General features: G+C 42.4%; 4 protein-coding genes and 1 long non-coding RNA gene across 13 annotated transcripts in view; 3 read left to right on the top strand and 2 right to left on the bottom strand.

The window, feature by feature from the left end:
* LOC117734765 (cytosolic phospholipase A2 gamma-like) overlaps positions 1-2,411 on the top strand; it is a 19,041-nt gene extending 16,630 nt beyond the window's left edge. Inside the window, exons 10-13 of the mRNA XM_034539030.1 lie at positions 1,496-1,579; positions 1,711-1,868; positions 1,985-2,156; positions 2,239-2,411. Coding sequence (XP_034394921.1) covers positions 1,496-1,579; positions 1,711-1,868; positions 1,985-2,156; positions 2,239-2,411 — 587 coding nt within the window. The remainder of the gene's footprint in view (positions 1-1,495; positions 1,580-1,710; positions 1,869-1,984; positions 2,157-2,238) is intronic.
* Positions 2,412-15,240: 12,829 nt separating this feature from the next.
* On the bottom strand, positions 15,241-20,437 carry LOC117734921. 7 transcript variants are annotated; one of them, XR_004609843.1, is made up of 7 exons: positions 20,009-20,437; positions 18,580-18,727; positions 17,434-17,483; positions 17,228-17,280; positions 16,567-16,728; positions 15,667-15,817; positions 15,241-15,422 (listed from the first exon to the last, which is right to left on the bottom strand). It is a non-coding gene; the product is annotated as an uncharacterized LOC117734921 (long non-coding RNA). The 7 variants fall into 7 exon arrangements; XR_004609841.1 differs by lacking the exon at positions 18,580-18,727 and having other exon boundaries at positions 16,567-16,731; XR_004609840.1 differs by lacking the exon at positions 18,580-18,727.
* A 7,989-nt stretch (positions 20,438-28,426) lies between these two features.
* Positions 28,427-30,623, bottom strand: timm29 (translocase of inner mitochondrial membrane 29). Its single transcript, XM_034539262.1, has 2 exons — positions 30,501-30,623; positions 28,427-29,292 (listed from the first exon to the last, which is right to left on the bottom strand). Exons 1-2 carry the CDS (start codon positions 30,604-30,606, stop codon positions 28,631-28,633), a joined length of 768 nt encoding a protein of 255 aa, XP_034395153.1. The 5' UTR covers positions 30,607-30,623; the 3' UTR covers positions 28,427-28,630.
* On the top strand, positions 30,276-37,318 carry yipf2 (Yip1 domain family, member 2). Of its 3 annotated transcripts, none has more exons than XM_034539261.1 (9): positions 30,276-30,746; positions 31,363-31,428; positions 32,834-32,991; positions 33,096-33,176; positions 33,338-33,425; positions 34,551-34,667; positions 34,787-34,953; positions 36,564-36,746; positions 36,838-37,318. In XM_034539261.1, the coding sequence occupies exons 2-9, from the start codon at positions 31,398-31,400 to the stop codon at positions 36,925-36,927; spliced, it is 915 nt and encodes a 304-aa protein (XP_034395152.1). In that variant the 5' UTR covers positions 30,276-30,746; positions 31,363-31,397; the 3' UTR covers positions 36,928-37,318. The 3 variants fall into 3 exon arrangements, with proteins under 3 accessions (XP_034395152.1, XP_034395149.1, XP_034395150.1); XM_034539258.1 differs by lacking the exon at positions 30,276-30,746 and adding an exon at positions 30,766-31,061; XM_034539259.1 differs by lacking the exon at positions 30,276-30,746 and adding an exon at positions 30,921-31,181.
* Positions 37,319-39,853: 2,535 nt separating this feature from the next.
* On the top strand, positions 39,854-70,120 carry nbr1b (NBR1 autophagy cargo receptor b). The gene is made up of 23 exons (XM_034538697.1): positions 39,854-40,095; positions 42,283-42,345; positions 43,273-43,291; positions 43,405-43,427; positions 43,878-44,066; positions 44,704-44,781; positions 44,887-45,185; positions 46,299-46,424; positions 48,395-48,601; positions 49,168-49,327; positions 50,263-50,346; positions 50,462-50,647; positions 53,094-53,207; positions 54,330-54,405; positions 54,619-54,729; positions 56,127-56,297; positions 57,581-57,871; positions 64,281-64,470; positions 64,696-64,947; positions 65,616-65,701; positions 66,249-66,327; positions 66,781-66,874; positions 67,963-70,120. Exons 1-23 carry the CDS (start codon positions 39,994-39,996, stop codon positions 68,134-68,136), a joined length of 3,174 nt encoding a protein of 1,057 aa, XP_034394588.1. The 5' UTR covers positions 39,854-39,993; the 3' UTR covers positions 68,137-70,120.
* The last annotated feature ends 1,682 nt before the right edge of the window (positions 70,121-71,802 follow it).

Genomic DNA, 71,802 nt, shown 5'->3' with positions numbered 1-71,802 from the left:
GTCTGAGCCCTGCAAGGCCAAGCCACTTTTTGATTAGACTATTCAATGACATATGGGTATATTGTGATTCAAGACTATCTATATCCGAGAAGCAGACAGCCGCACATTCGCAGACACAAATTTCAGTACCCTGACAAAAGCATAACATTATAACAATATATAAGCATTTATATTATCAATGTGACATTTTGAATGGCAGTGTTTTGAAAGGACAACATCAAGACTTTATGTCTGATTCCTGTGTCTTATCTAGAGAACTGTGTGCAGTGTACTGCAAAAAATGCAATGTATGAATTGCAAATTGTGCCCAAAGCAGAACATGTGTTGAGAGTTTTGTTTTCTAAGTATCAGTCTTCATTTTTTAAGTTTTACTAGATAATGGGCTCTGCTGGGTGGCTGAAGTCCCTGATGCACTGTAGAGCATTTATGCTTATGTTCGTTGACAGTTTCTTTGTGTACTTCACATTAGTTGTCAAGAACAAAATAAGCATATAAGAAGCGCAAACTTCAAACAAGCTGATAATGCCGCTAGACACGCCGCTTGCAAAGCATTCAAATAATAACGTGCCTCCAGTCTTAGAAAATTCAGAATTTAACTGCACAAGGACCCAATTAAGTGGCCAATGTGGATGCCTGCATCATCGATTTCGGCACAGCTTAACTTAAGTAGGATTTTCAAACATCTGCTTTTTCAAACATCTGCATTTTAGGGGCTGTAAAATGGGGGAGAAGTTGGGATACTTGGCGTAAAGATATACTTTTAAAACGAAAATATAGTATTGTGGATGTAGCCTTAGTGTGTTAGCAATGGAAACATATATAATCCAAAACGCCTCTTCCATTGCTACCTTTCTAGTCTGTGTTAGACTTTTCAGCGATATTGTACAGTGAAATACATGAATATATTGACCAAATAGTGTTGTATTGCACACTGATGAACATTTTGTCCACATAGCAAAATCAATAAAAAAAAACAATGTTCCATTTTGCACTCAACATCTGTATATTCTAAATAGAACAGAGTACGGACAAACAAATAATTTGTGGAGACAAAATATAAAATATGAATTCCATTTCATTATTGTTGTAATCAGGTACTCATAGTCCCTTATAGTGCCTCCATCCTGATTGATGACTCTACAAACAATTAGATGGCATGTGCATTGGCCAATTGATCTACGGGTGTGGCTTTTTGAATGGCGGTGTTTTGAAATGGCCAACACATTACTTTTTCAGATTATTGTATTTTATGTAGAGAAGTGCGTGCAGTGTGTTGTAAAAAGTGCCATGTTGAAAGGCAAATTGGGTGAAAGGTATGTTTTTGGAAGCTTCAATTAGGTTTTTCTCTCTGAAAGTCTGTCTTTATATGTCATATTACTGTGTTAGCAATTACAAACATATATATTAGGCAGATGTGTTTACAGCTTGCTTTGCAGCTTTAAGTGTTTTATTACTGACAGCAACTTGATTATTTGGGTGTTCTCCATTTTCCCAGTTTCTCTGCTGATCCAAAAAGTAATCCCTCTTATTTTGAAATGGGAATGGGGAACAACTAAAAACTTCCTCTACCAATACCCAGGTGAACGTCTGTTAATGCCTGCCTAATACCTGTACATTGATTATATTTACAATACAATTGCCAGAGGGATGGTGAAAAACAATTGAATAAGAATACAAATGTCCTATATTGTGATTTGTGCTGTTGGGAAGGTGCTGTGGTGCCGTCTTGTATCAAACTTAATAAGGAGCACCTACAGCTGATAGACGCTGGTCTGATGCTCAACATGCCCTACCCTCCCTTCCTGGGAGAAAAGAGAGATGCAGACCTTCTTATTGCTCTGGACTATGGGGCTAATGGCACCTTCCAGGTAAGGCATTTGTAAAGTGAACGTTTGTGGTTGCTCATGTGTGATGTAGGTATATTAATGGATCAACAAATGTCATAAGGCTGGCAAATGAGAAAAAAAAAATGTTCTCTGTACAGACTCTGACTCTTGCCAGAGAATACGCAGTGGCAGTGAATAAGCCTTTTCCAGAAATAAACGATAAGATTCTGGAGGAGACGGACTGGCCAAAGGACTGCTACGTGTTTGAGGGAAAAAAGAAGGAACCCACGATTGTTTACATGCCACTCTTCAACAGACACAACTGCAAAGGTATATTGCACCCAAACTCACAAAAAAAAAAAAACTGATATCAAATATGTTCAGTATCGCTAACAGTTTTATTCTGGTCCAGATGCGAAGCAGGCCAAAGCAAAGATGGAGGAGTTCTCCACCTTCCAGCTTCCCTTCAGCCAGGAGAAGATAGAATTTTTGTTGGAGATGGCGAAAGCCAACATAAAGAACAACAAGGAAACTCTGCTGAGGGAGATTCACAAGGCTGTTATCCGCCGTCAACTCAATATCTAGGGTGGTCAGTATGAGTATGTGGGTGGATTGACAGAGCAAAACATTAACAGATGGATGTGGGTGTAGACTCAAAATCAAATAAATTATTGAACTAGCAATTTTCTTATTATCTCTAGACCTCTTCATACTTCTTCTGCTTGTTCTTCGATAACGCTTCTTCTTCCTCTACTACTAGGCATGATGAACAGACTTTGTAGAGTAACCTTTAGACTTGTGAGAAGGGTTCTTCAGCTAGATCCAATTGGGGGAAGAGTGAGGTTTTGTTATGGGGCGATTGGAGGCTGGACACGCTGCCTCAATTGCCTGGTCAGCTGCATGGCAACAAAATCAATGCAACTTGTTAAACACTGAAACAAGAAGCAAGCACAACAAAAAAATAGTCTCATCACAATATTTAACAATACTCGGCGGTCCATTAAATTCACAAAACTCGGTAAAAACAAATGATCCAGGTCAGACCACTGGTTGCACAGCGATTGTTCAAAGGACCAACAATTGTGAACACTAAAAACAGTCAGTTATAACTAAGTTGACTGAGTTGACTAGTTGAGTTATCCTTATGCAAATTTACATGGGGCAAATGCACTCCAGCTGGACGACGGACACAGGATTGAGGTGAAGAAACACAATAAGGAGCTAGATAAAAACAGGCACACTTTAACCCTAACAAGGTTCATAGGGGCATCTTAATATATAAACATCTTCTATTAGATTTTATATATATATATATATATATATATATATATATATGTGATTTATATTATAAGATATTATATTGTATATTTATATTATATGGTATTTATATATCATATTATACAGAATATTATTATATGATATACTGTATATATATATATATATATATATATATATATATATATTAATATACTGAATTGTGTATATTAATCAGTGTCAGTGTTGTTAAATATTTAACTACAAAGTAGAAATCTGTGTTTGATACTTTTTTTTGCATTGAATCATACTGAAATTGATTGGATGGCCCTACCAAAAAAAAATTCCACCAGCCGCCACTGCCGCTAGGTCATATAGACCCTGTCTTACATGTGTTCATGCTGTTTTTACAAACACCTCTCCACCACCCCATCACCGCCCAGTCTTTGCAGATATGTCCCCCATTTCTGCTTACCAGTCACAGCAGAATCATCAGTCACCACCGGTGTCCGGACTCTCCAGGGGATTTATCTTGATGCTGATCAGGGCAGACGCCCCTCGATACAAATCTCCCTGTTGAGTCTAAGCGCAAAAGACTTATTTGATACTTCATCATCACAAATCATCAGTGTTTGTAATACACAATTGTGTTTTCTTCATTTATTTGTCTTTCCTGAATGATATTTTGTGTCAAGCTGCATATAAGCCTAGTCCTACTTCAACCACCCTACACACAACTCTCTACGGCAAACAGTTTTAAAGTTATATGGATGACAAAATAGCCAATTCAAATTCTGTTTATTTTGTATATCCTAAAATTACAAAGTACAAATGTGCCTCAGACCTTTACAATCTATACACATACGACATCCCTGTCCTTAGACCTCACATCGGATCAGGAAAAACTCCCAAAAAAACCTTTCAGGGGGAAAAAGTGAAGAAACCTTCAGGAGAGCAACAGAGGAGGATCCCTCTCCCCGGATGGACAGAAGCAATAGATGTCATGTGTACAGATGAACAGCGTTACAGCGTTACATTCAGCAGGGCCATGGCAGGAGGCAGGGCCACGGAGGCAGGAGGCCGCCCACCAGGCAAGAGGCATTGCGAAAGAGGCTGGACCAATGAGGCTGGACCAATGAGGCATGAAGCACAGAGAAGGAGGCAGGGAAATTTGGAAAGGAGGCCAGAGGCTGGATAAAGGAAGCAGGGGCAAGGAGGCAGGAACCAGGACCAGCTTCAGACACAGCCAGGTCCAATGGACCCTATGAGGTGAGAAGGCACAAAGACAGAGTTAGTAATTTGCAATGAAGAGATGTAAATTCATCCATAAGGAGAGAGAGAAGAGGAGATAGGTGCTCAGTGCATCCTAAAACATCCCCCAGCAGCCTATAAGCCTATAGCAGCATATCTAGGGGCTGGACCAGAGAAAACCTGATTCAGCCCTAACTATAAGTGCTGTTAAAGAGGAAAGTCTTAAGTCTACTCTTAAATGAGGTGACTGTGTTTGACTCCCGGACTGAAAGTGGAAGCTGGTTCCATAAAAGAGGAGCTTTGTAACTGAAAGCTCTTGCTCACCATCCTAATTTTTAGGACTCTAGAATAAAGTAAACGAATAAAGCATGGTTTGGATGGACAGTAAAACTACCAAACTGCAATCATTGTAAATGTCTCTTTAATTTGAGAACCTCAGGCAGTCCATTATTATTCCAGATCTTAATAATCTCAATTCATATTGCCTACTTAACTAAGTTTCAGCAAGCACCGTCTGCAATGGCAATTAGTTTGATCTTTCAGGGCCTACCTTGAATACGTGCCATTTGTTTGGTCTCCATGGTTCCTACAACTGTCACAGGGGCAGTAAAATGGGACTGTCAGAGAAGCGAACTCCTCGGGAAAGGAGTCAAATGTTAGACCTGCTTATTCGTTTACCAATTTAGAAGTAACATACAGTGCACTTCACATATAACGTCACAATTCACTTATTACTTTTGATGTAACTGAAGCATTTTTTAAATGGCAGACAGGACGGTATAATATGATTATTAATAATCGATTGTAGAAAAATCGTGTATTGTGATATTTACTGGAAATGACATACTAAAAGCAGGTTGTAAACCTTTAATCTCCCTGCCGATCTCCCTACAGCCAATTTGTGACATCCACTTGTGGATTGGTAAATGCGTCGATATTTCTCTCGAAGGGACAAAATAAAAACCTATGAATAATAGAGAAAAAACCCTATATACAGTATCAGGGTTAGTTCGTACAAATATTTCTAAACAAATTTGCCTTTGAAGTATGGGCAGATGAATAGGTAAAACTGTCTATGCGTTAAGTCTTTTAATTTATGAACTCTTTCATTAAACTGAGGGCTAGTTAGCCGTAAACATGCATGTTGAATATGAGTTATTTGCAATTTCACTGATTGTTTTTTAGTTGTTTTACAAAACCCGGCAATGAATTTGAAGTTTAAGTATTGCTTGTTTTCTTCCGAAAACAGGGCTCAACTATTCAAACACTACCGCTTAAAACATGGAAGCTATGCCAGATTGACTCCAATTCCATGCCTCCACACAGATTGTCTGTCTTAATTCAAGTAAATGAAGGCCCTCAAAGTGCATTGAACAAGAATTCACTGCCATAAAGTTCATGATGGGGATCATAAAGAGGCTCGTACGAAACAAATTGTGTATCCCGTTTGCGGTTACATCTGAAAAAGGGAAACAGTTCAGTGTCCATATGTTATGTGCAGCTCGACAGGAACACTGGACCCAAACGCCGTCAACGATGGAAAAGCAACTTTATTGCTAAACAGGATTCCAAAAACAGGCTTCAAAAAACCAGGATACAAAACATGCACACAAGATCTTCCACGATCTAGACAAGACGAACCGACAAAGGGGAATGACATGAACAGGACTTAAATACAGAGGGCTGGTGCAGGTGATTGGACACAGGAGGAAACAATCAGGAACAGGGCAGACAATCACAGGGACAGGAAGTGAAGAGAAACAGAGGACACGAGAGACAAGGACTTCAAAATAAGACAGGAAACACGAAACAACACTACAGATCCTGACATAACCCCCCCCCTCAAGGGGCGGATTCCAGACGACCCAACACAGTCCCCCAGGGTGGGTGGAGGGGAGCCGGAGGCGGGACCAAAAGCCTGGCAGAAGAAGTCCGGGGGACGGGCCGGAGGACGACCACCAGGAGGACTGACCTGCTCCGGAGGACGGCCACCAGGAGGACTGACCTGCTCCGGGGGATGGGCAGAAGGGCGACCACCAAACGGACGGAAGGGCTCTGGGGGACGGGCTGAAGGACGGCCACCAGGCGGACGGAAGGGCTCCGGGGGACGGGCAGAAGGGCGACCACCAGGCGGACGGAAGGGCTCCGGGGGACGGGCAGGAGGATGGCCACCAGGCACATAGACCTGCTCCGGGGAACGGGCAGAAGGGCGACCACCAGGCGGACGGGCTGAAGGACTGCCACCAGGCAGATAGACCTGCTCCGGGGGACGGGCAGAAGGGCGACCACCAGGTGAACAGACGGGCTCCGGCGACGTGACACGGGGAGCTGGGATCGGCCGGGGCGCCGACGGGACACGGGGAGCTGGGGTCGGCCGGGGCGCCGACGGGACACAGGGAGCTGGGGTCGGCCGGGGCGCCGACGGGACACGAGGAGCTGGGGTCGGCCGGGGCGCCGACGGGACAGGAGGAGCTGGGGTCGGCCGGGGCGCCGACGGGACACGAGGAGCTGGGATCGGCCGGGGCGCCGACGGGACACGAGGAGCTGGGATCGGCCGGGGCGCCGACGGGACACGAGGAGCTGGGGTCGGCCGGGGCGCCGACGAAACACAGGGAGCTGGGGTCGGCCGGGGCGCCGACGGGACACGAGGAGCTGGGATCGGCCGGGGCGCCGACAGGACACGAGGAGCGGGGGTCGGCCGGGGCGCCGACAGGACACGGGGAGCTGGGATCGGCCGAGGCGCCGACGGGACACGGGGAGCTGGAGTCGGCCGGGGCGACGACGGGACAGCATCGGCAGGAACCGGCGGGGACTGCGGCCGAAGCAGGACCCTGTCTAACGCCTGGAGGGACTCCATCATGTCCCGGAAAGCGTCCTGGGACAAGGCAAAGGAAGCAAGGCAAAGGAAGCAAGGGCCGGCCGGAAGTCCAATAGGTCCCAGGAAGTTGGGGTTGGCCGGAACACGGAGGCGGCAACAGGAACAGGCGAGGGCTGCAGCACGGAGGCGACTGCGGGAACCGGAGTAGTCTGCGGCACAGAGGCGGCAGCCGGAACCCTCCACCGACGCGGTCCGGAGGTTTGCGCCCCCCACTCCGGGGCTGGGCCTGGGTGACCTCTGCCCCTGGGGCTACGAGGCCCCCCATAAGCCAAACGGGTCCCGTTGAAGGGGTCTGGTGCCGAGACCCTATGGGGGTTGTAGTTCCCCTTCTGGAGGCTACGAGGGCCCCCATAGGCCAAGCGGGTCCCTTCGAAGGGGTTTGGTGCCGAGACCCTATGGGGGTTGTAGTTCCCCTTCTGGAGGCTACGAGGGCCCCCATAGGCCAAGCGGGTCCCTTCGCAGGGGTTGTAGGCTGGGTCCATCTTAGGTCGGTTCGTTCTGTTATGTGCAGCTCGACAGGAACACTGGACCCAAACGCCGTCAACGATGGAAAAGCAACTTTATTGCTAAACAGGATTCCAAAAACAGGCTTCAAAAAACCAGGATACAAAACATGCACACAAGATCTTCCTTGATCTAGACAAGACGAACCGACAAAGGGGAATGACATGAACAGGACTTAAATACAGAGGGCTGGTGCAGGTGATTGGACACAGGAGGAAACAATCAGGAACAGGGCAGACAATCACAGGGACAGGAAGTGAAGAGAAACAGAGGACACGAGAGACAAGGACTTCAAAATAAGACAGGAAACACGAAACAACACTACAGATCCTGACACCATATAAAAACTGTACTTTTGAGAGCAATGTCTACTTAACATTTATTACTCATGAATGTGCTTCCACAATGGAAGCCTGACATTGTCGTGCACATAACATCTCACAATTCCAATCCAGGTCCAAGATGTACCCAGAAGAGCCGGCTTTTATTCAAGAGGAAAATTAGAAAGATGCTCAAATTGAAAATTGTAATCTTTTACAGGGCTCAGTGGTGAGCAGGTTCGTCCTTTAATCAGAGTATCGTAATTCGATTCCCGGCTCCGATAGTGAATGTCGATGGGCAAGACACTAAAAAATTGCTCCTGTCGCTGTGCCTTTGATATATAAATGTTAAATAGTCCTGATGGGTACTGTTGGATCCAAAATGTTGTTTTGTTGCTTTCTTCTATCTTTGAGGGAAACACCGGGAGAATTGGGCCATGCAGTTCCTACATTTGAACACAGGGTGGACCATGAACATTAAAAGGCATATAGGTACATTCCGGCTAATGAGAACAGGTGTGGATGGGAAGCGAACAGTTTTTGACGGTGGTCGGGTCAATGTGATCCTGTGTTGTGCTGTAACCAACATGTAATGTATTGCAAGGGTATTGGACATTGCTAATGTTATGAGTTGAAGACTAGAAAAGGGCTTTACAAGTACAGTCCATTTACCATTTACAGCATAAACTGGAACCATAACTTAGCCTCGCTCTTTTTTAAATTGCAGGCGGTCTTGCATATATCGGACATGGCAGCACAAGAGGTAATCAAACCACTGATTCAGATTGTTCGTCTCACAATGCCATTCACCAAATTCTCAATGTACATAGTGTCAGTGACCGATTCAGTTGTGAGCCAAATTTTGAATGCTTTTATACATGAAATCTTGACAATAATTTCCAAACAAACTAATGTGAATTCATTAAAAATATATAAGGTAAAGTAAATGATTGCATAGATATTCACCCCCTTCAGTAGATGCACCTTTGGCTGCAATCACAGCACTGAGTCGGTGTAATGTGTCTCAATCAGACAAATCTGGACACAGCAATCTTTCGCCATTCTTCCTTTCAAAACAGCTTGAGCTCTGTCAGGTTGCTCGGGGATCAGGCATGAACAGCCACAAATGTATAATTGGATTGAGATTTGGGCTTTGATTTGGCCACTCCAGAACATTCACCTTGTTGTCTTTGAACCATTTCTGTCAGCTTTTGCTGGATGCTTGGGGTCGTTGTCTTGCTGGAAAATTAATATTCTCCCAAGTATTATCCTTCAGGATTTGGCAAGATTGTTCTGCATTTGTGTTCCACTCTACCTTTACAAGTCTTCCAGGGCCTGCTGCTGAGAAGCATCCCATGAACACTCTCACAGACAGCTTTGACCCCGGGCAACAGTTGTTGTACAGCTGCATCTCAATGAAAGTTAATCTATTTCAGTAATTAAATAAAGAAAGTGAAACTCATATATTATATAGATTAATTACACACAGTGATATATTTCAAGCGTTTATTTCTTTTAATATTGATGATTATGGCTTACAGCTAATGAAAGACCCAAATTCAGTTTCTCAGTAAATTAGAATATTACATAAGACCAATTAAATAAAGGATTTGTAATACAGAAATGTTGGCTTACTGAAAAGTATGTCTATGTACAGTATAAAGTATGCGCTCAATACTTGGTCGGGGCTCCTTTTGCATGAATTATTGCTTCAATGCGACACAGCATGGATGGGATCAGCCTGTGGTGGACTGCTGAGGAGACGACTAGAGGGGAGCAGGTTGATGGCGGAGTCATAGGGTCTAGATGGGGCCAGTGTTTGGGCCCGCTGCTTGCTGAACACCTCCCCTAGGTCATGGTAAGCGGGGGGAACTAACGGCTGAGTGCAGGTAGTTTAGCATCCAGTGTGTGGAAAGCACCAGTACTGTAGCTGATGATGTTTACCCGGATGGTGTTTGAAGATTTCTCCACAAAAGAAGTCCTGAAGTACCATTAGAAAAGCTGGTGTCGGTGACAACAGACGGGCCGGCATGCAGGCTTCATAGTGCAATGCAAAGGTGACACAGACTTCCTAGAGTTTCTACATTACCACTGCATCATTCACCAGCTGGCCAAAGTACCGGTTTTGAGCATGTGATGACTCATGTCCTGAAGATCATAAATGGTCCGCTCCAAAGCCAAACAACACAGGATTTTCAAGGTGCTGTTGGAGGAGCTGTCAGCTGAATACGGTGACCTGTTACTATGGTGACCTGTTACTATGGTGACCTATTACTACACACAGAAATCCGATGGCCCAGCAGGGGACGAATTTTGCAGCGTTTTTGGCACTTTTGGGCGAAGTCAAAGACTTCATGCGTTCCAAAGGGGAAGACGCCTCGCTGCTTGCATTTTTAACGGACATCACTGGGAAACTGAACCATTTGAACTGTGAGCTGCAAGGCAAAGGTAAAACTGTCACTGACATGATAACGCATGTCAACGCATTTAAAGCTAAGATGAACATTTTCTCTGTGCATTTACAGAGAAAGAAAGTGCTGCACTTTCCCTGCGTACAGTCAGTGTTGACAATGCTTCTGCATCTGGGGCTTTAGACAGCTGTACAGACTAGGGCAAGAGTTTGAGAACAGGTTTTGTGACTCTGATCAACTTGAACCATGTGTGTCACTTGTTTCAAATCCTTTCTTCAAGTGGACATGACATGCATTGCTGAGCAACTAAGTGCTGTTTAACTTGGATGCTGGACAGGTGAAGATGGAAATCATAACGTTGCAAAATAACCTCCACCTCAAAACCCATCAGTCTGCACCAAACTTTTGGTGCCTTGTGGAGACAGAAAAGTACAAAGTGGTACGCACAGCAGCTATGAACGTTGCCTTTATGGTTCAACCTATCTCTGTAAATCAGCCTTTTCCGACATGAACTTCATGGAGAACAAACACAGAACACTGATGCACTCAGAGTTGTCCAATTATACTCCAGATTACAGTACATTGGTGAACAGTATGCTATGCCAGGCTTCTCACAAACAGACATTTACAGACAAAGAAAAAGATAAAAAAGATAGGTTTTCATTGAAAACACTGACAACATAAACACAATTGTTTTTACTGCATGTTTGGTGATTAGTACTAATGTAATATGATTCATTACAAAATTTGAGAGAGTTTTTAAAAAATCTTACATAACTGATCATTTGTACAGTGAGAGTTGTGCTTCATACAAAACTGTCAAATACATTTACAAAATGTCAGAGATGTGATACCTCTGACTTTCAAATGTTGAAACAGATTAACAGAAATAAATGTTGCATGTTTAAATATATCTGTGTTTCCTACCATCATTGTTGTGGAAATTATTGTTAATAACTATTGTGAGGAATAATTAACATTGATATATAATCAGACTTGCCCTCGATGGACTGGCGGCCTGTCCAGGGTGTCCCCTGCCTTCGCCCTATGTCAGCTGGGATAGGCTCCAGCGCCCCCGCGACCCTAATGAGGATAAGCGGTATTGAAAATGGATGGATGGATGGATATAATCAGACTGTCACTTCACATATATTATTATTATTATTAATAAAAGGTGATCTGTGCATCTTTGTTATTCAGGAAGTTTACATCAAAAAAGTAGCCGTATTATTTTGTACCATTGAAGTAGCTCAGTTTCAAAAAGGATGGTGACCCCTGATCTAGAGGTACCAAGAGCGGTAACGCAGACAAAGAAATGGGCACTTAAAGACAAGACTTCTCCCACTCATGATTTGTTTTGATATCCCAGAAAATTATCAAAAAGTTTGAATGCTTTTAAAGGACTTTGTGGAGTCTGTGGCATCACAAGGGGCCATGTAGTGGCGGGGTGCTATATCCCCACGCCAGATGGCCCACACTACTGCTCTCAGAATCCCTCAGCACACTCCTAGCTGTAGGTGCTTAAGCCACCTGATTGAGGCAGGACTGGAGAGATTGCAAAGGGCAGAGGGGGGAACACATGCGAGAGGAGCTGGGCAGTACGGACACCTATGCGCAGGAGAGTGGTAAAAAGTCTACGGAACGGAAGACCTTGTAACTGAGACATTCTACGTTGAGTTTTGATGGACTTCTGTTTGGTTTAAGGAACCACTTTCTCCCCTGGGACGCTTTATGTTGTTGTTTTTTTTTTCATTTTCAGACAGAAAGAAAATAAATGTACACTTCTATTGATCCTAGTGGGTAAATTCTTCTCTGCATTGTACCCGTCCTTAGTTATCAAGGATTATCCTTACGTATATGTCTAAGGGTAACACAATCAAAGAGAGCATGTATTGTTGTAACTGTGAACTGGGCAGTGAAGCGCCCGGGGAGCAACTGGGGGTTCAGCGTCTTGCTCAAGGACCCTTCAACATGAACTATGGGGAGAGCAGGGATCGAACCGGGTACCTACAGCCGACCCCCAGCCGACATGCTTTGAAGGAAAGCATTAATTCTTCAAACGAGTCTTTTGCGACACAAGAAACTTCAAAAGACATCCCACAAACTCTGGCTGTATGACATTCAAAAATGATGGCATACCATATGGACTCCTCCATTATTTTTCAAGCCACCCATCCAAATGGACAGAGTGAAAGTATATTTGGCTTAATTTTTACCTGAGAATATTCAGAACTTGCTGAAGGAGAGGTATGCTGTCCATCTGTGAGCATTGATAGCATCAAATACAGTCCAGATATGATTGTGTCTATTTGTTCACGTGTACCTGTAATTACCAGTGATGTTTTTGTGCAAACCTCTAACATAATCAGCATCTGCGTTCTTATGAGCTATGCAGTCATGTGTCATCACTGTCGGTCAATAGGCTTTCTGATCTGAATGACCCGTTTCCTCTGGCAGCTTACAGGGACAAAACATGTGTTACCCTTAGACATTATACGTTGTGCTTATTGGATGCTGAAGTTTTGGATGTCAAGTTTCATGAAGTATCTAAACTCCATCTAAACTTTTGGGATCTTTTGTAGAGTCACAACAAAGACTGGATAATTGTAAAGGACAATGACATAAGGACAATGACTGTCCATGGGAAACCACAGACACATGACACACTTGTTGAACAGCGTGAGGAGAAGCTGCATGTTCAGTACTAGTTCTCCCTTCAGTAGGAGGATCCCTTGTCACTGACATTGCTGATAAACCCACCCTAAAGATTATCGCCCAGGTTCCAACACCTACACCAAGCACAGTTGATACAGGGATCATCTTTTGGTTGTCCACTGAAAGTCGGTCATCTCTTACTCAGTCTCCATGGCCAGATGATTCCTAGTGATTCCTTATTTTCCTGTTGACATCGAGTCTAGATTACAACAGGGAAATCTTCACTACATGAGAGATCAGACAAGTCTACAATGTTAAATGGACTGTACTTGTCACTTGTACGCATTCCTAGTCTGTTGACCACTCAAAGCTAATTCACACTACATGTCATCATTCATCCATTCACACCCATTCATACACTGATGACAGGGGCTACCATGCAAGGTGCCGCCTGCCCATCAGGACTCTAACTAATCATTTACACCCATTACCACAGGAACAGCGATTTGGCGTTACGTGTCAGGACACATCGACATGGACTGGCGGAGGCGGGGATAGAACCGCCGATCCTCCGAAATATGCCGTCACTTCACAATGCTGACGTGACGTAAGCCCGGCAGCACCGCTCGTACACATGTCCAACTGGAGATCGGTGTAAGGTGAGTTCACTACGTTCTACAAGCTCTCTTTAATTTTTTAGTGATGTAGGGTTAAATAAATAACTGTCATGCTACAATCATGTAAATGCAAGCAAAATGGCCGCCATGAAAGTGTCTTTTGGGATTTCAGTTAGAATTGCTTATTGTTTTTCGGCTTAGTGGATTTGCTGTATACTACTGGGTCAGCTCTCACATGTTCTCTGTGGCTGTGTGTTCATGAATTAGTTCACTTCAGTTCATTTGTCTGTATTTTCCCTCAATTCCTTTCCTTAAAGCTGCTGTTTTGTGTTTTCTTTTATTTACACAGCTAATTAGTTTTTTTTAAATGGCGGTTGTCATTGCTTCATTGGCTCATGTGTTCGACCAATCACAACACACTTTTGTCATTCACAGTTCCGAATGTGCAGGGAGAGAAACTACTCTGAAACGGTAAAATGTCCCCTCAGGTTCTAAGAACTACAATCATCTCCTTCTGTTTCATGGATTGTGGAAATCTGGATCGTGGTCCATACCTACTACTAATTATTCATAATTTCTGTCATATTCATTGAATGTGCTGTAACTCTGTAACGCTGTTCATTCTGTACACATGACATCTATTGCGTCTGTCCATCCGGGGAGAGGGATCCTCCTCTGTTGCTCTCCTGAAGGTTTCTTCCCTTTTTCCCTCTGAAAGGGTTTTTCCTGTTTTTATTGGGAGATTTTCCTGATCCGATGTGAGGTCAAAGGTCAGAGGATGTCGTATGTGTACAGATTGTAAAGCTCTCTGAGGGTAATTTGTGATTTTGGGCTATATAAAATAAACTGAATTTAATTGAAGTGTCTTAAAACTGTTGTTGGAACTCAAAAAAGACCTCTTGTTAAGATCCTAAATGCAATGCAATAATACACTCTCACAGACATAGACCTATACAACTTGGGAGTCATGTGTCATTTCCAATCTTCATCTTCTAAATTTTTTTTATTTTTTTATTTTTTTGCTCCAAACATCTTATTTTTTTGTCAGCTATATAATAAATAAATATATTTTCATAAATATATTTCCAAAGCAGCTGTATATTTTTTTTCAACAACCCTTCCTTACAGGTACAATTGTTACAACACAAAGTACACAACCATTTCAACATTGTTTCATCACAGTCTTTATTCATGTTTTGATCACTTTCACAATACATTTCCTATCAAGAAAGTATTCACCCACAAACCATCAACTGGGCCGATGATGAAGACAGCGCTTCAGGATAAGTGTCTATGCTCGACCACGGTTGACATTCATCGACCAGCGAGTTGACCGTATCACCAACCCACCGACAGCGATGAATGTGAACTGGGAACCGGCATTGTTGGAGTTTTCCTTGCAAGAAACCATAGATGTAGATGCAGCCATTCAGGTGTGAATAACAGATGGCTAAGTCGACCCGCTAACCTTTTGACAAGGAAGCAGCCAACACCACTTCAATTAGGAGAGACCAGTCAGATAGAGAAAAGATAATAGTTTATTATTAACAGATGATATGTGATGATAAAGACTTGACAGTCTTTGGCACTTAGACTCTATAGGGGTTATAATGGAGAGGTGTCTGCCTTGAGGGGCATCAAGATAAACCCCCCGTGGAGTCCAGACCTGGTGCTGATGAGGCTGATAGAATGATGAGTTGATGAAGCTGATGGGTGGAGATGGGGAGGGGGAGGTAGAGAGACAATGATATTTAAAAGAGACAGCAGCATCGGCTAATGATGTCATTGTGCTATTGGATAGAAGAGACCAGCTGATCAGAACAGCTGATATCATGATTGACAACCCCAGACAATGAAATCTATGAGTGAGCATGTGTGAGGAAGGCAGATGTATAAGTAATAAATACAGCTCTAAGCACACAAGAGTATCGTCTTCTTGACTGAACTTACACTAGAGCTTCATTTGCATGATGTACTGTCAACCGGGTCTTAGTCCCAACCCTTAAAATAGAGTTGGTCAGCGCCAGTCAGATTAGATCAGAGCAGTCAAGATAGTCCACATAAGGCTTTCTGAGCAGCTGAAACCTGTTCCCGTGGATTTCTGTTCACAGTTCAAGTGAAATACTGTTCTGGTTAGTAATGCTTGAGCACCTTCAGCACATCTTTACAGACCAGTTATATTTATTAGCATTCCACAAATACAGCGTCCTTGAATAACATATATGTGTATGGAAGACAGAGCTGCCACAGTCAATGCAATGGTAGTAACACTTTTAACTCAGAGAACATGGAGAAATATTATCTTACAACAATGGGAATAGTTTTTTTGTTTTCTTGTTGTAATGACAAAGTTAAACTTAGCTTGTGTAATTGTTAACTGTGTTAAAGTAATGAGCTATTAATATGCTTTGTAATTATATGCTTTGCCTAATTATTGCGACGTTTCATCCAAGTAGCAGAAGGAGTACATGTGATGGAAATGTATTAATGTGAAATTGTGATACATAGTAATATTATACTGCTTAAAAATCAGTTTGAACTTGAACTTAAAGGTGATGTCTCATTTTTCAATGAGAATTATTTAACATCTTTTCAATATCATAGTTCTTAACATGTTGAATTGTCATAGCTTATGGCAGAACATGCACACAATTGAATAAGCTAAGCTGGTATGCATTTTGAGTTACACCTGTGTCCATCCTCCTAAATAATATCTAAATGCTGTAAAGATGTGAGTGAAGTTATGCACATGTTTATAGTATGTCAGTGTTTGCAGACTCGGCCGTGTGTGTGATCTCAAGCGTGAGGGTACACTCAACACTCGATGGTTTCTCTGAGTCACAAACTCACCGACAGCGTTGAATGTTCCCCGAGACTCGAAACACTCTGACTGACAGCGAGGTCCTCCAGTGGCCGTCACTGACCGGGCCGACCCAGGGGGCGGGAACATGAAGAGACAAGAGCTCTGCAGGTGCACATACACTTGGGCCAGTGATGGAGAGGACCGCAAACCTACTGACACCAGTTGGCAGAGCTTTCTTTTCTTTTTGGATACATACAGTATATCCTTTTTTAAATTTTTTATTGTGGAGACTTTTCTAAAAATTGCATTGTAATAAATAAATAAGATCTCCAATTCATCCAATCTCATCAATGGTTCTGAATGGCATTATCATGGAAAAGCATGGTGAACACATGTTTAGCATTTATTTTGTAGGGCTTGGTCAACAATGGAAGCTCTCTCAAATGATGAAGGGAATGGGTGAATTTGAATGTGTTATTATGCAAAAACAGTAAAGTGGAATATCTGCTGCATAATTATTATAAACATTTCAGGTATCTTTATGAATTTTATGTACACTAGACAGATTAAGAAAACAATTGAGAATGCCTACTTTACTAACAGGGAAAACCTCACCCTAGTGACTGGATTGAGGATTCTGATTTCTGTAAATGTTCAGTTTATCTTCTACCACATATTACCTTTTGGTAATAGGTTAGATGGACTTACCTGCACTTAACAGCTGACATCTTGATAACACAGGGCTCAACATGTAGTTACAGCTGAAACAGTTCCAAAGAAATGACAGATATTTGGTCAGTAGTAATCAATAAAACAAACAAATGTATGCCCATCACACGCAAACACATTTAAAATAAAAAAGTAGTTCAAGTATTCAATGTTTCATCCTGCTAAAGTAGGTATAAATGAATTACCTTTATTTGAAAGGTCGGCCTTTCAAATTGAAACAAAAAGCATCATGAATCTGAAACAAATAACGGAGGAAATACCAGTTATTTAAGTCTCCTTTGTGCTATGTTTAGGGTTAAAAAATCCTATTGAGTTTGTGATGGTTTATTATCATTATTACAATGAATTTGATTTTGCACACAACTCGACCAAAGTCAATAACTGTTGGGCCATAATCACAGAACTTGCTAGATATGTCAAGAGTTCCTCAAACATACCTTAAAGTTCCATTCAAACAAACAAATGCAAAAAATGAGCGTGACACAAAACATAATCAAGACTGTAAATCATAAATTGTTTGCCCAATCAGTACGAGCTTTTTTGAATCACGTGTGTGAACCTATTTTAAAATTGCTCAATAAGGGACGCCACCAAAGATATTTTTGATTAAGCTGTTGAAACATGTCCCCAAATGCCAAGAAATATGACTAGCAAGACTTTCAGTGTGCAATGGCTAGAAGGCTGAGAGGGAGAAGGAAAGGAGGGAGGAGAGTCACTGGTGAGTGGAGAGAATTATACGGGTGGGTGGGTGTTTGTGGGAGGGGGAGGGCTGTCTGGGTTAGAGGGGTGTTGATCGATCCCAGGCTTGGTATTTTCCAGACAGGCTGAATGGTAAAGGTCAAAGGTTAGCCACTCTTGTTTCCTATGAAAGAGAGGCTGTGTGTGTGTGTGTGTGTGTGTGTGTGTGTGTGTGTGTGTGTGTGTGTGTGTGTGCGTGTGTGCGTGCGTGCGTGCCACACGAGCACGCAAGGTATTGTGGGTAAATGTGTCAGATTTGATCCAGCGTGGACTATTTCTAGCTTTTCCCCACGTGTCCTTGAGCAAGACACTCGACCACTTGCCTGCAAAATTGTGTGTTAGTTGTTAGAATGTGAAGCGTTCAGCAGTTCAGACCTTGATTGTTATCAGCTAAGTTGTCAGACACATCTGAGCTTCCCAGGAAACCTCTACCCTATATTTCGTTTATATTTCCGACGGTGGAAGTGAACTAAAAGTATATATAGTACTATAATGTTTTTGTCAACTGAGTCTGGTGGCCCTGACGAGAGCATAGATACATTCAGTTCACTTCCCTGTTAGATAGGGCTGTGAAAAGAAACACATCATCTTACTTTCTTCTTGGTGAGGCTTTCCTTTAGGACTCATGCCGACCACCATCGACTGAGACAACCCCACTCCTCTTTAACACCCATGGCTCAGGACCTCGTGACCTCCATACACACAGAGAACGCACAGATAAGACATGCCACACATTCATGCCTCTTACACACATGCACACACACACACACAGTCATACAGGGTGGTGTTATGGCAAGGTTGTATCTCTTGAATTTACACTACTTCCTTTGTGTGTGTGCATTGTTGAGTGGGGATGCATGTGTGTATGAATGAGAAGACGTGGTGAGGACTGTGAGGTATATACAATAGGGGGAGGGTAAAGAGAGACACGGGGTGGGTGGTGGGCTGGGTAAGTGAGTGAACGGAGGCCCCCCTCCCGCCTTCCCTTCCTCCCTCCCAGTCGCTGCGCCCCCTCCCTCACTTGGGACTTGAACCCGTGACCCTCGGTGAATGAGTTCAAGGGAGGCACCGCCATTACTGGGAAACTGTTGGTTTCCCAGTGTGTGTGAGTGAGAGTGGATTTTATATATTTACTTTGCGTGTGTAGAAAATAGTAGTTCTGAATTAGACGTTTACATTTGCTTTGCTTAACATTATTGATACATGCAGATATTAATGGGCATCTGTGTGAAGACTAAACAGAGTTCATATACATTAGATGTATGCATTGCCTATAAATGCACTGTTAATGATTATACATATTTGTTCGCCCCACACACCCCCTTTGCTGCCGGGTGTGTGACCAATGTCTGCGTCTTGCTACCTGGTCCAGACTGGATCAATACTTTAATCTAATTGTCATTCACTTCTACCAGGACAGCCAAACCCCCCCCCCCCCACACACACACACACACACAGTCTTCCCCCTAAAATGCAACGGTTTACATTATAGGGACAAGCATTTTGTTCTCGTTATGTTCACAAAAGAAAAGCGAGTCCCAACAATGTGATTGTGAAAACAGATTTATGTCCCCAGAAGACTACACAAACACACATACAACACACACACACACACACACACAGCACATGGAGCATGCCTATCTATGCAGGCGACCACAAGCATACACACAAATATACTACTCAAATACAAATGCACTCTTGTGCACACTCTCACACACATGCAGCCTTCATGAATGAAAATCCCATTGTGTGAATGTGTCCTTTACTACATCCACTTCCATGCTCAACTCTCCTCTCTTCCCCTGCCGCTCTGGGCGTTCCTCCTTGGCGTTGCATCATGCATCAGTGTCAGCAAACATCCGCTGACACATTGTCACATCGCATTCATGTCTGGCGACAAGCAGCCTCTCCCATAGTGACAATGGAAAGTAGATATTAGGGCTGCTCTGGGATCAGAGCCTTGATACATGCACAACCATCAACCTGTACAAATGAATGAAATAAAGGTGTAAACTGACTTACCTCACATTATCTTTTGAAAGAGCAGTGGTGTCTTCATCCCTCTTTCTCTGCATTCCTCTATCTTTAACCATATTTTGACCCCTCCCAAGCCGCCACTCTTTTTCTTCCTCTGTTCACATCTTTCACTCATCTTGTCTTCCCCAAATCCCTACTCTTCCTCCCTTCTACTTGTTTCTTACCCTTCTCTTCCTTGTCTGCCGTTAGTCACACTCTTTCCCTTTCTTTCTTCCTCTCCGGTGTCTTCCTACTGCTGCTGTAAACTGCAGACTGTCTGGCGCGCGCGCGCGAGAGAGAGAGAGCGAGAGAGAGAGAGAGAGAGAGACTGACTGTGGAGCAATGGGAAGTACAAACCAGGACACACACAGCCTCTGTCAGTTTGAATGAACATTGTGCACAGTCCTCCTCCCCCCTCTCTTGCTCTCTCTCTCTCCCTCCCTCTCTCTCTCTCTGTCTACCACACACCCCTCCTCCACTCCTCTTTAGCTTTGCCCTCCTTCTCTATCTCCTCCTTCTGCTCCCTCGCTGCCACCTTCAAACATATTCACACTCCAAGACTGACTAACATTATAGGGCTGCACTCACTGACACCCCCAAATACACACACGTATGCACACACACACACACACGCTAACGCACACACGCACGCTAACGCACACACGCACGCACACACACCACACACACATACACACACACACACTTCCCACTCTCGTAGACCCAGACAGTTAACCCATTTGATGCAGCTGCACATCCTGTCTGTTTGTATTTATTCTCATCTTCTTAGTAGATGATGCACCAGTCAGTACTGCATGTATTATTTTGTCAAACAATTGTTTACATGCATACAAGGATAATTTATTGTCATTATGCAACGGGTTGTTGCACAACAAAATACAATTGTAGCCCATTTGCTAGGCTACATAAGAAAAACACGATAAAACAGTAGTGTATTCATATATACAAATTTAAATGTCGATTAAATGACTCAGAAAATGTAATTATAAAAGTCTTAACTGAGCCAACACAGAGTGATACAAGGTATTTTTCCCGTTTCTGGAAACATTGGAACAAGTGTTTGTATGTTTTTAAACCACAAGTGACTTTTTAACTGCAGTAATTGTACCTATGTCCCTGTATTGTATTGTATTATATTGTATTGTATTTTATATATTGTTGTTATATTTGTGTTTATTGCTTGATGGACTCATGAGTCTGGAATGAAAGAAATATAATATAGTGCCTTTTTAAAATTTGCATCAGGACGAATATCAAAAGCAGCAACAAAACAATTCTCTGGGCAGATAATATGGCGTGCATCTAACAAAAAAAAATCACTGCTATCACCGGCAGAGGAGTGTTTACAAGTAAACTCTGTCTATGTCAGCGCTGTTAGCGCCATTAGCACCGTTAGCGTTGTTCGCACAGTTAGCGTTGTTTGCACTGTTAGCACCGTCAGCACTGTTAGTGAGGGTAATGTTCGTTTTCTGAAGGAAAGCCTGAATCTATTGAGACACTGATTGAACACTAATTTGGCTAGAGTTTATTTTAGCAACATGCTGAAATATGATATTCCTTTTTAAATGCAACAGTTTCCCTTGTGTTCTTTCACATGTCATTTAGATTTTCTTTAATCCAGGAACATGATGCTCTTTGAAGCTACTGTAAATATTCTCATCCCAGCGCATGGCACATTTAATTAAATTATAGTCATTGAAGAATTTGGTTGTGTGACTTGTATCCATCAACAAACACTGGCCTCTTTACCGTATTTTCAATTACATCGTACATTTACCCTCCTCCATCTTTTGCTACTTATCCCCCACTCCTTCCATCATCCTCCCTCCTTTAGTTACATATTGATTAGGTTGCTGTGTGTGTGTGTGTGTGTGTGTGTGTGTGTGTGTGTGCGCATACAAGACTGGTCCTGCTGTGGTCAATGAGGTCAACATGGTGGCCAGACAGACATCCCCACCCCCTTCATTTTTTTTTCCTGCCTCCTCCATAACTTCCTGCTCTCCCTTCTAAGGGATAGCAAGTGTAGTCCAGTTAAAGGAAGCATTGAAGTATGTTGAAGTACAATGTCAACATCCATCATGGGCTTAATAACAGCTGACAGAAAATGAATGTGCTGGCTAGAAATATGTAGCACAGCCTCATGTACGCTTTATGTGTTCATGTGGCATGAAGAGAGATAGTAGATTTACAATCCCTGATTTTGTTTCAAAATGAACCATCACAATTTTCTCACAGAAAGGTCCACACAGACTTCAGAACTCAGACAGAACTCCAAACCATTAGATGGGAGGAAATTACAACAATCATATCAATGTTAAATTATTGTTAAAAATAGTCATTTCCCCATATGAAAATGTGGCATATTATTCTCTGAGGACGATTAGGTGGTCCCTCGTCTCTCCAATCTGGTCTTGTGTTTTTCAAACACTACCTGACAGTGACCCCGAGGGCCGACAGACTCGCTGTCTGAGTGGAGGAGGGGGCTGGATGGATGGGACTGCAGGGGTCGATAGAGGTCAAAAGGCAAAGATTGAGGGCGATGCACACAGAGAAAGCTTGAAAGGATGCAACACAAGAGGGAGGCGACAGAGACAAAGCAACAACACCATGTTTTCAGCTTTTTGTACATTTTCACCTATTTGCTCATGAAACTGCTGTGTTAAATATTACCAAGCTAAAATATGAACTACAGTTGATACAACAGTTGCACACATGTTAAATATTGTTTATATTTCAAGAAATTAATTACATTAATAAGTATACATGTTTAACAGAAACAAACAGCCCAGCTGAAGTCATAACATCTCTTAGCCATGTTAGCAGTGTAGCTTGTTAGGGATGGTCGGTTTTCATTCAATTCACCATTTTGGCCCTCAAAAACAAATCTCAACTTTTCCTATAGGGCCACCACAAGTCAAATGTCTCAGAAACCATTGGATGGATCACCGTGGTATTTAGTACAGACATTCATGTTCCATTCAGGATACATTTTGATGGTTTTAAGCTCCATCATTAGGTCAAAACTTCAATTCGCCCAGTTCTTTGGTTAATAAGCAATATCTGCAAAACTAATGACCCTCCCATCAGCCTCAACTCTACTTTGTGTTAAGCATTATTTAGCAAACTAGACGATGAAGATGGTAAATATTATACCTGCTGTTATAATAGTGTTAGCTTGCTGATTTAATTTCAAGCACTACAAGTATGTCTACAATCTTGTGGTTTAAAGGTGCAGTGTGTATAAGATCTGGACAACATTCTAGTTATCAACAGAATGGGAAGAGGTCCAAGTGTTAATGTGGTCAAAAACATTGATGTATGGTTTTGCAGAGATATATATATGTAATACTACTTGTACCCCGAGAGTTGAGAGTGAGTCACTTTATGGTCCAGCCTGTCCAACATGAGGATGAAGAAGTAGAGCTTCCCCAAGGACTTGTCAATCACGTAGAAGGTACAGTGTCCATGATAAATGGACTGTACATGGTATATCTCTTTTCTAGCGTCAGACTAGTGGTGTCACGATATGACATTTTTATATTAGTATTATTGTCAGGGGAAAAATCTCGGTTTCAGAGTTTTCACGATCATGATAGGCTGATTTGATTGAACTCAAATACTCATCATCATCATCATCATCAACTATATCCTTTTACTTTGTTAAAGTAATCTACAGTTGTTATTTGCATAAAACACATGATTCAAGTGATTAGGAAATACAATATTGTATTTGTATACAACCTCCAGTTAGTGGCACAATAAACACAAAGATGGCTAAAGTATATTGTCCAAATGTGAAGATTATATGAATGAAGGAGACATCTGATTGTCTACAGATAATTAACTTTTTTTTTTTTAAATATGCATTTGTGAATCCAGCGACGTCAGGGGACAGGCACAGTGAAGCTCACACATGACAAGCAGTTTGTATATAAATATCACTACATCTAAATATGATTGATGAAAAGGTAGTAACATGGGACAAATGTATACAGATGGAGAGGGAAAGCAGTGCATCCTGGGATACCCTAACTCCCAGCTGTCTTGGCCCAGAGCAGCACTGAGGTTGGCTGTTGCATTCTGGGAGCACAGGGCTCTGGTGGGCTGTATAAAACAAAATGATTCCAGCGCTACATAATAAGTACATTACCTCATCACTGGCTTCCGGGAGCAAAAAGGACCAGAGGCCTCTGTGGAGCAAAGTGAACAAGTGACAGTGAAGGCAGCAGCGCTGTACTAATCTTGTGTGTGCTTCACTTACACACTTTAAGGTTAGCCCAACATGTAATCAGGTATAAATACATACCAGTACATGTACTCTAGTACTTCAGTGTTCCATTCCATGCTACTTATGTTCTACACCACGACAGTTCCATGGAAAGCATTGTCCTGTTCTGATTAAACACATACAATATGAAAAGGGCCTATGATGTCTTTGTTAAGTTTAAGAAATCAGAGAGAATTCCTCTTATAACTGTATTTAATAATACACAAATGTCAGATATAATAATATGTCAACCACAGGGTGCATCTTACTGCAGAACACGTACTTTAACTTTTGGTACTTTAAATACAATTTGTTGCTTTTCCTTGAGTATTATTTTTTTGTTTTTTACATTCTTGTATTGGTAATTTTACCGATATAACGAAGTGAAGAGGAGAAGATGCTAATCACATGAAAAGACACATGAATCAAATGATCTACAGGCTTTGCCAGCTTAAAGCATGGCTGTGTGAGCTGAGAGCACTGTGATGTTACCTAGTCCATGATCTATAACACACAAGTAAAGTACAACAGGAAATATATATAAATCATAATAATTGTCAATGCCAACTTCTCCTCTTTTTATATATTATATATAGACATTTGTAATTGCATTGTGATGTCTGTCTATGGGGGAAAAGTCATTTTCCCACGTGGTTCCGACAACTAGGTCCATGTTGTCTGTGAGAACATGGACTATAACATTGAATGTTCTCTGATGATGAAGATGTACACTGTGGCCAAGTGGATGTTGATGCTTGTCTGTTCTTGGTGTTATGGTACGGGTATTTGGAGCGGCCAAAAAGGATGAAGAAAGTTATCATTCAACTGATGTCATCAGCAGCGTGATCTACATGCAGGGTCAGCACACGTTTAACATAATCCATGTTCTCACAGAACATGTTGAACCTCACATCGTTAGAGCCATGTGGGAAAACATCATCCTCCCAAAGACAAAGACTTCACTACGTAATCACAAACATCCCCACCAAGAATAAGTTGTGCATTTTCACTTTACTATAACGTGTTTGTCAGACATAATTCCATTTCAGAAACTTAGAATGTATGTTATGTTGGAGCAGTGTGACCCATGGAGGCATACAGCACCATGAATGCTGAACTGATACTAAATCATGTCCACCACTTCTAATACTTAATAAACCTTGTTAGAAGTTACAATAGTATTATAAATCCTCACAATTCCACTTTAATGTACAGTGTTAACAATATTTTTGTTGCCACATAGCCTACATGATGATGCATTCTAGTTTCAGCGTTTCACATTAAGTTTGTAGGCTATACTTCCAAAAGGCACTACCAAGTCAAGTGAGATGTATTCCATGTATTCGTTGAATATTTTAGTTTAGGAATAATTAGTTGTTAATTTCACATCAAACAATTAGTACCTTGTTGGATATTCTATGCTGTATTTTATGAAACATGCCAAAGACTGAAGACATAGGCTACTGCCATAAGTGTTTCAGTGTTTAAATAAGCAATAAAATGCTCCTTTTACATGTGTAGATGCATTTCATTGACAGCATTACAGCATTATAGTAGTGGGACAAAAATAAGAAAGTATGAAAAGTAATCCTGAATTCAGTAATCCCATAGATCCCAGAGTAAAGATGGCGCCGCAGATGGCTGCCTCGGTACTGCGCTCTCTCGTACTTTTTCTGTTTGTCTCGTTTCCAGCTCTCCCTCTCTGATCACATTCAGCAGGGAGGAACTTTTAAACTTTCGTCAATCGACCGGTCAAACTTTTTCACCGCTTTTCATTGAACCGGAAAAGCTTCACAGAGATTCTGGTTGCAAAAGCAGCGGCTCTTCTCGGAATTTGCAGGAGACGCCGACGGGGAAAGCGCTTAGGAGCGCTTGTTAAGATGCGTCAGCGGGGATTCCGAACTGCGCTCCCGTCCATCCACCTGGATGAGCAGATCACCAACACGGAGCACAAACACACAGACTCCCTGCTCATTGTTCTTGGGGACTTCCACAGAGCAAACCTCAGCAAAGAACTGCCTAAATACAGACGGCATATTAAGTGTAGCACCAGGGACAAAAACACACTGGACCACTGCTACACTGTGCTAAAGGACGCATACTCCTCAGTCCCTCGTGCAGCTTTGGGACTCTCTGATCATCGTCTGGTTCATCTTCTCCCGTCCTACAGGCAGAAACTAAAATCTGCAAAGCCTGTGGTGAAGACGGTGAGGAGATGGCTGGAGCTACAGTCCTGCTTGGCCTCCACTGATTGGAGTGTTTTTGAGGCTGCTGCTATAGACCTGAATGAGCTCACTGACATCATACATTAGTTTTTGTGAGGACATGCATGTGCCGACTAAAACCTTCTGCACATACAATAACAATAAACCCTGGTTCACTGCAAGACTCAGGCAGCTTCGTCGGGCTAAAGAGGTGGGTACAGGACTCTGTACAACCAGGCCAGAAACACCCTGATGAGGGAGATCAAGGTAGCTAAGAAGAGCTACACTGGAAAACTGGAAAAAAGTTTTTCAGCCAACGACCCCTCGTCAGTTTGGAGAGGCCTGGAAGGCCACGTACTACAGGAGACCCCACTGCTCATCTCCCTCTACACTAACAACTGGATCTCAGGGGACCAGTCTGTTAAACTCCTGAAGTTCGCAGACGACACAGCGGTCATCGGCCTCATCAGGAACGGTGATGAGTCTGCGTACAGACGAGAGGTTGAACAGCTGGTCCTCTGGTGTGGTCAGAACAACCTGGAGCTGAACAAGGCCAAAACTGTGGAGATGACAGTGGAGCCCCCCAACACTACATACTCAACAGCACTGTGTCTGTGGTGGAGACCTTCAGGTTTCTGGGATCCACAATCTCCCAGGACCTGAAGTGGGCCTCCAACATCAACACCATCCAGAAAAAGGCCCAGCAGAGGTTGTATTTCCTGCGCCAGCTCAGGAAGTACAACCTGCCTCAGAAGCTGCTGATCCTGTTCTACGCCGTCATCATCCAGTCTGTTCTCTGTTCTTCCATCACTGTGTGGTTTGGATCGGCCACCAAACAGGACAGAGACAGACTACAACTGATAGTCAGGTCTGCAGAGAGAACTATTGGTTCGAGCCTGCCCTCCATCCTGGACTTGTACACCTCTAGAGTCAGGAAGCGGGCTGGAAAGATCACTGCAGACCCTTCACACCCAGGACACAAGCTGTTCCAACTCCTCCCCTCTGGTAGGCGCTACAGAGCACTGTACGCCAAAACCACCAGACACAGGAACAGCTTCTTCCCAATGGCCGTCACTCTGTTGAACAATTAATCAGACACCTCCATCTGCACTACTTACCAACTTTCTGCACTACATCCCCAATTCACTGTTGTTTATATTGTACATACATCAGAATCAGAATCAGAAACCGTTTATTGCCAGGAATGTTTACACAAACGAGGAATTTTTTTTGGCGGAAAGGTGCAACATTAGACATGACAAACAACAATCAACGCGACAGCAACAGTGCAAAGTGTGTATTAACTTAAGTATAAGATAAAGTGCTCGGACAACAAATAACGTTAAAGTGTTTAGGTGTGTGTTTCAAGTGACATGTGTGTTTAAGTTAAAGTGTATGTTACATGTGACGTGTGTTTAAGTTAAAGTGCATGTTAAAGTGACGTGTGTGGAGGAGGAGGAGCCTGAGGAGGGAAGAAGAAGAAGGAGGAGAGAGTTAAAGACAACATGTTGCTATTGTTGTCTTTAATGTCTTTATATTTATCCTGTCATTTGTAATTTAAATATGTATGTACGATGAGAGCGTACATGTAACCGGAGTCAAATTCCATGTACTGTATGTGCACACATACATGGTCAATAAAGCTGATTCTGATGTTGAAGTGTCCTTGAGCAAGACACTGAACCCCCAGTTGCTTCACTGCAGCTCACTGCTCCTTAATAAAAGTCTACATTTCTCTTTCTCTTAATACTCTAAAAACCTTATGATATGCAGTATAAGGAAAATGTTCGAGAATACTAAATTAGAATAACCAAAAAGGCAGTTTGAAGGGAAGTGATTATTTCTTAAGAGTAGAACAACAGGCATCATGCAGCTTAAGTTTGCTTCTTAAAATCTGTCTATAATTTATTGGATTTGTGAGACAAAACAACAGTATGAGATCTGGAGATAATCGGCACATTTATTGACATATGATTCATGGTATATATATATATATATATAATCTACCTCTTTGTGATACAGAAACAGGTAAATAAATAAAATCATAGCGAAGGATTTTAATGGGATGCTTGGACTTTGACAAATCAAAGCTGCCGTTTGAAATTGGCAATTCACAGTTTAGAAACGTCCAGATAGCATTTAGGCTCGAGTCGGCTTCTCTTTCAGTGCTTGTATTTGGCCCTCTTCCTTTCTGTCCAGTATATTAGTTTCTTTCTCATCTTCCCCCCCTTGCAGTGCTAACCAGGACTCTTTGTGCAACCTCTCGCTCCTTTCCACCTCCTGAACAGCAGGTGGCAACGTCACCTGCATGTGTGGTGGCAGGTGCTTGAACTCATCGTCGTTCACATCATAGTCCTTCATCTTTGAGTCGAGCACCCACCAGCGGCCGACAAAGCCCACATCTAGTATCCGCTGAGGCAGCTCCCTCCAGGGTGTTGACAGATTGGAGCACTGGGCTTCGTACAGTGTGGTGTCTTGGTCGTAGTCAGAGTGGTAAACCAGAGAGAGCAGACCCAAGCTGGTATGTTGGAGCCGTCCCTCGTTACGAAGTTTCACCAGACTCTGTACGTGGCCATTTGAGGTCCCATTGCGGATCCATGGTGACAGCAGGCCCAGCTGGTTGGAGTACTCCAGCAGGGTGGCTTCAAAGGACGAGTGGTCAGGTCTTGTGTAGAAACAAGCCCAGGTCCCACCCAGCAGAGAGGCATATACAGAGGCTTTGACCGGTCGCTCCCATGAACCAACAACAATCTCCCGACATGCCTCTTTGTAGTCAGAGACCAGGTCACGACACCACCCAACTACACACAGAAGGAAATAAACAGCACAAGAAAGGTCAATTAGTCATGCCCAGTGTCCAAAACACAAGGCACCACATTGGGTTGCACCAGATATATTCGTCAGTGTATTACCAATTCATTCTAAGTTCTTAGTAACTCGATAGTTGTAAACGAGTGAAGAACTGAATTATAATTTAAAAGGAATTTTTCCTCCACACAATTACCATTTACATTATTAGGGATGGGTATTTTAGGCAAGCATACTATTCCATATTCACCACCATTTCTGCTTTTTACTTGTAGTAGAGTAAAACAAACCGGGAGACAAAAAAGATATATAAATATGTTCAATTTACGTGATTCAAACTCATATCATTGGGTGGAAAGACCGGTCGGAGACCTTACCAGTACGCCAAGATCGCCTCAGTTTACTCTGTTGTAGGTATACAACGGAATAACGTACAACACTCAGCAGTCGCGCGAATGGCAGAGGGCAACCAGATCAACTTGTGACCACACTGCCGACTACCATGGAGCATGTTGACGCACTTTACAATATTGCTGGTTTCTCAAACAAAATAGTCAACTGTTTAAAATCAGACAATTCAAAACGTCTTTAAAGTGCTGCAAATTAATGAGGAAGATGTTTGTGATGTTGTCATGAGGTAAATATACACAATGTGGACACTAACGCATTAGAGGCCACAAGAAAAGCAAAGCCACACAATTAAGAATTCAACCAGCCAAGAACAGAGATGTCAAACAATTAAGTGAACATATTTATATATTTACTGCACTACAGAGTTTTTTTTACGTGACACGTGTTTGCACAAAACAGGCTCCAAATGCCATGTCAATTATGTGTTTTGCTATTTTACCAACATTATTATAAAAAGGAAGGGCAATTTGCTTACTTCCTGTTTCAACACGTAAAGAAAACGCAACGTTTCAAATCGAGTGGACTCTTTCCCTTACAAGACTCTACGCAGTCTAGTCCGGTATGTTTAGACCAGAGACTATATACGAGAAGGTTTGACATTGAATTGAAGAATAAAACAATACGGCATTCACGAGGACAGCTACGTGTTCTCTTACTGTTCTCAACAGCTGCCGGAACTACGACAACAACAGACATGTTCGGTCGAAAGTCGCTAGTTAACAGGGCCGCCTGTTAAACCGGGACACCGTTTACCTGACACTAACTAACCTTCGGTCACTCCGCTTCTCACCTGCTTTACTGTTTTTCAGCCTCTCCCATCTGCTGCTTGTAACCGGAGCTGCTACCGTTTCTGCCGCAGCGGAGAACATTCTCCTCACCACACGCAGCGAAGCCATTTCAACGGATTGATTCACTAGTATGGTCACCTTCACGCCGGACAAACATGCTGTCAGAAGACAGCTCACATGAAGGCAAAATGGCGCCCGAAACGTGAATCGTTTTTAATCTTCCGACAGAAAGCAACTACTTCGCAAAGGTTCCGTTTGCTGTCACTTAAATATATATTGGTTTTGTGCTTTCAGTAACAACATTATGTAAATATGTATTTTGTAGATTGAACAGTCATCCGATGTGTTGCATAACTTTGCATTACACCGTATGCTTAAAAAAATTAACAACCTTTTGAAAAAGAAGACGGTTCACGTGACAGCTTTGTTTACTGGATGACGTGGACTTGAAACGCTACCCAGAAGGTGGACCAGACTGAGAGCTGCGTCGCTTGTTAAGGAAGACAGGCGTTAGCAGTGTATGACTTCCTTCCGTCAATGCATTAGCCTACATGTACTATTAGGTACGTTTATGCCTTGAAACAAATGAGAAATATGAGCGCGAGTGTGAATTGAGCCTAACGTTAGCTAGTAAAGCGTTAGCCGTCACAGCTTCCATCACCAGAGACACCCTGCTGCGGCAGGTCGGTGAACCTGTTTCTGGAGACAGTACGAATCTATGGCAGCATTATAACTGAAAAGTAACATATGTTGGTTTGTGAGATTGTTGCTTGAACAGATTGTTGATCTTTAGAGATGACCTGTTAGCCTGCAGGGAGCCCGAGTATGTGTATGTATCTGACCTGAGTGTTCATCTTCTCCTAGGTCTTGCATGAGATTGCTGTCCGATCACTGAAGCCATGGCTAGTCCTCATGATCTTCAATTCCAAGGTAAAGACTAAATCATCTCAATGCTTCGTACTGCTGCAGTGCTTGATGTCTGGCATGCCTCTTCCATTCCCTCCCCAACTCCATGTCTCAAGTCTAAATGTGGCTCTGTCTCAATATGTATAGGAATGTTTTTTTAGGCAAATTGGAATGAATGTATCTCATATCAAAATATAGCTTCTACCAGATGCACAGGGTTTGTGGACAACGTCACACAAGACTGACTGGAAATGACTAAGAAGTTAGCAGAGTCACGGCGTCAAATTACAGCAGATTAAACGGAAAGGGAATGTGTTTTCCTGACAGACTTCTGTAAAGGAAGGCGTAGCAGTATTATTAATAAATAAATAAAAGTATAGATCTGATTCAGTTTTAGGGAGTGCGATTAAAGAATTGCAATCTGGTTTTACTGTTGTTTAGAAGAATTCATTTGAAATGAGACTTGAAATGATGTGCTTCTTAAGGTAAAGGAAAACAACTGAAGGGTGTGTATCGAATTGTAACTTAAAATAATAAGGTGATTGAAATCTCAACATTAATGCATATTGAGACAACATTGAATCATCATATCGAATGTCTTAGGAAAAAACTCTGAAGTTAGGTTTCTATTCTATTCCCCCTTTTACTGCAAGGAAAACAAATAGTCAAGCAACACTTTATCAGCAATGGATTATGGAGGTATTCATGCATGCAAGTAAATAATATTAGATTCAGTGAATAATTGCAGGGTGTATGAAAAGGTTGGTTTATCCTCTTTTCTGTCTAAGGCCATATTGCATGAAATGCCTCCATATCTATGTTCTCCACTGACTCAACACTTTAAGGAACTGCAACCTTTAATAATGTGGACAAGTTATGGACATAATTCTTTAAATCTGCACTGTTTTGGTGAAAGTGCTTTTCAGGTTTTTGCACCTTTTGTCTTGGTGTGACTACAGAGACACTTAACGTAAATTATTAAATTACACTGCCAACTTGTTGATGTCCTGTTTGTTTTAAGTCTGTCACACAGGTTTATATTGGTGTCTTTAAAAAAGACTGATATGTTATATTTTTTTGATGAGTTGGCTGCTGAAAAGCTACTTTTTGAATGCAAGAAATTACCAAATTTTCCTGATCCTGTTTTCAAAAAGCTTTTTTTGCTTCTTGCTTATATTTGAGATATGATCGTGGCCCATCAATGCAGGGTACCTCTAAAAAATCAGACTGTAATGTTTTAATCCGTTTTTCTGTTTGAAAATCGAAAACGGGTTAACTACTCCCAGTGACCATTAATAGCAGCATTTGGCAAAGGGAGAGAGCCAGACAGGAAGTTGAACAGACTTCCTGGTACAGACCCTGCAGAAGAACAGTTTCTGATGTTGCACCACTACTAGTATTAACAGTGTTTCTTGATGCATGTCTGTAGAGTTTGAGGAAGCAGCAGAGCTTTTGTCTGCAGACCCGGGGGCCTCCACTCTCAGTATGTCTGCCTCAAACTCCATCAATCCAGCAGGGGAAGGAGAAGGAGAGGATGTGAAACTAGACCTCTCAGAGGACGAGGAGGGTCAGGAGGAGAGTTCAGAGGTGTGTAAACTATATGTATTGATTGCAGTATGTCACCATGATATAGGTTCTCAAAAAGTCTTGATGTTTTGAGTGGACAACAGCTGAACGTTGTGTGCTTCCAGTTGTTAGGAGGACAGAAACCAACTGGTGGCTTCTGGACCTTTGAGTACTATCAGTCTTTCTGGGATGTGGACACAGTGCAGGTATGAACCCCTTCCTCTCTCCATTACACTGAAAACAACTGCAGTTGTTACTGAACAGTTTTCTACATGGGATTTTCTTATGATAAATACATTCCGGAGGAAGAAATGTACATATTTTATCATGAAGATTACTTTTCGTAACACCCCATCATGTGATGCAGGTACTGGACAGAGTTAAAGGGTCAGTGATGCCATTACCTGGAAGAAACTTTATCAAACACCACCTTAGGAGTAACCCGGATCTATATGGTAAGCCAATAGTGACGTGTTAAATGTATTATATTATACATTCCCTTTCATTGTTCTTAATTTTTTCTGGATTTAAACACTATGTTTAGATGTGTGTTAAGGGGTTGGTGACTATCTAGTTAAGTTGTAGGCTGCAGATAATCTGCTCCTTTAAACTACATATTAAGTCTGCAATGGCTGCGTGGATACCAGGTGCAGACAATAAGTATGATTGGTATTAAGTCTTTGTGGATACCAGGTGCAGACAATAAGTATGATTGGTATTAAGTCTTTGTGGATACCAGGTGCAGACAATAAGTATGATTGGTATTAAGTCTTTGTGGATACCAGGTGCAGACAATAAGTATGATTGGTATTAAGTCTGCGTGGATACTAGGTGCAGACAATAAGTATGATTGGTATTAAGTCTGTGTGGATACTAGGTGCAGACAATAAGTATGATTGGTATTAAGTCTGTGTGGATACTAGGTGCAGACAATAAGTATGATTGGTATTAAGTCTTTGTGGATACCAGGTGCAGACAATAAGTATGATTGGTATTAAGTCTGCGTGGATACTAGGTGCAGACAATAAGTATGATTGGTATTAAGTCTGCGTGGATACTAGGTGCAGACAATAAGTGCATCACAATAGCTGTCCATCTCTTTTTGAGTAATGAGGCAAGGTATAAGAGAGGTCATCTGCATGCATCTCCAGCTCTATAAGAAGATAACCGTACAGTCACTCTATATCACAGAGTAAATGAAGTATCTCAACACTGTTACGGTGGGGAAAATGAACACAGCCTGATCATGTACAACACATCTGTCTTCTGTGAAATGGTCAAAGCTGATCCTCTAACTGAAGAACAACCCTGAGCCACAGTGGCCCCAATTCGTGATCCTTTTATGTTATTGATCCTCTATCCTCTTCACAGTTCTTCTAAATATCTAGGGCTAAAGATGCTAAAATGTCTTCTCTAAATTGTTCCTGAAGAAAAGGATTAGATCTTGGTCAGGATTCCTGGGAACTAACGTGATATATATATGTCACGTGTTTTCATATTTTACTTTGTATGCTTAGAATAATGAAGAGGCAGAATAAATCCTCCATAATTTGTGTGTGTGTGTGTGTGTGTGTGTGTAGGGCCATTTTGGATCTGTGTTACGCTGGTGTTCTCAGTAGTGATCAGTGGGAACTTGTCCACCTTCCTCAGTGAGCTGGGAAACCCCTCCTACCACTACCGACCACAGTTCCACAGAGGTCAGTCATCCACAGGCTCTTTAATTCACCTGAATAGGATTTTATATACCTGAATAGTTTGTCTTAGTTTCACTGAGTCATGCTGAGTCTGCTTTCTTTGTCCTGCTTTTCGCAAACAGTGACAATAGCAGCAGTTGTGATCTTCATGTACGCCTGGCTGGTGCCGATTGGTTTATGGGGTTTTCTGACCTGGCGGCAGGGGGCTGAGAGGCAGATCGGGGGCTATTCCTTCCTGGAGACGGTGTGTGTCTACGGCTACTCTCTCTTCATCTATATCCCCACCTCGGTGAGTCCCTTCCTCTCTCCTGAGTTTGACGAATGGATGTCAGGGTCGCTGTCTTTACACGGACCGATATCCCAGTATAGAGCACTATGTTTATTGGCATTCAACTTTAGTGTAAAGATGACACAAGGGTAAAGAAATATTTATAAATTAAAGCTGCGAGCAGCGATGAACGGGTCCTCGCTCATCTGCGCCAGTCGGGGTCACCAGCCCGCTCGGCCGAGAAAGCAGGGCCACCGGTCGGACGTATTACCGTTTGTCATGTAGCGCTGATTTTCTTACGCCAGTAGGTGGCGCTTCGACTGAGTGAAAATAAGCTTGTCAATATCCTCAGGCCATGACTGGTAACAAGCACGACAAGTTTGGGGCAGATTCGAGCAAGTCCAGTTGAGCCAGTAGGTGGCGCAATGAGAATGTGAACATATACATGCATCATCATAGACCTTTACTTAAATTTGACTCCTTTATCATACGTCTATTTTCACCAAGCTTGCTTAATCTGGTGACTTTTCGAGGCCGGCAAATACCCCGAAGATGCGCCCAATGTACAAAAATAAAGATCAGAATAATAATAATAATAATAATAAATTTCAATAAGGTCCTCTTGGACTGACTTCGTCAGTCGTTCGGACCCTAATTACCCCAGCAACGTGTAGACTCTCTACCTGGTAAAAAGCATGATCAAACCAGTAAAGATAAATTAATGTATTTTATGATCCAGCAAAGCATCTCAAAGCATCTCATCCCTTCTCAGTGATTGAAAGAACATGAACACTATTTATAACACCAGTCTGCCATTTTGTATATCTGTCCCTATTTCTTAATCTTCTTCTAGAGGAAAAAAACCTTTTAAGTGATCAGAAGTTTACATTTTCACACCTACAATTCCACGATGACTGGAAAACAACTCCACCTTTTTGAAATATGATTGACAGACCCCTGCAGTTAGTAAGTTGCCTTCGTCCAAATCTTTGAATTTAACCTCTCCACCAAGTTCGAGTTCGACTGATTAAATATAATATTGCCCAACATCATCGACTAGTTCTGTTTGTTTTCTCTTTTAACTCGACTTAAAATGAGCTTAGATTCAGACTGATACATTGGCCTCTCTTGATTGGTGAGGGGCAATTGATTAGAGTGGAGGCAATGTCAGACTGAAGATGGAAACAGTGTAACAAATTGATAATTCTGTCTATCAGGCGAGTTACAAAGTGGACCTTTTAGTAATGTTTTGCAATGCCTACACAATAATTGAGCCCTAAGAGCAATTAATCAAACTATGTTTCCTGATTTTAAGCAGAGGTTTTATTTTATTTCACATTATCTTAGGCCAGGAGCGCAACATGAATTAGCGTATATACAATATCTACAGAATTCAGATATCCATGTTCTTATGTACCAGTTTGGTATTTGTTGTGAATGATTCACCTTATTGTTTCCCACACCTGGAGTTCAGTTAATTTGGGAAGTTGATCAAGTTGTTTAGTCTGCTCCAGAGTTTGATTGGCAGGTTACCCATCAACCTAAACACTTTGAATAGAATGAACCAAACTTGTTCTGTCCAAAAGCACACTGATGGATCATTGACCAACATGTAACTCTGTCATTTCCAGGTTCTGTGGATCATTCCATTTGAGTGGTTGCGCTGGACACTGATCCTGTTTGCCATGGTGGTATCTGGCTCTGTCCTGGTCCTCACCTTCTGGCCGGTTGTCCGTGATGACACCAAGGTGATGTCAGTGGCTACAGTTGTTACCATCGTGGTTTTGCACACACTGCTGGCTATCGGCTGTAAGGTAAATAAGCTACATGGATCTATCAGCTATCAGTTGTACACATTTAAACCTTGAGGGAATAGTCAATTCTTTCCCTTTTTTTTTTTTCCAGATGTACTTCTTCCAGACAGCGGTCCATGTACCAACAACGGCCCCTACACCCCCCCCGCTTCACATAACAGGGTCAACAAGACCCCACTGACCAATAGGAAGGAGTGCCTGCAGGAGGGAGAGAGGAAATGAAGGAAGTCTCTGTTGTGCTTGGAATCACATGCAGATATATTACCATGTATAGGCAGGCGGGTAATGGCAATGTTGATTAATTGCGTGATCTGTTCAATCCTTGCGTGATGAACTGATGGGATGGGTGATTGTGATTGTTTGTCTAATTTTGTTTGTCTAATTTATCCTGAGGTGGCTCTACTGGGACTGAAGTAGCACTTGTTCACTGTAATAATTGTACATTTGTACAGTGATGTCTGGGGATGTGGTGCAAGTTTAGAAGAAGACATTAAAAATGATTCATTGGTAAGGGGAAAAGTGTAAAAAGTTCTAAACCAAATACAACCATTAAACCATGCTGCGACCATTCATTCAGTCAGTTGTGTTGCTCTTTCCATTTTGCCAACATTGCATTAGTGCAGTGATTTCAAAATGTATGCCATGAAAGGAACCAATTGCCATGAAATGTGTTGCAAAAATATACTTTGGTTTCTGACCAAATACCTGCAAAATAAATCAGATTCTCAAGAGCTTCAGCTGTATTTTGCAATTAAATACCCTATATTTACATAATCCAAATGTACAATCTGTACAGCATACAACCTCCTCTGTCATCAGAAAAGTGGCCAAAAAGAACAGGAAAAAAGGAAAGCATCCATATAAACCTGTGCAAATATATATATATATTGGTGTTGGTGATGTGCATTAACGTGACATGAATTCATACAGAAGGACAGAACATTTTTGCTAAATTGCATTGATCAATGCTAATCTTTTTTTTTTTTAGCACATTGATTAAACTAAGAAAATCATAGTCAACTTGTCTGTTAATCAGACCAGATGGCATGAATGGGTGGTTGGGCATTTCTCTGAGCGGGCCAAATGTACACTAAATTATAAACTCATACTCCCTATCTATACATAGCGTACGTACAGATGGATTTTCAGTGATCTGGAAACCACAGTGAAGTCATTGACAGTTAGTATTGGTCATTGGAAATGTCGCCTACCTGGAAAGCAGCCTTGGAAATGGAGCACAGCTTTTCTCTGTGGCGCTGCCAAGATGGCTGCCATTTTGGTCCAGCAGAGTCATAGAAATGAAAATGACATGAATGCTCAGGGATTGTCGGGAAGTCTTTTCTACAACATAACAGCATGCATTTTTAGACAGCTACTATCTTTGTCTATATTTCAACTGTATGAAGTCTTGGTACACATGATATTCAGGTGCACAACACACAGAGTACAACACATAGAGAGAACAACAAACATCAAATGGTGCTCACTCCAAGAGGGGAAAGAATGATAATAATAATTAATAGATTACATGCATAAATAATTACATTTAAAAAGATTAAAGAAAACAAAAATTAAAACAAGGGATGAAGAACTAATAATTGTCCACTCCTGAGTGTAGTATTGTAGGTGTTATATTTGCTTTTCAGAGAGGATTGTGTATAATGTGTGTTTATAGAGAGTCAACAGGTACATTATAGTAATAACCCTCATTGTATTAATAATGCTGCGACAGGACCCCATTGCTTTTGTAGCCTTAATAAATATGTTATTCCATGACATAGATGTCCCATACTTTTGGGATCCAAATAGCCTATGTGGGGGTTTAACCATCTGAATGTATTACCCTTGAATGCTGCTGAGGTTTCTTCAGTTAATTGAAGCCTCAAGTGTTTGGACCATGCACGACTGTGTACAATCTGCTCTTGGGCAGTACTATAATAAAAACATTCATGAAGACAACAATGGGTGACCAGAGTGTTTCTTTTTTCATCTAAATATATACTGACCTGAAAGCACAATTTGGTCAATCATCAATGACCAATGCCTGAAAAATATAATGCCATTCTTCTAATATTGTATAAGTGGGCAACTGCCCTGGTTGTTATGGCACTTTTATTGGTTAGAATTGTGTTCTTCGTAAAAACAAATGTATAATAACAACTATGGCAGGTGCTGTATTTTAGCTAATTATCTATCTCTGACTCAGGAAGGTGCCCCGAGTCAAACTCCAGTAAAACCTTTATTATGTTAACTTATATTATCCTCTTGTGGAGCATATTCCTGTTATTGCACTGGACCAAATGGAATCTTGGAGGTGGCTGGGTACGTATTCAGAGTTAGTGGGGGCTCAGAGTTATTAGTTATTCTAGCCCTGCTCTCAGAGTAAGAGCCTGAACTACATGAAGGAAATCATGTCCAATGTTTTGGACATGATTTGTTTTTATCTGAAAGCATACAGTACCAGCATTGAAAAAAACATGAACAAGAAAGCATCCAATGGACTTTCCTTTAAACTAAATATCTGTATCTTTGCCCCAAATAAGTTAAATAGACTAAGGTTATTCAGGGTGAAAGTAAAATATGGCTCACATTATTAGGAATGGGATAATTACCCTTTTTTTCAATAACAAATCGTATTGCAGAATTACACCAGTTCTCCAACTAATGACTGCGTACTGTTATTAAATGCATGCCTCTACCTTTTCAAAACTAGAGCTGCTCAAGTCCAAGTCTAGACTCAAGTCACTGAATGGAATCCCAAAAAGTAGCCAATAGCCTGCTTTAGAACATCCACACCATGTATGCACGTGCTTTTAAAGCACCGCATAGGGTATGCTAGGTCAAATATACCTAATGCAGTACATTGTTTTAACGGTGTTGCTGAAACAACCGTGTTATATTGGTGTTACTGTGTTGTAGCTGAGTAGAATATAACCCAGGTGAAGCCCTTGTAGCAGGTGGTGGTCTCGCGCCCTCCAGCGGCTCGTCTGAGCGTCGCGCGGCTTTTTTTTGTTGTTCCGCTCGTTGTTGTTGTGCGGAAGTGTCGATCTTTGTTCCGGACACGTGGTGCAGAAGGGGGTGCGTCCAGGACACTGATGTAAACACAGAATACGCCCCCCCCCTTCCGTCTGATAAATCACAGTGGAGCGAATGTGCGAGATAACCCGAATAGCCTCCGTCTGTCAGTCGCAGCGCTCCTCCTTGTCCGTCGAGTGTAATATGCGGTAAGGCGCCGACGGGCACCGCCATGGACTTCTACATCAATCTTAAGGTGAATTTCAGAGGAAATTCCAAAAATTTCCTCCTGTCGGGATCCGAGACCAAGAGCTGGGAGTCGATGGAGGCCATGGTAAGAGGAGCATCTCCGGGCCCGTCCGCACACACACACACACCTGCTCTCATCCACTAGGTACACGTCGCTTCTGGTTGTGCTTGGTGACATTGCTGTGCTACATCGCAGTGCGGTGCTAGCCCTAGATAGCCCAGCAGCTCCATATGTGCTCGAGTCGTCGTGCAGCGGTGAGTTCAGACAACAGGGAGGAATCCACTGCGGTCCCTCCATGGTTCTGCCGGTGGGTTGTCTCCATGGACACCGAGCCTCCTCCACCATGAGCAGGGTGAGCGGCCAGTGTTAGTGCGAGGATGCTTCGTGGTTCAATGCAACATCAGCATCATTGCATAGAGCTTTACACATCCGGGCTATCAGACATTATGATCATAGTTCCCAAAATGCTATTTATTTCAAATGGAGTTTTATTAGAGGCCTTTATTTAATATGTGGTTTGTTTCTGACCTTGTCTTGATATGTCAGATCAGAATCAGAATCAGAAACCGTTTATTGCCAGGAATGTTTACACAAACGAGGATTTTTTTTTGGCGGAAGGTGCAACATTAGACATGACAAACAACAATCAACGCGACAGCAACAGTGCAAAGTGTGTATTAACTTAAGTATAAGATAAAGTGCTCGGACATCAAATAACGTTAAAGTGTTTAGGTGTGTGTTTCAAGTGACATGTGTGTTTAAGTTAAAGTGTATGTTACATGTGACGTGTGTTTAAGTTAAAGTGCATGTTAAAGTGACGTGTGTGGAGGAGGAGGAGGAGGAGATGTACTGCCATGTTTAGCATAGTCACTACAATGTGCATTTCAAAAGCCTCAATTCCATCAGAACCATAACAGAGTGGAGAAACCAGTGCTCTCCCAGTGCTGAAGTGGTGTCTGCAACTTAGGAAGGAATACATTACCACAGCAACTAATACGACTGTGTCAATACAATTCATGCACCTGTAGTAAGTACTGAATCGTTAACAGCAATCAACAATTACTGGTTATTAATATGCAGTTGAATATTCATAAACAATCATATCACATATCACAAGCAGAACGACACCAAAGAAATGCAAAAGTCCGGTGAATAAAAGTACAGGACTACGAACAGAAGAGAGGATGGAGACTCAAAATGCCTGAGATCGCCATTTCTAATTCATCAACACACAATACCGTAGTAGCTAGTCGAGGTTAAGCTCTTAACTGCTTTACTGTTGAGTAGTTTAATTCAATGAACAATGTATCAAATAAGACGGTTATATATTTTGCATGTAGAATAGCTGTCTATCATCGTTGAATACATGTATTGGAGTATGAAGTTCAATATTTCACTGGCAGAGTGGAACGGGTCATCCTTCAATCAGAAGTCTTTACCCCACATTGCTCATGCATGGGCACGAACATCCGTTTGTTTAACTTGCATGGTAGCTCCTCCCATCAGCGTATGAATGGGTGTGAGTTGGTGAATGATGACATGTGTTAAAGGGCTTTGAGTGGTTGGAAGACTAGAAAACAGTCCATTTCCCATGACCTTACACTGGGTTGACTCCATCTGTATCCACTAAGCTGCTCTATTATTGTAGCACTGGGACACAAGCGCTTAGAGGAGATTCTAGCTAGCAATGACCATGTATTAGTACTTTTAGCCAACAAAACAAAGAAGGTTTCTTGTGTTACTGCAGTTGAAAGTATGAATGTAGCTTACTCTCCTGCATACTAAAGGTTCACCTGAAGGAATGTATCCCTTAATGTCTTGCTTCCTAACTCGCTCCCCTCTAGTGTCTGCCCTCTTGTATTGATTTTGAGATATGTATCGGTTTAATCTTGAATATTGCAAGTTTTTGCAAGGAAGTACCTGGAGCCTGCATCGAGTGTCACTCTCCTGAGTAGAGCCCACATGTATTTCCATGAACTATTCCTCAAATTAGGTGGAGAACTTTGTCATTGACTTCCTCTTAATGAACTCGAAAGGAGCTGATGGTGTCAGAATGAGCCTTGAGACACTCAAAACTGTGGGGTCCAGCTCTCTCAAGCACAGCGGTCGGGGAGAGTTCATTTGTCTGAGTGCTGCTGAGTCACAGATGTCAGACTTCACTTTAACTTGTTGTTATGTCTCCACTTATGCCGTGGCACTTTATGTCTCTCATCCTTTTTTTGAATGCCATCATCCTCAGTCCTCATCAGATCTTGGTTCCTGTGTGTGTAGGTGAAGCGCTCGTTTGGCCTGTGCAGTCTTCAGCTGACCTACTTTGATGAGGAGAACGAGGAGGTAAGAAGTTCTCTTTGTTTCTCACTTTGTCTTTTTCATACTTACAATTATTTTTTTTACACAGTAAAGTCAGGCCACATCACTGAAAATCAATGTATGATTAATTGTCATATTGACCAAGGCAGCGACACTGGGCACCTCACAATTCAATACAATTTCGATTCAGAGGGCTACGATGCAATTATTAAAAGACATTTATTCTGATGTATCAACATTTGTTTGTTCTCACTGTGGCTATCTGCTATGACATAACAAGCTCCCCTTATTCAAAAATAAATAATGTAGACTTCTTTTCCAACAAACCCCTCGTTATAGGCAATGAACAGTCAGCTCTCTGGAACATGGTAAAACTATGTGTACAGTAATAAATATTGCATCCTACCTGAATGAGTTTATGGTCTCAATGGCTGGTTTCAAGCCTTCTTCAATTCAACACGATGATCATTAGGTCAATTGTGGTCCATTTCGAGAAAAAAATGATGTAAATGTTATGCTTAAATGCGTCGCTACCTTGTGATTGACAGGTCGCTACCACACCGTTGTCTACTTTTTTTCATTTTAGAACTTGAACTTTTTAAAAAAAAAATTTTTTAAAGTTAAGTTTTGGTCAGCTTTGTACAATTTGACATTCAAGATATTTATTGTCATAAGCACAGTTATCAGACCGTTACAATGAAAGACTCACTTTGCTTGGTCCTCCTTCCACACATTGTTGTATCGACATCATCCCAATGACATCATCGGGGTATTTTCTCAGGCTTGCGAAGAAGACATGATCCAACTGTAGCCTTGATGAGTAAATTGAGCTGCATTTTCATAACATTGGTGTGCCTTGACAGTAATTCTTGGAACTGTATCACAAAAGCAAACACCATAGTGTTAACATTCTCAGATTGACACAAATAACCTTCCCTTGTCTCCTTCCAGGTGTCCATTAACAGCCAAGGTAAGCAAACCATCACAGGACATGGTATGCTGAACAAAACCAAATAGATCAATGACATAATAACGGCTTCCACATTAATATCATAGTGATGAATATTTCTGCTTTTATTCCAGTGGACTATGAGGAGGCATTGAAGGTAAGTTGATTTGAAGTTCAATTGTTATTCACATGTATGTACCTATGGGAAATACAGAAGTAGTGTACAGTACATTTCAGCCATAGATAAAGAATATGAGTAGAAGGACATGAAACTGTTTGCCGTGGTCATTTGATGAGTACAAAGGAAAAGACAATTAATACTTTCTGTCCTTCTTACTCAGCTCCTCGTGAAGACCAAACAATGCATCCCCCTCCGAGAAGCCAACTCTCTGTACATTAAACATGTGACTTGAAATAGTAACTTAAGTAATTAATTTACTGGTTGAAGTTATATATAGTTCTATTGTAAGAGATTGTAATGACTGCGTTAAACACCGCAATGCCTCAGGAGGCTGATGGCTCCTCTCTAGCACAGCATTGTGATCGTTATCAGAAGAAAGACAGACCTTAGTTTGAAACTGATCATTTGCATGTACTTATTTCCCAGAGTGCAGCGAGGCAGGGGAACCGACTCCACATGAACGTGTACGAGACTCGAGGCCAGCCGGCGAGGGTCCCATCCAACAAGGCCAGCGGAACAGAGCCCAAGAGGGGCTTCAGACCCCCGCAGCACTGTCCCGCTCTGGCCCAGGTGGTCAGCCGCAAAGTACAGGCTGCAGTTCCAGAACAGGGCATGGTACGAGCCCTGCACATCTGTTCATTATGGCCACTGACAATGTCTTTGCGTTGATATTATTCAGCTGCCAATCACACTGTTACCAAACTTTGGGAATCATCACCTTACTTTTTGGAGTAACAAGAATGTGGATTAGACATTTGTACCCCCAGATTACTTACTTTCCTTGAATGAATAGTGTTTGATTCTGCACTCAGTTGTCAGTTTATTATGGAATGTGTTGTTACTCTGTTATGTAGTTCATTCTGGTCACATGACATCTATTGCAGAGGAGGGATCCTCCACAAGGGTTCTTCTCTTTTTCTCCTCTTAAAGGGTTTTTTGGGGAGTTTTTCCTGTTCTGATGTGAGGGTCAAAGGTCAGAGGATGTTTTATGTGTACAGATTCAGCTGTATGATGGACTGTATTATAATATATAGAGGATTGTCCTATTTCATCAGAATGATCACATTCAAATTCTACAGAGTGGCTTCAACACCAATGTTCTGTCTGTTGTTGTCGCCAATATGAGAAGAAGACGACACACTTTATTGGAGAACTTGCGAATTGCTGTATGGTCATTTACATTGACAATGATTGATAAAAGAAGTTAATATGCATGTTTTATCTAATTAATATCATATCTTGTGTTAATCAGGTGATGTTGAAAGACATGAAGGGGACCAAAGAAGAAGACAAGACTCCTCCAGCCTGGTTCACCTCTTACATGGAGAAGGTCAGAACAACCGGATGACGCATGAGCTCTGAACTAATTTAACAGCAGCACATAAACAATGAATGAGTAAGCACTCTCCTCCCATCTCTCCCATTAACCCTCCAGTTTAAGGACCAGGTAGTCCGTGAGGCGGTGGAGAAGATCTGCCGTGAGTTCTCTGGACAATGCTGCATCCACAAGCCTCTGGGAGGAGGAGGAGGAGCAGCGGCAGCAGGAGCAGGAGCAGGAGCAGGAGCAGGAGCAGGAGTTGGTGGAGGTGGAGGTAGAGGGGAGGCAGTAGGAGGAGCGGAGGCCCAGCAGGTCCCCGAGGTTTCCTCCTCCACTCTGCCCGGAGCTCCATCCTCCTCCACGCCTCCCTGCTCCTCCTGCCGGGGCCAGACCACGGGAGGAGGCTACCAGTGCAGGTATGTGCTGAAGGACTGGAACATATCTATACTCTCCAAGCTGATCTGCAACCAGCTGCCATGATCTGTCTCTACGTTCCACTGGGTTCTTTCCTTTGTCTTGATGCCGGGAGCAGAATGAAGGAAGTAAATCAGCTTCTCGGATGCCATTTTGGCTGATTACGTTATTATTTACAGTGCCTCTGAGGACGGATGTAAAACAATGCAGAAAATGTCCCTGGTTAAACCTATTTTCTTATTTTCAAACAGAAAAATGCGGACTGTGAAAAGGCCTTTGGAGTAGTCTACTGATTGAGCTTCGCAGTCCTGTAACCAAACATCCCATCGGGGGATCACCGGGGTCACGTCACTTTAAGTTGATAGAAAATGTAAACCAATAAATGCACATTTAATATTAACATTGTAAATATAAATTAAAAAAAGCTGAGGAGATCTCAAAGGAGGGGCTTCTCACTTAAAGGAGAATGCCACCTGAGCTGGAGCCGTGTAGTGAAACGTTTATTCACCAACCAATAAACACACTTGCAAATGTTCCGCTGCTGGAAACCCCTGACAGAGTATGCCAGGCAGACGCATATCTGACGACCCTGCAGCATAACTCATTATTGCTTTGTTTTACTCACGCCTGGAGCCTCCGAGTGTGTACACAGGCGTTGATACAGATGCAATGAGCGCTGCATTATTCTCCAAAAGAGAATGTAGAGAACACTTCGACTGAAGGTGTAACTGGCTAAAATCCATGAATGAGGAGGAGGAATAGTACTTATCTGTAAATTCATATTCAAAGATACTTTATTGCCTTTAATATTTATTTTCTTTGTATAGTCCAAAATCACAAATGAGACTCAGAGGGCTTTACAATCTGTACATATATGACATCCCTGTCCCCTCGCATTGGACAAGGAAAACCTTTAAACAAGGAAAATAAATAGGAAAAACTGAGGAAGAATCCACAAGGTGTCATGTGTACAGAATGAACAACATCATAATAATAATAATAATAATGATTTCTCTCTCTTGCTCTCTCCCTCTCTCTCTCTCTCTCTCTCTCTCTCTCTCTCCCCCCCCCCCCCCTCCCTCCTCTCTCTCTCCCCCTCTCCCTCTCTCTCTCAGTGTGTGTACTTCCTGTACCCTGTGCGAGCCCTGCAGTTTCTCTCATGATCCCAGTCACAACCTGGTGAGAGCCAGAACTCCTCTGTCCATCCCAGAGCACGGGTCACCTGCCCCAGACCACAGCAGGTATGACACTGCCATCATGTTAGAAGGACATTGTTCTTACTTTTAAATATTATAGGTTATTTTAATAGGGTTTTGGTTAGATGCCTGAAATAGTGTCTGTGGTTCACACAAACTTAAGAGATTTTAACATTTTTGTTCTATACAATAAAAATATTCCAGTAAATACACCTCTCATGAATGTTGAAGCTTTTACAGGTTTAAAAAAGGTAGTTGCTCACAAGTGAATGAGAGACAAAAACCTGGCATTGTGCCAACGAGCCCACACGGTGCACACTCCGCCTAACATTAGTGTTTTACTTCTGCCAATTGTGTCCAGGCTTCAAAAATCATAAATGTGGTGATGATTTGTAAAGATTATCTTGCTGAACATAGTGTGTAAGTATCATAAAATTGTGTTTACCACAGAGCTCATTTTCTGCAATAATCCAAAATCCAATGGGGAAAATCGAGGGAACCGGTGCGATGCTAACTTCTGGGTTGGCCAACAAAAAAATCGGCGTCCCTGCAGCACATTGGACAAAACTCTGCAAATAAAAAGGAGGGAAGTCACAAATGTTACGCGGCCTACGAGAGACAGGAAGCAATCCACAAATGTGTCATTTTATGTGAACAAATGGATTCACAAATGCATATATATCACTTTACATGTAAATTGAAATGACATTCAAATTTGTGTTGACAGAGTAATTCATGCAAATTGCTCTGTATTTTTGTAGATATGACTTTACATAACTCAAATAAATAAAAATACATGTTTGTGTATAGTGATGTATTTTTGGACATGGTACACATTTTTGGATTGTCTTCTGTGGGTTCCACCAGAGTCAGTAGTGAAAGATGTGATGTTTACCTTGTTGACTGTCTTCACCTGGGAACCTAAGAAATTGCGTAGGTGTCCGTAATTTGTCAAGTAATAAGCAACGGTGTTGCTTATTGCTGTAATGTAATGCTGTAATGTCATTTTTTATATTCTTCGTATTCATATTCAATATCAGTCCAATGTTGTGCAGTAGAAGAGTGAAATGGTCCTTTAATGAGAACACACAGAGCCTGCAGAAGAACACCTGGGTTAACAGGGAACGTCTCTGCAGTACATATGAAGATGTAAACGTTCATATATTAGTAAAGTGTCAGCTGATCGGGATGAAGGTGTCACTGGGCCTGGTGGTGTGGGACCGGATGCTGATTAAGGTGATTCAAATATTGATGTGTTATGCCTGAAAGTATTACTTGGGGATTCCAAATAGTGTCAGTACCTTTGCCAAAACTCCGGACAGCAGCTGGAAGCGATAGTTTTGAAGTGGATTTGTATGAGGTACTTATCCTAGATGACGGTCGACACGCCCCCAACTGGCAGGATATAAGCCCATCAAAAAATAAATCAATATCAGTACGTTATATTTAGAATATTTTAGCTGGTTTACATTGCCATGCGACAATTTATTGGAAAAAAACATATTTTACCCAGCAGAATATGGTGGTTGTTATTGTGTGACTTATTGTTGTGAATCCAAACTAACTAACACTAACCTCACTATGGATAAGTACCTCATACCACCACACTCCAAACACTTTGACTATCCATTTAATTTTAATTAATTAATCTTTTTATGTCATTCAATGGTTGTACATCAAATGGATGCCAAACTGTTGGCATCTATTTAATGTGTGCCAGCACTTTAATTGTGTTAACAGAACTGAAATAAATGTTAATGACGTTTTTTATACATAAATAAATGTATATATAACGCTACAGTGAATGGGACATTTAGTAGTGGTCATGGGGTAGAGTGGTCCTCCACACAGTTTGCATGTCAAGTGTCCTTGAGCAAGACACCTCAGCCCACCGCTCCTAGAATGGATGACCACATGTCATGTATGTATATATGTCAAATGACACGTAATAAAATGGCCGTTTGATGCTTGAAGGGAGTCCTTGTTGATGTGGCACACTGGCTCCAACCCTTCAGGTTCTACCGGCGAGGCGACCGCAGCTTCAGAAAGGCGGAGAAGCAGCGGCTGAAGGCGGAGAAGCGCCTGCTGAAGGCCGAGGTCAAGGAGATCCGGAAACAGCTGAGAATGGAGAGGCGGGGTATACAGTGGAGCTCCTCCCACAGAGATGGAAGCTCCTCCCCTGTCCTTCTGCAGCCTCGAGCCACCCAGCACAACAGCCCTGAGTAGGTCACTAAAGATAACACGGTCCAAACTAGATTGGTTATAATACACAAACAATTAATAAGAATCTGTGTAGGTCAGTGATTCTAAAGCAGATATATGTTGTATTTATAATCATAGAGGGGTGTGGAGTAGTTCAAAAGATGTGATATATTATAAATTACATATATAAATTCAAAGTCATTGTATTGAGTCAGCTATAAATAAGTGAAAGAAATTTATTGAGCCTGAAAAGAAGTGGAAACCATATATGGATAAATAGTTGAAATAGATAACTACAATAATTAATATTAAAGATAGTTTGCTTAAACTTTTTAATAAATGGTGAAAATAATGGACAAAAGTTTAAATAACTAGCTAAATGTAATATGGATTGAACTAAATAATGGTGCCTACTTGAGGGCCATGGCGTATAACTGACAAAAAGTAGATTAAAGTAGGTGTAGATTATGCCAGGAACATGTTTCCAATAAGGATGAATTGAAATGATCAAACCTGGTTTAAAGAAATGGTCAAAACATCCAACTCAAGATCAATGCCGGACTAAAGGACTTTATTTCCTGCCCAGACGTCCAAAGCGTCCCTGTCCCCTGGTGGTTCCAGCCATGACGGCTGCCTTTCTGGACGAGAACCTTCCTGATGGAACCCGACTGCGTCCTGGGACCAAGTTCATCAAGTACTGGAAGATGAGGAACACTGGATCAATCTGCTGGAGCGCTGACACCAAGGTACTCGTCTATTGTCCATTCTACTCCCATTGAAGGAAAAGCAATGGTTCGTCATCTGGGGAGAATGAATGGGCTCGATTGATATCATATCTAAGTCTGCCAACCTGTTTATGAATTCAAAGAAAAGTTTTTACCTTACAGTGGAGCTAATCAAAAGGTCAGAGTAGTATCAAGAAATATATCATCTTCTGGAGACAAGCAACTCAGCTCCAGTGATGACAATGTTCAGTCACTCACCCTTCAGAATGAAGTCTCTTGGCATATATGTATTATATGTAATTGTTGGTTATGATGGTTATGTACCAACATTTGAGGTTCCCTAAGGATGAACCTTATCAACTTTAACCATGACCTTTCCCTCTACCATCACTATGAGCTTGACATTTTGGGTTGTACATAAAATGTTGTGTTATTTAAAGGCTTGCCATACATTTTGTACAGGCATTCATGGATTTTAAACAATAAAAGAAGTGTGTATTTGCACCTGGGAAAAGTACACATAGTGGGCTAGATAGATAAAGTATACGATACCTGCTCAAGTAGTTCATGTTTTCCACCGAGTTCATCTGCCAAACAAGTGGCATGCCCATCTGGTGCTAATTAGCCAATATTACCATCCTAACATGATGGTAAAGCTGTCAACTCTTATGTGCATACACACTACGGCTTTGCAGCCTTTTTAGGTACTAGACGGTGTCTCTAATGAGGGTCTGTACCACTTGGAGGAAAAGCAGCACCAATTAAAATGACTGTTTGTGCATCGGGGTTGGTGTTATTTATCTGTGGGTTCATCACTGTGAGTGACACCTTTCACTTAACCCATAGACAGTTTACCCATTGTTCACTAAATTATTGATTTATAGTGTTATACTGTAGTCAAAGAAAGTACCATGGATAAATGAGCATCATATTTTGCCTTGTTTTGCTACCTGCAGCTGAAGTTCATGTGGGGAAACCTGGCGGTGGGTTCTGGAGACCGTTGGAGAGAAGTGTCTGTTCCCTTCCTCCAGCCAGGACAGGTCAGAGAGGAAGTTTTCATTCACACCTATCTTTGGAAAAGTACCCTGAACGTGTCATCTTTCTTGTTTCTCTTTTTGTACCACTGATTCACGTGGACGTGGTCTGTGTGCCCAGGTTGGCATCGTGAGTGTGGCGCTGTGTGCTCCTGCCGTGGAGGGCTCCTACACCTCCCACTGGCGCCTGGCCCACGGCGGAGAGCAGTTTGGACCCCGGGTCTGGTGCAGCATCGTGGTCGATCCTCTGGCCCCAGCGCCCATGATGGCTGATGGGATACTGGTGTCACCGTGTGTCACGCCTCAGGTAGAACGAATATGTGGATGAATGTAAACGGGAATGTCATCACTTAATGTGTGGAAGTGTGTGAATAAATCAATTCCGCTTCAGAGCTCCAGGCTCTGGCACCCACATCCCTCGCCAGGACCCCGTGTGTGAGCGCATGTGTTAAGGCTGAAAGTCCTGTGTGTTAATGTTCTTCATCAACGTTAACATGCAGCTGTGTATTACACAGTGTACTATTTTATCACGCTTATCGTTAAAAGTATGATCTGCAGGAATTTCCTAAATACAATAATATATTCATCACTTCTATTCAATTCAATTCAATTCAGTTTATTTTGTATAGCCCAATATCACAAATTACAAATTTGCCTCAGAGGGCTTTACAATCTGTACACATACGACATCCCTGTCCCAGGACCTCACATCGGATCAGGAAAAACTCCCCAAAAATAACCTTTGACAGGGAAAAAAGGGAAGAAACCTTCAGGAGAGCAACAGAGGAGGATCCCTCTCCCCGGATGGACAGATGCAATAGATGTCATGTGTACAGAATGAACAGCATTTACAAAGTTACATAAACACATTACTTGAATATGACAATGTATGAATGGAACTCCAATCCATGAAACAGAAGGAGGTAGAGAGGAGGGGGGGCGGGGTGCATCAGCAGGGCCAACGCGGGAGGCCGGCTCACCAGGCATCAGACACCGCCAGGTCCAATGGACCCTCTGAGATGTGAAGTCACAACGACTCCGGGGAGGAAGAGTTAATAAGGTGCAATGGAGAGATGTAAATTCATCCATAAGGAGAGAGAGAAGAGGAGATAGGTGCTCAGTGTATCCTAAAACATCCCCCAGCAGCCTATAAGCCTATAGCAGCATATCAAGGGGCTCGACCAGGGCAAACCTGATTCAGCCCTAACTATAAGCACTATTAAAGAGGAAAGTCTTAAATCTATTCTTGAATGAGGTGACTGTGTCTGCCTCCCGGACTGAAAGTGGAAGCTGGTTCCATAAAAGAGGAGCTTGATAACTGAAGGCTCTTGCTCCCATCTTGTGACCCACTAGAAGTAGGTGGTGGCGTCTGTATCCTGCCCTCAGGATGTAGCCCTTCATTCACAATCCAGCTACTGCACCTCGCCGTGGGGTTGTTTCTTTCTTCGTTCGCTGTTTTCTCTCCTCATTGAGCTGTAGAGGAATGCTGTGTTTACAAACACCAACAACCAAACATATTATACCCTTAATAAATAATAGCCGAGCATATATTTAATACATCGTACCATATCCATGCCACACAACCCCAAGGTAAGCAATACAACTGTAATATTTCTATATAACTTTGACTAACCTGAGTTTGTTAACGTTAGCTCGCTATGCTAATGTTGTTTACAAACGTTAACACACGTTAGCACAACAACACGGAAAAATAGTGTTAAGATGAATCTAATAATTTCAGTTTTCATTAACTTTAGTTTGCTAACGACAGAAAGTGTATACAGTGTCTCTAAAGTATAAAGTGACAGCGGTGCAAGGTTTATTGATGTTCAGTTTGAGGAGAATCTGGCCAGAGGAGATTTATTATAAAGTCTAATAGCAGTGGGCAGGAATGTTCTCCTTAGTTATTAAGGAGCAGTGGACTGCAGTGAAGCGCCCGGGGAGCAACTCGGGGTTCAGTGTCTTGCTCAAGGACACTTCAACATGAAACTATGTGCTGCTCAATGTTACAATTATAAAGTTAAGTAGGAACATATTAAGGTCGTATTGTTCGTGGTATTGTTGAACCTATTCAAACAAATCAACTTATGCTATGGTTGGGATAAATTTGGTTATTAGAAATTATCAAAGATAATGCAGAAAACTGCTTTTTAAAAGACACAATAAAGTGTTATAATTACAAGCAGTGATGACCACGACTACTACATCAATCCAGCATGTCGTGTTTGGGTCAGTAAAAGAGAAAGAGAGGGGAAAGCATCCGAAACTCAAACAATAAAGGGCCGTTGTGTTGTCCGTCCGCGGGTAAACAGCAGCTGATCCTGGTATGGCAGTGGATGGAAATCCAGGGGCAGGGATCATATCCTTGGGGAGCCCTAAGCCAATGGGAACTCCGGACCTGAATTCAAACCACATCTCACACTCAGGTGAGATTTTCTGGATATGGTGGGATTCTGGCTTTGTCCCATTGTTTTAGGCTTTTGCAAGTAGGCCTCTGTGTCCAGGCTCATGGTGCTAAACAGGCGGCTCCTTTTTTCCCCACATGGTGAGGTCCCAACATTATTATAACCTGGTGATCGTCTCTGGCATACACCATTTCAGGCATCACATCCTTCAAACTCAGGATCATAACGGTTCCAAGCCTGGAACTCTGCAGTTATACCCTTCTATGGATTATCAGAAATAACACTGATATATAAAGAAACACATAGTGTACTGTGTCCATTATCAAACAGATTTGACTTTGTCTGCAGGGTAAGAACCCAGTCGCGAAGGATGGAAAAGCCTGTGCAGCCAGAGAGCAGCCCCTGATGTCAGTGGACCAGGAGGAGTACTACATCCCCTCTGTGGACCTGCTCACTGCCCAGGTAATTCAATCTGCACTCAGCACTGTTCTGTACACTTTGCACTAAGGCCGCGTCAGCCAATGGGTAACTCCAGATCAATCTGCAATGTGAGGATGATCACACACCACAATGCTTTTTAGGCGTGTGAAAATGTAATGTATTGTTTTGTAAGTTCATGAATTTACCTGATTACACTTCATCAACCTCATAATCACAGCTACACAATCAAATTGTTGTCTAATATTTAACACACACACAGTGTTGAGAGAAGTACTCTGATACTTTAATTGTGATACAAGTAGCAATTAGCACAGTGTAGAAAAAACTAAGTGAATGTCCTGCATTTCAAATTTTAAATCTAGTGAAAGTACATGCACGTATAATCAGCAAAGCCTACTTAAAGTAAAAGTAGTCATGATGCAGATTGTCCCTTTTCAGAATAATATGTACATACTGTATTACTGGATTGCAATTGGTGATAGATCAGTGTGGAAGGATCACAGCTCCCCTCCCAATCAAAAACACATGTGTTCCCTGTGGTGCTAATGATCAATCTAGTGTTGGAGGTAATAGCCGTAGTGACATCTACCTTGTCTTCAATTTTATGGAAGGAGATGGCACTTTGCACGTAAACGTTTGTTATGAATTAGGATGTAATGTCAGCCATTACCTGAGCCATTACCCTTTTATTAAGCTTTGTTAAATGTGGAATAAGATTAATTTTATAACAAAATTATGCTTCAACTAGTTTCCAATAAAGGCTGACCACTGCATTGACATTAAAGTGTATTTATTGTGAGGCACATGCAGGAAATTTCAAATACAGTATCAAGTTGACACCTACTTGTGTTGACACCTGTAAGTGTCTTGTTTTGCCTAATCAATAGTCCAAAAGCCAAAGATTGTCAGTATTACAATTAAAACAAAACAGAGAAAAGGCTGAAACCAGAAAATATTTGGAATTCTCGCTTAATAAATGACTCATCAATGATTTAGAGACCAATCAGAAAAAAGAATGGTAAAAAAAAAATCAATCTGACTTTTAATCCTTAGTATGGGTCTCCTAACTCCTAAAACACAGCCTCCTATATTTCCCATAATGCAGCTCAAAGGCATTTGATTAGCTATCTGTTCATCTCTCAGGATCTTCTATCTTTTGAGCTGTTGGACATCAACATCGTCCAAGAGTTGGAGAGTGTCCCAAACAACACGCCTGCTGGTAAGAAGAGTTCTTGTAGTTTCCAGTTGCTGCTGGTTGCTTAAGGGAGCTTGTGTCCAAAAGCGGATACTTGTTTGTATCAAGGATGCAAACGTCTGATATTGTAGCAAAGTGAAAAGTGGGTAGCAGCTCCTGTTGTAATTACAAATCACCAAGCTGTTTCAGTGTAACTGTTGGTAACTGCAAAGACCTGACTGAGCTTTCTCCGTCCAGACATGACTCCCTGCATGTCCCCTCTACCTCAAGATGGCCACCTGCAGGACAAGGGCAGTACTTCTTTGGCTCTCATCCAGGAAGAAAGTGAAGTCATTAATAGTATCATGGGTAAATTAGTTTTCTATTCAAAGATGTTTAAGGTTCTTGATAGAGTTGTGTTGATAAGTTGGTAAATGAAAGAACATCTAAAATGGAACAAGAAAGCTGAATATGATTTGAGGTGTTTCTGTACAAACGTTTGTATTTATTAAACAGATATACCCACACCCTAATACAAAGAACAGTGATAGATTTCACCGGTTCGACATCCATATTAATGCCCCATATATGGTCGACACTTCCCTTTGAAAGTCCAGGACCCTTAACCTCTTTCAAGAGGAAAACAAGTTGCAGGTTATGGTAAATGGACTGTAATTGTATATCACTTTTCTAGTCATGTCATCATTCACCCATTCACACCCATTCATACACTGATGGGAGGGGCTACTATGCAAGGTGCCACCTGCTCATCAGGAGTAGCTAACATTCATACAACATTCACACACAGTAGGCACAGCTGACTGAAGGACGACCCTGCTTTACGCTGAGCCACAGTCCCCCTGAGAAGAGAAGGGATGTCCTGAGGCCTCTTTTGCAGGAGACAAGTTAGAATAAAGTAGAATGTTGTTCTCTTCATATTGCTACTGAGAACCAGTCTATGGGGTGTCTGTGGCTCAGTGGTGAGCAGGGTCGATCCCGGCTCCTCTCGTCCATACGGTGTATGAAAGTGTGTGTGAATGTTAGTTACTCCTGATGTGCAGGTGGAACCATAGCCCCTCCCATCAGGGTATGAATGGGTGTGAATGGGTGAATGGTGACATGTAGTGTTAAAGACTAGAAAAGAGAAATACAAGCACAGTCCATTTACCATGTATTACTATAAATGATAAATGGATACATACCATATAGTCTGGACTTTAGTTGAACTGTGCAGCATGAAGATACATTCTATAGTCAAGCACAGACCTGATGGTTGACTGTAAATTCAACTTTCTGTCCTCAAGATAGAAACATGCTTAATTCTGATATAAATTAGATTAATTTAATTGGACTGAGTGGTACCTGGATGTAACACATGTTAAAGCATGCGGATTACAACTGAATGTCACACACAGATCCTCTGTATGCCTAAGACCCTGTTCCCACACGACTTTATGGTAAATGGACTAGACTTGTATCGCGCCAACAAGAGGCAGTGATGCACTTTGACCTTTGATACCATCGCCAAGATGTGTTTTAAACCAAGTCTAAACAGGGTTTATAGATGCCATAGGTGTTCAGTAATGCTGATAAGTGTATTAAGTTCACTAGGAATTGGTTTTCCTGCAGTTATGCCTGCATACTACTGGGAATTGTTGGTACTTATGGTCAGCAGTGGTTCTAAATGTATGCAGAAGAAGAACCTGGCACTGAAAACTGATCTGTCTAACAGACATAACATTGGTCCACCTGTTACTGGTTTGCAGATGTCCCCAATGGGGCGGGATCTGGAGCAGACGGAGGCGGAGTCCCAGCTCAAGAGGAAGGGGAGGACGACATCAGCGGGACTCAGTTTGTTTGCGAGACTGTGATTCGCTCAATGACCCTGGAGGAGGCCCCTGACCACACCCCTCTGAGAGTGTCCCGCAAAGGGCCAGGTAAACATCGGCAGGGGTCACGGGTCTGAAGTTGTACTTTGATACGGATTACTGTTTTTTAACTGTTGATAAAAGTCAGTGTCTCTAAAAATGTAAGTGAACAAAAATTAATCCAGCAAAGTAAGAATGTACATTTTTTCCAAACATGAATAATTTTGGAATGAGGAACATTGTCGCTATTGTTTACTCATATACTCTCTATATTATTATTTTTGCCGATTAGGTTACAATGTATATATATATATATATTGTAACCTAATGTGTGTATATATATATATATATATATATATATATATATATATATATATATATATATATATATATATACACACATACACACACACACACACAATCTGCTCTCTGTCCACGATACAAGACATGCAGACAGGGAGAACAATAAATAATTCAACGGTTACTTTAACTGACTTACCAATTTGGTGTTCTTTCCTCCAAATAGTCCAGCAACCTAACCATTCATTTATGAAATTAAATCACACACTTTAGGATCACCCTTACCGGGTAAGATGCATGAACATTAATGGTCTGTGAGAGTGGTATTCAACAATGTAACCGGAGGCGCAGCTGACGAAATGCATCATAAGCCACAGAACAGGGTATCGGGCATTGTAAATAAATATAACATGATATATTAACAATGTAGAACAATGTAATCCACTAAATCCCACTACAAAAACAGTGTACACTAGTAGCTGACAGAAGTAGGCTAAAGCACGTCATATCGACCTTTTCCTCCCCAAACTAGTTGTATTATATGGCCATTTAAATCCACTATCAGTCCACCTCTAGTTTTGTGCACATCTTTTACAATTTGGGTGAGTTTTGCATATGCCTGAGGGACTAAACAACATGGTCAAATCAAATAGATATCCAGTATCATGGGCTGGTAAAAACAACTATAAATGTATGATAAGTCACCCAGGACAAGTGTCTTTAAAAGTTGCCTATGTCTGTGTTCAATTATGAAATATTCTCTCAGAAAGTAAACTCTTTGGACAGCACAGATCAGATTCACTTCCGTTCTTAGCTTTCACAATAAAAGCCTTGGACATACAGTTTTTTGTATTTTTGTGTTTTCGGCATGCTACAAATCAATGTTTAGTCCCAGTTGAAAACCCTTGTGTGTAAACTGCTGTATGTGACATCTATATTTGGTTCTTGTGTCCAGCATTATTTCTGATTGGACTTGTTTACTCTGTTTGCACATGTCGCAGCACAAGTATTACTGTACAGTATTTAACAGTGGACTTCCTGTTTGCCCCCAGTGGTGCGTCCGGCTGCTCAGGGCGGCTCCTCCTCCTCTTCCTCCTACTCCTCCTCCTCTGTGAAGAGTAAAACAGTGAAATCAGAAGAGAGACCAGACAGCAGCCCCAGCACCTCTAAAAGCCCCCTGAAACCACCGGCTACGCTGATGGCTTCCCTCCCACCGCCACTGAAAGCCTCCCTGCCGGCTCCACTGTATGTGGCCTCAACCCTGGGACCCGGCCCCAGCTCAGCCCCAACCCCGCTCATTGCTCCGCCCAGGTCCTTCACACTGCAGGAGCACTCAACCACAGGTGACAGCAGAAAACATATCGGATGAGCCGAGATACCATTTGACATCGGATCATAAAAGTCCTTGATTGGACACATGGTCTAAAGTGCATTGTGCAAGTGTATTTAGGACATGTCCAACTCCAATTTAGCTAAACGGTGGATAATCTAGGCGCAAAGTAAGGTGCAAGGGGCAAAAGGGTTATGTTTAGACTTTTAATAATCATATGTGTGTTTTGAATGTCATCTTCCATTCCTTGTTGAAGCCAATGCAGAAGTGTCTTAATTGCATCCTTTTGAATGGCGATCAGCGAGAGGGCTCCTCTGGTTGCAAAAAAACAAGATGGCGACAGCTAAACTCAAGGTTTCAAAACAGTAGTCCATAAACCAATGGGTGGCATCACGACGACTACCTCCACTTCTTATATACAGTCAATTACTATTGAAATGGTGGAATAAAAGCTCTGGAATTCAGGGAAATGTTTGGATTACACAAATCGTAATCAGTCCGACACAACCGGAATAGTATTAATAGTAATAATACAAAAAATATTATTGTAGCATGATTTTGATCTGCAACTGGGCATAAATACCTGCTTTGAACAGTCAATAGACGTACAACAATGTGCTTAATGAAGATTCAACGCTTTCAACCATTTGGTACTGCCCTAGAATTGTCTTATATGTTGTCTCTATGAATCATACATTGTGTTAATAGGAAGGCACTTTGTTAATTTGTCCATTGAGGGGGGTGCTAAATGAATGTTGCTGATGTATAATGCACAGGGAAGGAAGGGACAAGCATTTGGTAGGACCCCAGTCTGTCTCATCAACAACTCCATTTGACTGCATATGAGCAAATGTACCAATAACCAATCATTTCAGAGCATATGCATGTTGGTGCATATCACTGTTTGGATAATGTGCCCTTTAGATAGCACCAGTACCTTTAGACAAGCCATTTGGTAACCAATGGGGCGAGCGCTTTCTGCTGCTTCTAGATAGCAAGGCAACAACAACACTCCTTGAGTGGTAACTTTGTCAGATAGTTAATGCATATAAAAGAAGAGCAGCTGGCATATCTGTTCATAGAGCAGCCAAACTAATTCCTGTTGCTTTAATAAATAGGTCAGTTTATAATAACTACAACCCCAGTCTGTTTCCTCATAGGCTGTATAAGTGATCAGAGTCATCGTGACCTCACCCACTGGAGTTCGGCCATCTTAGCTTTTTGCAACCAGTTAATATATGTGACCATATTTGGACTGCGGAAGAGGGATATTGTGATGCAGTACAACCTGTCAATCACTTTTTAGCCCCATCCTAAAGCATCCCCTGCTTTATGGTCTGTTTGACTCTGAATGACCATCATTTACTAAATGACCATCATGCTGTATTGAAGAAGACTTGAAACTAGAGATTGAGACCATAAACTTTAAATAACCTTTCATATTTTCTATTGCCTGTCTCATTATCAGGCTGTATCTATGGGTTGTAAATATTCAGTTTTAAAATGAAGTGTACTCAGTACAGATTTTTGTTCAATTTAACCTTTGTGCGAGATGTGAGACCAATAGATTCAGAAAGGTATGATCATTTTGCTTTTAAACATTTTAAAAGTTGTTTGAAAGTCCTAAATACAAATAACATTTTGATCTGTTGAAAATCTCAAATGCAGTCAGTTTGGTAAAGGTGACTTAATTACTTATTAATACATGAAACACAAAGTTTAGGACATAGATAGACCTGACATGAATCTTGTTGATAATGGTACTTCTTACAGTAGCTAAGAACAATGACATAACATTATTTATATACACTGTTGATTTATTGATAGTATTTATCTTTAGTTCATTTGCAGTAATAACAACAGAATCAATACAAAGGGGATTATGCATTTCAAGTTTTGAAAACATGGGAAAGAACTAGGGGCCCGGTCGGGCTCAGCCCGAAAGAACAACATGGAGCAGCAGTCACCCTGTGGACCCACCACCCGCAGGGAGAATTATCGGGGTCGGGTGCTATGTAGACCGGGCGGCGGGAACAGGCGGGAGACCTGGGCGGGCCGATCGCCGGCAGCATAGACTAGCTCTAGGGACGTGGAACGTCAACTCACTAGCGGGGAAAGAGCCGGAGCTGGTGCAGGAGGTGGAGCGGTACCAGCTAGATATAGTTGGGCTCACCTCCACGCACAGCATGGGCTCTGGAACCAAGCTCCTGGAGAAGGTTTGGACTTTGTCCTTTTCTGGAGTTGCCCAGGGTGAGAGGCGCCGGGCGGGAGTGGGGATACTCACGAGCCCCCGGCTGAGCGCCGTTGTGTTGGAGTTTTCCCCGGGGAACGAGAGGGTCGCCTCCCTGCGCCTACGGGTTGCGGGGAGTAAGGCTCTGACTGTTGTTTGTGCTTATGCACCGAACAGCATCTCGGAGTATCCGGCCTTCTTGGAGTCGGTGGGAGGGGTCCTGGAAAGGGCGCCGCCTGCCGACTCCATAGTTCTCCTGGGAGACTTCAACGCTCACGTGGGCAATGACAGAGAAACCTGGCGGGGCGTGATTGGGAGGAACGGCTTGCCCGATCTGAACCCGAATGGTGTTTTGTTGTTGGACTTCTGTGCTAGCCACAGTTTGTCCATAACGAACACCATGTTCGAACATAAGGTGGCTCATAAGTGTACCTGGTACCAGAACACCTTAGGCCGGAGATCAATGATCGACTTTGTAATCGTATCATCTGATCTGCGGCCGTATGTCTTGGACACTCGGGTGAAGAGAGGAGCAGAGCTGTCAACTGATCACCACCTGGTGGTGAGTTGGATCAGATGGCGGGGGACTCGGCTAGAGAGACCTGGCAAGCACAAACGTGTAGTGAGGGTGAACTGGGAACGTCTGGCAGAGGATCCTGTCCGGGAGGTCTTCAACTCCCACCTCCGGAAGAACTTCTCACAAATCCCGAGGGAGCCTGGGGACATGGAATCCGAGTGGACCTTGTTCAAAGCCTCTATTGTGGACGCGGCTGCTCGGGGCTGTGGCCGGAAGGTCATCGGTGCCTGTCGTGGGGGTGAGGGTAGCCGTCAAACTGAAGAAGGAGGCCTTTCGGGCCTGGCTGGCCCAGGGGTCTCCTGAAGCAGCTGACGGGTACCGGCGGGCCAAAAGGGCTGCAGCGACGATGGTCGCGGAGGCTAAAACTCGGGCATGGGAGGAGTTCGGGGAGGCCATGGAGAAGGACTTTCGGTTGGCCTCAAGGAAGTTCTGGCAAACCATCCGACGGCTCAGGAAGGGAAAGCAGGGTCTACCCCAGGCTGTTCTCAGCAGGGGGGGGGGGGAACTGCTGACCCGGACTGGGGACATCGTCGGGCGGTGGAAAGAGCACTTTGAGGAACTCCTAAACCCGGCCAACATGTCCCCCGGAGAGGGGGCAGCGCCGGAAGACTTTGGGGTGGATTCACCCATATCCCTGGCAGAGGTCGCTAAGGTAGTCAAAAAGCTCCTTGGTGGCAAGGCGCCAGGGGTGGATGAGATCCGCCCTGAGATGCTGAAAGCGCTGGACATTGTTGGGCTGTCTTGGTTGACACGCCTTTTCAGTGTCGCATGGGGGTCGGGAACAGTGCCCATGGACTGGCAGACCGGGGTGGTGGTTCCCATCTTCAAGAAGGGGGACCGGAGAGTGTGCTCGAACTATCGTGGTATCACACTGCTCAGCCTCCCGGGAAAAGCTTATGCCAGGGTGCTGGAGAGGAGGCTCCGACCGCTTGTCGAACCTCAGATTCAGGACGAACAGTGCGGATTCCGTCCCGGTCGTGGAACAGTGGACCAGCTCTTTACCCTCGCAAGATTACTGGAGGTGTCCTGGGAGTTTGCCCAACCAGTTTACATGTGCTTTGTAGACCTGGAGAAGGCTTTCGACCGGGTCCCTCGGGGGTTTTTGTGGGGGGTGCTGTGGGAGTATGGGGTGCCGGATCCGTTGGCACGGGCCATCCGGTCTCTGTACGCCTGCAGTAGGAGCTGTGTTCGTCTCCTCAGTAGTAAGTCAGACACGTTCCCGGTGGGTGTTGGCCTCCGCCAGGGCTGCCCTTTATCACCGGTCCTGTTCGTGACCTTCATGGACAGGATATCTAGGCGCAGCCAGGGGGCGGAGAGGATCCGGTTCGGGAGTCTCGGGATCGCCTCTCTGCTGTTTGCGGATGATGTGGTCCTGTTTGCCTCCTCGGACCGTGACCTCCAGCATTCACTGGGGCGTTTTGCAGCCGAGTGCGAAGCGGCAGGGATGAGAGTTAGCACCTCCAAATCTGAGGCCATGGTGCTCTGCCGGAAACCGGCGGATTGCTCCCTCCAGGTGGGGGCAAACTGCCTACCCCAAGCGAAGGAGTTCAAGTATCTCGGGGTCTTGTTCACGAGTGAGGGTAAGGTGGAGCGGGAGATCGATAGGCGGATCGGTGCGGCTGCAGCAGTAAAACAGGCGCTGTACCGGTCCGTCTTAGTGAAGAGGGAGCTGAGCCGGAAGGCAAAGCTCTCCATTTACTGGTCGGTCTACGTTCCAACCCTCACCTATGGTCACGAACTCTGGGTCGTGACCGAAAGAACGAGATCTCGGATACAAGCGGCCGAAATGAGCTTCCTCCGTAGGGTGGCCGGGCTCAGCCTTAGAGATAGGGTAAGGAGCTCGGACATCAGGGGGGAGCTTGGAGTCGAGTCGCTGCTCCTTCGTGTCGAAAGGAGTCAGCTGAGGTGGTTCGGGCATCTAGTTAGGATGCCTCCTGGACGCCTCCCATTAGAGGTTTTCCGGGCACGTCCAACTGGTAGGAGGCCCCGGGGAAGACCGAGGACACGCTGGAGGGATTATATCTCCCGGCTGGCCTTGGAACGCCTCGGGATCCCCCAGAATGAGCTGGAAAGTGCTGCGGGTGAGAGGGAAGCCTGGGTCGGCCTGCTGAACCTGCTGCCACCGCGACCCGACCCCGGATAAGCGGGTGATAATGGATGGATGGATGGATGGGAAAGAACTTTGACTTGTATTTGGCCAACTCATCTTGTTTTCAGCTAATCAGCCCAATTGATTCGGACTGATAAACCAAAGTAACAGTCGAAGTAAAAGACTTATGTCCATAAATACCTCTTTAAGTGACCTTCTTGGTAACCTTCGCTTGTCTAGGAAAAGCTGAGCTATATTATGTTGTTCCTCAGTCTGCTACAGTCCTGCAGTATCTCAGTGAAGCACAGAACTACACAGGCAATGAGTCAGATCTGATTACATTACTTTACTACTGGGTCGATTTGTAACTTATCAGTTTATGAAAAATAAAAGCAGACTACTAACTAACAGCAGGGCAGCAATATGCTAAATGTGATCAAGCTGCTGAAACTCTTGAGAAGTGGTCAAAATAACACTGCCATTTTATAATCTTCACTTGTGGCGTTCCTTCTGATAGAAATGGGAAAGATAATATACTGAAAGTGGCGTTCCATCCACAGCACTCCATAATGTTACCTTTTCATGAATGTCAGAGGGTTGCCAGCATGTTTGTTTCAGCTGTTCAACTTATCCTCACTCAACAGTATGATATTTTATTCATTCATTTTTTGCGTTTTCCTTCATAATCCAGCAACACGTCAACTTCCATCTTCACAGGAAACAACATACATAGGTTTAGTCAACAAAAGTACCGACTTAGGTTGAGGAATAGATTGTCTTTTTAGTTTGACTATGACAACTTATGATATGATACAATGTCTCTACGTCACTCCTCATCAGTCCAAATATGGTTGATTCCGTTCAGTGGTTGCAAAAAGCCAAGATGGCGACAGCCGTTATCCAAGACGGCCACAATGCCGAACTAGAGGCTTCATAACGACAGTCCACAAACCACTAGGTGACTTCTTGTATACGGTCTTCAGTGGTAATGGTTGGCGTATATAGTAAACACAGATGAGTATGTATTTAATATTGATTCAAGGCTTTTACGAGGAGACCTACATGCTCTGTTCGTGTTTCAACTTTTCAGCTGCCCAAATATTAATAACCACGACACACTCGGCTGAGAGTAACCAGTAAACTTGTTAAAACAACATGGCCACAGATAATGTGGTTTGAAGCATCTAAGGACTTATTTGCTCATAGTTTCTCCACCAAAAACATATATCTGGCCACTAAATATTGGGCCTCTTGCTAATATATTGTACCCACTCATTAATAGCACATGGATCTGGAAGTTGCATTCGCCATCTTTGGTGGTTAATACCTTTGCATAGCTTGAGAAGCTATTACACTCCACCATACATCTGTTGGCACACTTAATCATGTTTAATAACTCTAAACAAGGTCTATAACCATAATCTTGTCGAAATATATTTTAGGAACTTGCGGTGGCGCAGAACTATGTCCCTGGTTGGTACCCGGTTCGCTTTCGAAACTTAGAAGTTTTGTTCATCCCGACACAGTTGAAGGTGAGGAATCCCACACGGAGAACATCCGTGTGGAGAAGGAGCCAGGGGAGGAGAAGGAGAAGGAGGGAGGGGAGAAGAGAGATGGGACGAGGAGTCGCTCCTCCTCCACCTCCTCAGAAGATTACATCATCATCCTCCCTGACTGCTTTGACACCAGTCGGCCACTGGGGGAATCCATGTACAGGTACGTGACTCCAAAAAATTATTACATGCAGGGGTCAGGGGACTGTGTATGAACAGCCAACAGACCCTGCGAAGATATTTGCTTAGTTTAGAATCACACTCCAGTGCCTGTGTCTTATCAGAACTAAAAATACATGAATAAAATTACTATAAAGCAAGGAATATCTGCCTGTTTTTCTGTGTTTGGTCAAAGTGTTGTCACAGTCCCTTTAAATTCCCATTGCAGCTCTGCTTTGTCCCAGCCTGGGGACATCCCAGCCAAGACCCCCACAGACACAGAAACCCCCTCTCCCGACCAACCGGGCAGTTCAACCCCACAGGGGGAGCTTGGTGAGGCAGAAGAAGCTGCGGCGGCTGCAGGGACAGCGATGTCGGACAACAACAGTGCCAACGACATGCTTTGTACCTCTCAGACGTTAGACGACGAGCCTCTGACACCTGAAGTGGTGGCACCGCCTCAAGCCATCACCACACAAAGGTCAGTATGAAGGTTGGGATACAAACACAGCAGCATACAATTCCAACTGCAGGCCTCGACAGGCTAATATTGGTGGTAGGTTCCCTTTATTCTTTATTATTTAGAAAGAATATCTGGCTCTCTATGCTTCAATAAAATATATAAAACTTCTATAGTCTGTTGTTTGGTGCTGAGCAGATAGTTTACAATGAGTTTATCAGAGCTTTTTCACTGGAAACAGCTGCCTGTTGCTGCTGGAAACCAACGTTTGATGAGACCTGTGAGACCAAATCATAACAGTAAAGTTTCACCCCGTAAAACCTAAACAATGAGATGGAAACCGCCAAAAGGCTCTGTAGAGTTGGTCTGAATCTCTGCTTTTCATATTACAAACATTTTGTCTTTTGTTAATATAACAAATATTCATTACAGCTTTGATGTTTAAATATTTGTTATTTGAAATGCATTCTTGGCATTTGACTTTATATTGATAGTGGTAGTAAAAATACTGACATAAAGGCAAGGAGGCAGAGAAAGGGGAATGAATCAGAGGTATGTGTTGTGTGTTTTAACCACTCTGCTACCAGACGCCTCAATGCAGCTTTGATTTAAATATGTAGTGTTTTTTTGTTATTTGTTCCACTGGCTGTAAATACTTGAACAAATATGTTGCTCTTGATGTTGTGCAGTCCAGGGAGCAGTGAAGAAACTGATGTGGACCCTGCCACTGCTGGGGAAGGAGCAGAGGGCTCTGAACTGTACCAAACTGAGGATGGTAAGCACGTTGCTAATACCTTCATTATGCAGTGTGATTGGACCACTACTACAGCAGCTAAAACCCATAGAGCACACGGCTCTCAACATGGAGATGGCTGAGCCTGTGGTGAGAAGCTAACAGTATGAATGAACATTGCAACAGTGCCGACAACAGCAACAATCCTGAGAGAGCTAAAACAGTGCAGATCGGCTGCGATTAGTTAGCTTCAGCTTCAAATCACCTGATGGGTATCAAATGTCAAGATCAAAATCTTCCTAAAATTAAATGACATCAGGACGCATATGTCATTTATATTTCTTTTGTGTGCTGGCATAATTGCATTTTAAACACATATAACATATATAACATGTATAACGTGTAACAGAAACGCAAACCTTGGTTTGTACCTTAGTTTGGATTTTCAAATGTGAAGAAGCTCTAAGAGTCTTTAGCAACTATGTGAGGCTTAACCAAGGCACAGCAGCTTTCAGTGTCTTGTTTATTCTGATGCTGACATTTTTCATAGATGTTGAGGGATAATATGTTTTCTTTTGTTGTACCACAGTCTCTGGTCCTGAACAAACTCAGACAGATGATGCTGAAGTGACTGAAGACACAGAGGACGACAACCCTGAGGACCCCAGGTCTCACACCCATACATACCCTCGCACACATTCAAACTCAGCAGTTTGACTAAAGGAAACGTACTGCTGGCTGCATCAAAGTTCCCAGCTTACTAAATTATGGTGGTGGTTAATTGGTGAGCTAACCACTAGTGCGCCAGCTAGCTGGAACATGCTAGCGCGCCAGCTAGCTGGAACATGCTAGCGCTAGTCGGTCACAAAAGCAACAGATTTTCTTCTTTTTTTCTACTGGTTTCTACAGCATTTAGTTCTCAATATTATACATTGATTATTTCAAAAGTTTTGTTTTAACAAAGAAGCTAGCAAGCTTGTTAGCACTGTTATTAACATTATTAACGTTCACCAATTAGCCTCAACTCATGATTTGTGTAGAAGTGCTGGATTGGAGATGGAGCCAAGGCTTTCACATAGCAGTCACGTTTTGAAAGTCACCTCTTTATTGTCGCTTCTCAGGCACCCAGGCCTCACCAGCGGCCTGGTGAAAGGAGCCTTGTCAGTAGCTGCGTCTGCCTACAAAGCTCTGTTCACTGGACAAGGCCCCACACAGGTCAGCATGCGGTTTATATCTTGCAATCGTATATCATACCTCATGTTGTTAACACATTTATGGTACTCTTAAAGTACTAAAACTAGGAGCGTTCCGATCAAGTTTTCTGTTGGCCCTAATCCCAATCAGAGTCCTTCAGTATTAGATAGCTTCCAGTACCAAGGCTGAGCCAATACAATGATTCCTACTTTTGTGAATTATGGATAACGTCAGTTTAGGTCTACACAGTTATTTATAAGGGACACTGGCGCAGGTCACGAAAATGAGTGGCTGGGGTTTGCTAGAGTATATACTTTCCTGAATCCAATAGAACAGGAAGAGCTGCTAACATTAGTCTAAACTCATACAATAGAATACAGGACGGCCTTTCAAACAGTAGTCGGCACTACACAATACTACACATTGAACATGTAAGTTGTAAACGGATCACTTTCTTTAGGACTGTGTATTGGCAATGATCTGGCAGTACAATATGTATCATGCTATATGGGTTACAATTCAATATAGTGCAATACTCCAAACAGGGTGATTGTAACAAGCTCCTAGCTGTCACATATGCCCCCCCCCCCTGCACCAAAGGATGAGCACACTCAGGGAAGATTTCGTAAAATTATTTATTACTTAGCAGACTGCTCTCCTCTCTCGTGCCTCTATCCCTATCAAACCTCATATAGGGAAGAGACACACATCACATGATCCCTGCAGCTCAGGCAAATTAGGCCTCTTCCCGGCACCTGTACTCCCCTCCGCAGTTGAGCCTAACCACGCCCCAGCCACCACAGTGATATTGAGATTTCTTCAATCTAAATTTAAAATAATATATAAGTACCTTTTTTCCATCCAATCAGAACAGTAGAATCTGCATTTGCATTCATCACAGTCCCTGTAAGATCCAACATCATAGCGCTACTTTTTTGGAATCTGAGCCACAGTCTGCGACAAATCTTGAAATGGTAAACTATTAATCGATCGTGGTTTTGAGAGTCACCACACTAAAAGCTCCATGCACATTACTTCCACATGTGGAGAAGTCCAAATCTAGGCCTGCCACACGCCAGTCAGTTTATATGTTTCTTGTTTCTATGCAGCCTCCAGTGGATGCATCCACCCAGGAAACCATGATGGCCGTGCTGGTTGAAATGGGTTTTGGGGACCGGCCACTAAACCAGCGGTTGCTGAAGAAATATAACTACAACTTGCTGGACGTGGTCAACGAGCTTGTTCAGATGACTGACAATGACTGGTACTCTACACGCTACTGACGAGAAACAGAGAGAGAGAGAGGGGGAGAAATGTAGAAAGAAGAGAGAATGAGATTAAACAAGACATTCCAGAGGAAAGACTGGAAAAGAGAAATTCATTTCTGCTCATCTACCCTTTTTTTGCCTTCCACCTTCTCCCCCATCTCTCCTCTGATTGGTCCAGTTGGATTGAGATCGATCCTCTCTAAGGACACTTAAGGAGACATTCCAGCTAACTCTCTGGGATGTACTGGAGCTTCAAACACCCACTGTCTGTAGTGTTACTTTCAGCTTAGGTCTTGATTGTGGCAGGGCAGCGGCTTTGCATAGGAATTTAAGAGGAATGAGGACAGAGACAAGTTTATCAAGTCTCAAAAGAGCTATATGTAGCATTTAGCATTTGCCAAAAGTGAGTCCCACTGCAGCCTGCACTGCTCTATTTATATTGAAAGGCCACTAGTAACAACAAATATGTATTTTAATGTGACACAACAGGCTAACGTGAAGCTGTACCTTCAAAAACCACCATGCCCTAAAGTAATGTAACATATTTTACAGCTAATATAAATGAAATGCTACACATAGCACATTCCGGCTTTACCCTTTTACCTGGGACACTGATAATATCCAGTATTCAGCTCTGCACCAAGAACCATAGTGGGGAGATTCACTTCACAGGTCGCTTTGGCGTCACTTAGTTAGAACACGTGTTCACATGATAGTAAGTTACAGATCAGAAAACCACATTGAAGTTACACCATCAGCCCAGAGCACTGATATACTTTCTTTTAACTGTGTGTTTGTGTGAGCATGGTGGATCCCTTCTGTGATTGGATCCTCGAAAAATGATCACTACACATTCCATAAGATGAAGCTAAGCCAAGGAAGCTAGTCGCTGCTTTTTCCTGGTATGATGAATAAACAAATAGTAAACTCGTGGAGTGGCGCCATGTAAAGGCATGTTTACATTGTGCAAAATTCTAAATCCCAAATGAAGATTTTCCAGAGTTGGCCAAGAATTATTTGGACCTCACCTGCCTTAGAGTTCAGATAACAAAGAGCCTGGGTTCTTGCAGAACTCTAGGCCAACTTGAAATACGGTTAGGGCGGTTCAAATTTAATTTGTAAAGAAAATTTTAATTTTGTTGAATTCATGTGTGGGACACATTAGATATGCAATGCCAAAGATGCAATGTAATACTTTGCATTAGTCTGGCAAGGTAGTCTTTGGTTCTTATCTTGGGTCCGGGTCTCAAAGTTGGCAGTACCAATTATGTTTAGTCAGGTCCAGACTCCGAGATGCAGGTTCCAGGTTCAGGTCTCAGCTCTCGGCCTATTTTAAAGAGGGTACCATCTTTTAAATGTCTACTGTTGTGTTAGGCCATTATTGCAAATAAATACACATTGCCAATTGATTGCCCTGAGGTGTCATTGGTAAATTCACTTACCTGTTACATATATCAGGATTGTGATATAGAATGACATCCACGCCTAAAGGCTGCCACTGTAGGCAGCCAAGCATGTGAACAATACTGCTTACGTTGGAGCCACATGTCTATTTGTTCATGTTGGTAAAAAGCAAGTATATCATGACCTTTGAGCGGGTACAAAGTGATTATCTGTGCTCATTTAGGTTCAAACATACAGTATAGCGTTATTAATATTATTATTATTATTGTTGTTTTATGACATGTCCATATCACTGGAGCATAGAAAGAGTTTCCACACACCTCTCACTGTACTGTATGCATAATCTACCGAAGATTAGTTGATGACTACTAAGAAAGCAAAAAAATTACAAAAAACATTATAGTGTTTGCACTTAAAAGCTTGCCATTCACAGGGACCATTCAGTCAACATAAACTGTGTTCCTAATATTGACTCTCCCATCTCACATTTTCTGGACCTGTTATTGTTGTTGTAAGCTGGTTCTCACAATAAGCATCCTCAGTGTTCCCTGATGATCCAATAAACTCTTTGTTTATAGGTTTAAAATGTTAAAAATGAAGTAATTCCTCACATTTTGTTCACTTCATTTCTCTTCTCTTAACATCAGATGACACAGATCAGCCAGAAAGACAAACCCAAATTGACTGTATTGAGTCGATTCAGACAGGCTAATGACCTCAAATAGGATCCAGCTATGTTGAAGTGTTCATATCATTTTGTACTCTTGTCATCTGTTTTGTGCTTCTTCAAAGTGGTCCGGTGTCTGGGCTGATACTCTTAAAGGACGTGTAGTTCTTAGTTGGTAGAGCACATGAAGAGTGTGTACAGTATGTAAGGTCATTCCAAACTTAAACTGGAATGAAACCGTGTGTAACGATGTGAACATTTATTTTTGTTTTTTTCCCTTCACAAACATATGAATATATACAAAACCTCCTAGTTGGAAGCAATGACGGTCAGTTGACTTCAGTAGTTTAAGTTAAGATTGTTTACGGTGCTTTTGCTTTGAATGCTTGGTGATTATGTTGTATTTTTTGGCTTATTGTGTGGTGGTTGAATTTGCTCCACTATAGGTGTGTGTTAATGTTTTTGTTTGTAAAAGAAAAAGAAGAAGAAAAAAAAGTGAGTTGACTTGAAGGATTTGGAGTCGACACAACTTAATACAACAGCACTTGTAGTATAAATATTATTAATACAAAAATAAGTGCTCCAAACAGTTACAACAGATATGCTGATTCTGAATTTAACTTGTTTCTGAATTTAACTTGTTTTTTTGCAAATAAAAAGCACTGTCTTTCATAATCCATAGAACAACTTTACAATGACGTTACAAGGAATAGTTTGACATTTTGGAAAATATGCTTTCCTGCAAGGAGTAGGGTTAGGGAAAAGGGGACAATGAATTGCCACCAAAATGATGATAAATTAATTGAAATATGTCTTGGTGAACAGTATTGAAAATGTAACAGTGAAACATATGAGATAGTAAGTTTATTTCTTTTCGAGGTGTCCCTTTGAATGAATCTCCTGCTATATATACAAAGTTCCTTTCTGCCATAAACTTCACATCATGTATTCCAGAGAGTACATTTTGGATCATATTCACTAAACTGAATCTCACTACAGTTCCTTTAAAAGACATCAAGTGTTCCCCGTAGATAATGGACAGGCTAAGTTACACCTCTTCCGGTGTTGCCCATGGGACCTAATATCAGAATAAATATGTATAGTAGTCGATGGCAAGAGACCAATAATCGTTTGATCCCATTTGAATTGTGCCATGAATTACACATATGTTTGCAAGAAAAGTACGTTGTTGGTGCGAGTACATCCGGTGTGAAACACACAGGCATCGTAGCTTTAGCGAGAGACGTCATGCACGACTTTTGGGTGTGTATTTTAACATACTTCAAAAAAGTTTTATGACAAAATTGCCAACACTCGTAAGAATGTATGTATGTATTCATGGCATTATTGAAACAAAATTATAAAATGATTTGTCTCTCACCCTTGACAACATATTTTTTCTGAAAAAAAAGGAAGGGGCGGTACTTTGCCTCTTTATAAATGAAACCCTGCTTTACATTTCTAATCCACATTCCTGCGTGGTGAAATGGAACCTGGCTGAATTGTGCACTCGATGAAGGCAAAGACTTTCACATACTGTACATGTATGTCATTTTGCTTTAAATTTACATGTCATGTGTTCCACGAGGGACGGTCAGGTGAAATATTTT

Source organism: Cyclopterus lumpus, chromosome 8, assembly GCF_009769545.1.
Source record: "Cyclopterus lumpus isolate fCycLum1 chromosome 8, fCycLum1.pri, whole genome shotgun sequence".
NCBI lineage: Eukaryota > Metazoa > Chordata > Actinopteri > Perciformes > Cyclopteridae > Cyclopterus > Cyclopterus lumpus.
Note: the sequence above shows the minus strand (reverse complement) of the source record. Positions and strands in the feature narration are given on the sequence as shown.

Coding starts and splice junctions, on each gene's coding strand:
- timm29 (XM_034539262.1), bottom strand. CDS start 30,606: ATGGCTTCGCTGCGTGTGGTGAGGAGAATGTTCTCCGCTGCGGCAGAA. Junction 29,293..30,500: donor GCTGAAAAACAGTAAAGCAG/GTGAGAAGCGGA, acceptor TTCTGTGTGTAG/TTGGGTGGTGTCGTGACCTG.
- yipf2 (XM_034539261.1), top strand. CDS start 31,398: ATGGCTAGTCCTCATGATCTTCAATTCCAAG. Junction 31,429..32,833: donor TCATGATCTTCAATTCCAAG/GTAAAGACTAAA, acceptor GCATGTCTGTAG/AGTTTGAGGAAGCAGCAGAG. Junction 34,954..36,563: donor TCATCTATATCCCCACCTCG/GTGAGTCCCTTC, acceptor TGTCATTTCCAG/GTTCTGTGGATCATTCCATT.
- nbr1b (XM_034538697.1), top strand. CDS start 39,994: ATGGACTTCTACATCAATCTTAAGGTGAATTTCAGAGGAAATTCCAAA. Junction 46,425..48,394: donor CCTGCCCCAGACCACAGCAG/GTATGACACTGC, acceptor CCAACCCTTCAG/GTTCTACCGGCGAGGCGACC. Junction 56,298..57,580: donor AGTGTCCCGCAAAGGGCCAG/GTAAACATCGGC, acceptor GTTTGCCCCCAG/TGGTGCGTCCGGCTGCTCAG.